General features: G+C 43.5%; 4 protein-coding genes and 1 long non-coding RNA gene across 7 annotated transcripts in view; 4 read left to right on the top strand and 1 right to left on the bottom strand.

Moving 5' to 3' along the window:
- Window positions 1-10,935: 10,935 nt before the first annotated feature.
- On the top strand, window positions 10,936-19,799 carry LOC128501902 (motor neuron and pancreas homeobox 1-like). The gene is made up of 3 exons (XM_053471544.1): window positions 10,936-11,679; window positions 17,566-17,726; window positions 19,041-19,799. The coding sequence occupies exons 1-3, from the start codon at window positions 11,346-11,348 to the stop codon at window positions 19,311-19,313; spliced, it is 768 nt and encodes a 255-aa protein (XP_053327519.1). The 5' UTR covers window positions 10,936-11,345; the 3' UTR covers window positions 19,314-19,799.
- A 3,034-nt stretch (window positions 19,800-22,833) lies between these two features.
- On the top strand, window positions 22,834-40,273 carry CFAP65 (cilia and flagella associated protein 65). The gene is made up of 33 exons (XM_053471837.1): window positions 22,834-22,987; window positions 23,593-23,690; window positions 23,950-24,134; window positions 24,441-24,543; window positions 24,994-25,160; window positions 25,830-26,029; window positions 26,160-26,290; window positions 26,430-26,652; window positions 26,751-27,016; window positions 27,204-27,404; window positions 27,817-28,179; window positions 28,491-28,628; window positions 28,995-29,240; window positions 29,483-29,707; window positions 30,006-30,158; window positions 30,681-30,846; window positions 31,001-31,129; window positions 31,474-31,699; window positions 32,314-32,442; window positions 32,766-32,942; window positions 33,132-33,198; window positions 33,720-33,830; window positions 34,139-34,330; window positions 34,472-34,621; window positions 35,013-35,156; window positions 35,788-35,904; window positions 36,026-36,154; window positions 36,273-36,344; window positions 36,656-36,870; window positions 36,965-37,099; window positions 37,510-38,010; window positions 39,356-39,490; window positions 39,972-40,273. Exons 2-33 carry the CDS (start codon window positions 23,613-23,615, stop codon window positions 40,144-40,146), a joined length of 5,649 nt encoding a protein of 1,882 aa, XP_053327812.1. The 5' UTR covers window positions 22,834-22,987; window positions 23,593-23,612; the 3' UTR covers window positions 40,147-40,273.
- Window positions 40,274-57,881: 17,608 nt separating this feature from the next.
- On the bottom strand, window positions 57,882-60,749 carry CRYBA2 (crystallin beta A2). 2 transcript variants are annotated; one of them, XM_053471326.1, is made up of 5 exons: window positions 60,723-60,749; window positions 60,086-60,250; window positions 59,350-59,491; window positions 58,652-58,794; window positions 57,882-58,141 (listed from the first exon to the last, which is right to left on the bottom strand). In XM_053471326.1, the coding sequence occupies exons 2-5, from the start codon at window positions 60,241-60,243 to the stop codon at window positions 57,994-57,996; spliced, it is 591 nt and encodes a 196-aa protein (XP_053327301.1). In that variant the 5' UTR covers window positions 60,244-60,250; window positions 60,723-60,749; the 3' UTR covers window positions 57,882-57,993. The 2 variants fall into 2 exon arrangements, with proteins under 2 accessions (XP_053327301.1, XP_053327302.1); XM_053471327.1 differs by having other exon boundaries at window positions 60,086-60,247; window positions 60,723-60,740.
- A 2,671-nt stretch (window positions 60,750-63,420) lies between these two features.
- Window positions 63,421-66,194, top strand: LOC128501727 (uncharacterized). Of its 2 annotated transcripts, none has more exons than XR_008355055.1 (3): window positions 63,421-63,519; window positions 65,403-65,522; window positions 66,023-66,194. It is a non-coding gene; the product is annotated as an uncharacterized LOC128501727 (long non-coding RNA). The 2 variants fall into 2 exon arrangements; XR_008355056.1 differs by having other exon boundaries at window positions 63,422-63,492.
- Window positions 66,195-70,638: 4,444 nt separating this feature from the next.
- The window catches only part of FEV (FEV transcription factor, ETS family member), a 5,901-nt gene continuing 5,377 nt past the window's right edge, over window positions 70,639-71,162 (top strand). The window contains exon 1 of the mRNA XM_053471325.1: window positions 70,639-70,725. Within this exon, the coding sequence (XP_053327300.1) occupies window positions 70,677-70,725 (49 nt within the window). The 5' untranslated portion in view covers window positions 70,639-70,676. The remainder of the gene's footprint in view (window positions 70,726-71,162) is intronic.

Here is a 71,162-nt window from a genome sequence, read left to right as displayed (position 1 = left end):
TTTTCAGACTGAAATTAATTAAAACTAAATGGATCAACAACAATCAGCAATTTAACAATAGAGGAGATACAACTTCATTGTGAGGTATAACCACTCAGGTCCAGGGGATATAATAATAATAATAATAATGATAATAATAATAATAATAAATATATAATATGTTTTATTCAGGTACTACTCATTATAAAAATAATGATAAAAATAATAATAATAATAAATATATAATATGTTTTATTCAGGTACTACTCATTATAAAAATAATGATAAAAATAATAATTATATAAATATTATTTTTTTTATTCAGGTCCTTATTACTCTTGTTCTTCGCTAAATGAACGACCTAGTTGGATAAATAATTCCTATTTAACTACTCGCTGTGACGTTCTACCTGGCAGCGCTCGGACTGACTCCCTATAATGAATGATCCGTTATATATATCAGCGCCGTTACTGATAAACCAATCAGGGTAATGGTCGCAGGGAGGCTGTGAGTAATTGCCTCTTTATATTTATGAATATTTTTTATATATGGAGAGGCGGTGGTGGCTACTACCAGAAAAACATTGTATCATAATGGGGATGGGGTTAACCCCTTAGCTGCTGAGATTGCACCATTCCTGCTGTGCTCTGTAAGATGCAAGTGGGGAGAATTAACGAAACGAAGCATTAAACCAATGAGAAACGTGTTAACCCTTTCTTGGTCAGGGTGATTGCATCATGGATACGCATAGCCCATCACTCTGGAAATGATAGGGTTAACATTTCCCTCCCCCCATAACTATGTTATTAAAAACAACGTGAACCCCGTTGATCTCTATCAAAACCCTTATTATAATAGATATGGCTGAAGGATCCGCAGAGTCGGGGGACCGGCAGTGAACGGGTTCAATTTAGAATTTAATTTCATTAATTGGAGGTCCAGTGGTCCGGCGGGGACAATAACGATCAATAAAGGAGGAATGAAAATGTACTTTGGGTGATTAGTTTCATTTACACACCAGATATTTAATTAAGGACTGAAAGGGGAAAATATACGGGCAGGATAAATATTTACAGGACTTAAAAAGCGACATAAAAATTGAATGTGCTTCCTAAGTAAAGTGGAACTTTCACCGCCTAATCTTATCAAGTTCCTTGTGTTTTACTCTGTTTTACGGATCGAAAAGTACATTTTTTAGTAATTTTTTATAAAACCCATTTTACAGCACTATGGAATATGACGCCGCTATATAAATTAATAAATAGTAATCAAAGAACGGCTAATTTCGATTGTTACAATGCGTTACATAAATTTGATGACATCACATGAAATGCAAAAAGGGGAGCCATATTTATATTTTCATTGAATTTTTATTTTCAAGTCAATCCAGATTTAGTAAGAATAAGATACATGATAAGTGCATAGTGCGCTCATTGTATAAACCCATTGTACAGCGCCGTGGAATATGATGGAGCTATATAGATCAATAAATAATAATAAACATATAAACTCTGACCTTCAGCAAACAGCAAGGTGAGCAGATGCTGTCATCTCCCCCACTTAAATAAATCAGCCAGTCCAGACCCCCCCCCCCGCACCACGGACCCAGCAACTAATGGCTGCTATTTGCAGGATGGGGGTAGGATGTTCACTAATTAGAGAATGAACTGCATTGTATTAATTTATGAGGGTAAAGGTGGAGGGCATCTCTCCATAAAACCTTCTTTGCTACTAAATCATGGTAAGAACCTAGACTGACCCTCTGGGCAGGTGAAGAACACGGAGTGCGGATCTTAATGGGCATGTCCAGTTGACTTGTGGTGTGTACTTATACCCAGCAATGGTATATATATATATATATCAGTAGGAGTCCCCACACCCCTCATAATATTACAAGGTGCTGCCCCACGTCTGGCCAGTCCCACCAATCCCACCCTTTCATCTACTTTGTGTAAGGGGGCTCCTCGTGGGTGGTGCTGTGGTCCAGGATTGGTAAAGATCTCTATTACTGGCTCCTTCTAGTGGCTGCGACTTGAATAGTCCTGGACCCATCTCCAATAATTATTTTTTCCCCTTTTATTTCCACCGTCTACATTCCGACCTGTATGTGGGGTGACCATCTGAAAAGATGCAAATCTACCAACCACCAAGAGAAAATGGCTTGGAGGAAACTTCCAGGTTCCCGAGATTCCAGAGAGGAGCTTTTCTTCAACACAGTTGAATTCTATTGATGCTTGTGTAACACAGTATAACATGGTTATACTTATATAATATGTAAGGCCCCTGGTGGCCCTCTCTGCATCAACTCCTTTAGATCTGCTGCCAATGCATGACCCAACTTAATAATATTTTACCTAATCATTAACCCTTCATCGATATTTCTATTGTCAAAGGCTTTTTAGCTAATAAATAGAGACTCCTTTAACCCAAAAGGTTAAAGTTCAATATATTAACCCCTGAAATGGCATAAATCTGAATCGATTGTTAGAGGACAGCCTTATTTTGATCTACAGCACATAGATGTAAAAGTTTATAGAGTTTCTTATTTATGTACGTGACCCCATTGATTGCCCTTATATTAGAAATCTGAGCCAAACCATGTGAAATTTGGGAACCCAAAGCAATGCACGGATCACGTCGCCCCTGACAATGAGGAGCAAATTGGCCTTTACTGAGATGGTGGTGGATAAGCGGGACAGCCTCCCAGCAGAAGTGGGCGCTTAACACAGTGAGTGAATTTAAACATGCATGGGATAGACATACGGCTCCTGAATCTAAGACGACTGATTAAGGTTTGAGTCTTTACAGCAGGAGAAACGGCGCAGATTACATGGGGCCAACGGGGGCCAATCTGCCGGCAGGTTCTACGTTTCTATGACCTTGCAATGAGTTTAAAAACATGTCATCCATGGATTAGAAATATCTTCTAAATAAACATGAGGCTTAACCAGTTCATCACTTTAATGTGGCGCTGGACGCCTCCTCCTCCCACCAGACCAATCTGCTGATTAACCTGCCACTCACCGCTCTTAACCATTTAATTGCCAGGGGAGGGTTATTTTACCATCGCCTTCTAAAGAATTCTACTCATATCTTTTATACAAGCGTAACAGTTAATCAAAGCAATATTTCTGTTTTTTACCTTTATTAACTGTTTAAGTTCATGGCTGCGCACAGAAGATCCGAAAGACAAGAATTGCAGTCTTCTGAAAAAACAAAACGAAAAAAAAGATGATTTCTGCCTAAACATTTTTTTTTCTGGATGATTTTACCAAAAAATAAAATAATAATAATAATAGCATTAAAAAGACATTTATATTAAAAAGGAGATATAAAGGTAACTTTTATCGTAACATCTGTTTTATGCTCTGATCCTCGTGATTTCTGGGTCTGGTCCAGGATATTTGGGGAAAATTCTTTGGAACTTGGAATTTTGTTTTTGTGTCCAATATTGATTAAATTTTATTTTGCCCCCAATTTTTTTTTGTTTTAAGAGTTTTAGGGAACTGGAAAATTTGCAGGGTTTAAGAAATAATTAGCCAACTTTATAAGTAAATTAAAAATTGGATATTACTGAATATAATAGATAATTTTAAATAAATGTTGATTTAGATAGAAACACCAATTAAAAACAATACGTGGCGTAGTTGCTAAAATGGAAGTGAAGATTATTATTAAAAAATAACACAAAACGTTCTATTCTACCACCAAGATTGTTGCTATTTTTCTCTGCCCCAAAACCCCAGGATGTGTGAAAAAAATTGTTATAAAATATACAGTGTACATAAAATGTATATAAAGTATAAATCTAATTGTATATTATCCCATTGGATAGGTTTATAGTGTAAGTCACTGGCCGACGTTCACATAAAAGAAGATAAATGTAACTGGACGGGGTTTATCTGCCTTTCGTATGAACCAGACGTGAAGTTCTTTGTGTTACGCTGATCATGGACACAGGTTAATAATTATCCTGTAATAAATGGGCATTATCTTGTTAATGAGAGACATTAATTAAAAGCCAAGGTCTGCGCTCCCCGTTAATGATAGATTACAATCAATGTTGCAGTTTCTGTAAAATGAGGCCAAATATTCACAACTTTACTAATGGTGAAGGAGAGATGCTCTTGTTTTAGGGGGTTGTGGTTAGGGGGGCTTTACTGAAACGTTGTATGCGGCTTTGTGACCCCATGAAAAAGATTTTTGTTACTGGGTAAGACATTCAGGAGAAGAATAATGAATAGTGAAGAATAGTAATGATGCAAATTTAGTTCAGGAATACATTCCCTGCTGTTTCTATACACATTATCGGGGCTTTTAGGGCTGTAGAACCCTGTGATACCCTCATCCCCAGCAAACATTCTGACCTCCTAGAAAAGAGGGGCATCAGGGGAGGAAAGAGGGGCATCAGGGGAAGAAAGAAAGGCAGAGGGATTTGGGAGCGAAAGAAGGACTAGCTAAACTAAACAGGGACCCATGAGTTCTTCTCTTAAGTTAAGGTTCTTTTCCTCCTTTACATCATCATGTAGAATTCTAAGAGTTGTTGTTGATATCATCATACAATCAAAGACTAACGGCCAAAAGTTCTGTTTCCTCTGTTTGGCCTAAATGTATCCAGAACCAGAGGTTCTTCTAGATATTTTGTATCAGGACCTCCATGTGTGAACTGGCACATCATGGAAGAATCATGGTTACCGATGCAAACTTGGGAGACCAAGAGAGGCAAGAAATCTGCATATTTTTTTTAATAAATGCAGCAACAGGGATGCACTGAAAAAAAAAAAACATTTTTTTTTTTCGGGAAGATTTTCCCCCAAAAAAATAAATACCGGTAATAATAATTGAGTATTAAAAAGACATATATATTAAAACGGAGCTTATAAAGGTAACTTTTATTGTAACGTCTGTTTTATGCTCTGATCCTCGTGATTTCTGGGTCTGGCCCAGGGTGTTTGAGGGAAAATTCTTTGGAACTTGGAATTTTGTTTTTGTTTCCAATATTAATTTGTGGCCTGAACCATTATAATTTATTATAACCATTTAAAGGTGGGCTCGGGGCAGTTAGTATTATAAAGAAAAGCCCTTGTAGGCAATGGTTTTTTTTCTGTGACCTAATACTTTTTGCATGTCACTGGAGGGACTGATACGGGCTTTTCTGGCGCGATCTGTAAATTGGTTAATCTGTAGGTTAATGCCCTGCAGGGGGTAGGATGTTTCTCACACATCACAAACTGCCCTTATCAGCCCCGGCCTGGGAACTCACAGACGGACCGGTCATTTGTAGCTCCGAGTGCCAGGGATCAGGGTGAGAGGTGGGGAATCAGCAGGTGACAAATTGCTCTGTAATGTGTACCCAGGAGCTCATTAACCGGCGATAATGACCCGTGATGGAAACCGCAGGGCACAGCGGGCGACAGGTTAACGCCGCAAGCCTTCACATATATTTTCACCGGAACGAGTTGCAATACATCTCCCTCCGATGTATCTCAGGTCACGATGAAAAGACCTTTAACACACTGAAGTATGAGGCAATTAAACTCGCTCTTGGAATGCCATCTGAAGAAGAGACCGCTGAGGTCCCGAAGGTTATGTAGCTTTAAATCTTTGTTGACCCAAATAAAATATCAACTTTGACTAAAGAATCAATTTTTTTCCCTTTGCATGATGTTTCTGGACATAGAGACAAACCTGAATCAGTCGTTGGTCTCGTCTTAGATTCAGGAGCCGTATGTCTATCCCATGCATGTTTAAATTCCCTCACTGTACTAACCTCCACCTCTTCTGCTGGGAGGCTGTTCCACTTATCTACCACCTGCTCAGTAAAGTAAAACTTCCTTATATAACATCTTAAAGTTGACACTAATGACATCTTCTTTAATTATCATTCCAAAAGCTTGTTTTAGTGCCTTCTGTTTTGTTCCCCCCCCCCATGTTATAGCCGTGCAAGAACAGACTATACATGTGCCTGGTGCCATGTCCCATGACACATACATGAGATGTGGGTCATGATTTTGCATTGTAACACAGACTCCTATTCCATACGCAAATACGGAGGCGTGCAACTAGAAACCACAGGGCCCGGCCCACAAATTGCCACCTTTGGCCCCAAACAGTTTATCTGTGCCATTTTAGCCCCAAACAGCTTGATTGAGCCATCTTTGGCAGCGTACAGGGGGAGAGAGCGTGAGAGATCACGTGATCAGGCAATCTCTGCGCTCTCGGTGCCGCTGACTTCAGGTGTTACCCGCAGCTGGCGGCTTTTAAAGGAGCGGCCCTAGGAGTCGCCCCAGGCCCCCTGAGAGTGGAGGGCCCGGTCCCAGATGCAACCATGATTGTTCCGCCCCTGTTAACGTGTAGATGGAGCTCCTGATGAAGGCTGTGAACCGATCGCCCTGTTCGCTGGAGTTCATATAATTTGAAAATAATGCACAAGTTTATCAAGTTTATCAAACTGATTCTGAGCATTAGGTGAACCCGCTGAACTCGCGCTCTTAGTAACGGAATCTACGATTAACCTTTCGGTCTGCGAGGAAGGAGCTTCTAAAGCAATCGAGACTGAAGTCCAAGTTACATCTAACATAAGATTTGCAATTCCCGTTATAAAATAATAATTATCGTTTAATAATGTCCTGGGCAGGGACAACCCCACCGTCCTGAGGCACCGAGGAGCAAATGCTATATTATAAAACCATGGACACGGAGGACCGGATGATCATTCTTACATAACAAAAATGTCTTTATAAACAACATTTGGGGTATAAACTGGTTTACAGTGTTACTCAGTTACCCAAGTCTATCTTATTATAGAGATGATCTTGGATTCTGTTGGTGACCTTGCTGAGAGCTTCAGGGAGTCTAGAAATCACGTTAAACCCTGAATCTCTCCACAATAAAAGGCTTTTTCTTATTTCATCGTCTACTCCAGAACCCATGTTCTAGATCTACACCCCAGAACTCCTTTTTTCACATAAATGCACGGTCCCAATATGATTTTTTTTTTAAATTCACATGCAAAAGCATTCTATTTCATGATATATCCATTTACCAAAACTCTAGCCTGATCCTCATTAAAACTGATCCTCAATATCTAACCCTTCACTTCTTTACTGCAGAAGGTAAGACTCCCGAGCAATTTATCAACAAACAAAATAATTTACATCAGCATTCTGTCTCCCTGTCATCCTGATCCCTGTCATCAAATAATTAACTGTCTCATAGAATTAACTCATAAGTAATCCTGACAGTTTGTGGTTTAGTAATTGCCCCTTTTTGGGGCATAATGCAAAGTATTATTTAAAAGTGACTGCATACCAATAAAAAAAACAGAATTTCACAATATAGCATTTGTAGCATTTTTGTGATAGGTTACCCATACCCACCTGTCTTTGGGAGCCAAAGGGTTAACAATTTCTGGTACAGTTATAGGGATACAAATATGTTACAGTGACAAGGAGACAGCACAGTGATTTAAACACTCTCAGCCATATATAAACGGGTTTTAAATCATACAGATTCTGGGCGCAGGGGGACGTGACTCCTACTTGGCCTTGTCTGATTCCCCTGAGTATATCTGAACACAGTTCTTATTAAAGAAATGGAAGGGGATGGGTTGAGGGGTGAATATACAATGTAATCACTGGAAGAAAGGGGTATTTAGGCAAGTGGTAATAAGCAGCTTATTGGAATGGAAGGGAGGAGGGAAGGTCTAGAACTGCTATGGCTGACAAGTAGGAGAGATTATTTATTTAGCGCCCGCAGATTCCGTAGCGCTGTTACAATAGGGGAGAGTGCAAATATTTAAGAAAGACACTTACAAATTGACAATAACATTGACACATGTTAAGACAAACCGGGGCAAAAGGAGTAGAGGCGCCTGCTCTCAGGAGCTTACAATCTAATAAATTGCAGTTTAACAAAAGCCGTCAGAGGTTTACGGGAAAGAAGGAAATATAAAATGATTTGATCCAAAAAAAAAATGAAATAAAGAGATTTGGTTGACATGAAGAAGTTTAGAGGTGGTCAGGCAATCATTGTCCCTGGGGAAGATATAGATATATATATATATATATATATATATATATATATATATATATATACACATAATTTGAGGCTTAAACCACAGTCTCAGAAGTCCCTTCTTTGGATATAATTTATTTAAGGCAAGGGCTGAAGACACACATGGATGCCATTATAACATTTGAGTTTAAAGGGACTTTGTCACCTAAACAATGTTCAGACTGTACAAAGTAAAGCAAATAAAACATCAAACACTGTTTAGGCAACAGAGCCCCTAAAACACCCAGAATGTTTGTATTTCTTACATTACAAACACTACAATTCTAACTAGATTATTTGTCAAGTATATAATCATTTTCTTTTATTTACAATATTAGAATTATATTATAATTATATATATGCCTTTTTATAATTTCACTTTAAATATATTTCCCCTCCTATGACCTATACTGATTTTCTCCACCTTTCTCTCATACAGTAGTTCTAATTTCTGGGGCAATCAATAATTAATAACCAGCATATCAACAAAAACAACCGATTTTTATTAATTTCTGCTTGCTTTATTGGCATGTTTGGTTTTTAATATGCGATAGGAAAATTGCAACCTTTAGTAAATTGCATTTTAACTGTTTTATGGTTTACAGTAAAAAATCTCCCAGCTGCTTAACCCAAGGAAATTGTGTCAGTTAAACAGGTGATAAGAGAATAGATAAGGGTAAAGGTTTATAATATTACCAATATTTCCAGTTAAAAAACAAAAGAGACATTGTTATTATCTAAACAACTGTTAGGGACCTTGGTCATAAACTGATAAAGGGTTTATACAACCTGTCTCTTTATAATTAAGTTTCTTATCTGCCCTGGGTCATTAAAGCAGTTTCTTTATGACCCTTTAAAAGAAAACAGCTCATCCAATCCCAGATTAAACACCTCTTTAAACCGAATCAACACAGCATCCTACAGTAATTAGCTCTAATTATACTATAAGAAAGATTATAGGATCAATTTCTGTTTACAACAAATTAGCCTTGAAGAATACCTCTTCTTCTCTCCAAGATCAAGGAAACAGGTATGAGAGGGGGAGATTGATTCAGGATAAAAGAAACTGCCCGACATAAAGAACAAGCAAACAGATTATTATATCAGATGCCGTGGAATAAACATGGAAAGAAGAATATTTAACTAAAAACAATGTATCAGGAATAATAATAATAATAATAAATAACTACATATGGATAAGGGAACAAGCATTTAATAATTTTATTATATTAAATATCATGGAAGAACCATGTAAACAGAAAATGTATATATAAATAATATATCAAGTATTTTAGGAATAATTATATATATATATATATATATATATATATATATAAATTATCTAGCAATAAAATAACCAGCATATGGATAAGGGTAACAAGCAAACAGATTATTGTACTAAACCATGAAAGAACGTGATTAAAGAATATTTTCATTGAGAAAATGTATATAATACATTTTTGATTAGACATTTGTAGAATTTTTTGCGGGGGATAACAACTGGGACATTGTGATATTTTGTGTTTAATAAATCAAACATTGCAACTGAGTCCTTGTTATGGGAACATTTGACTATAAATCGTTTTGTTGGAAATTCATTTTTTAAATTAAAATTCAAATGATAACAAAATTTAATCCATGGGTTGCCAATAAACAAAAGCGAAATAAGATTTTTTAGGAAACATATTTCAAACTTGTGGACCAGTACTGGCTCCTAAACCCAGCAATGGGCATCCCCTGCACAGAACACAGCCAAGAACATAACATCCCCAAACCCAGCACTGGGCATTCTGTACCCCGAACATAACCCAGTAAAAGACACCCTAAACCCAGCAGTGAGCAGTCTGTACCGTGAACACTACCATGTATTCCCTAAAGAAAACACTGTGTGCCCCAAACCTACTCCAAACCAATACCATATATCCTAAAACCTTGGGTGTCCTTTATCCCCAGCACAGTCCTACTTACCCTGAACCCAGGACTGAGCCCCCTGATCTGCACCCAGAAGCCAGTGAGAAATCTGCATTAAAAACTGTATTCACAGGAGTGTATGGTCCAAATGTTTGCTCTATACATACAGATCGATTCATTAATACCAGCAAATAGCCCTTATATATATATATAACCCCTTCATAGTCTGCAGAAGGGGTAACAGGTGGATTTACCAATATTAGACTCAATATGCGTGGGGCTAAGAAAAACATTATTTTTATTGATTAGGGGTATTTTTATTGTATATATATATATATATATATATATATATATATATATAAATAAAAAAAATCATTTTGCAGATATGTATACTTTAAAAATTATTATATGCAGCTATAGAGATAATATATATAAATCTACAATTATTATTGTTAGTGGTATTAGTATTATTATTATTCACATTATGTTAAAATCTATACACAATACATAGGTCGATAAAAACTGGAAAGGGTTTGGGGGTCTGTAGGTCCCAGATGATTTAGCTTTCCTCCCCCAGTGACCTGTTACTCTCTGGGGGTCCATTAATTAGCTAATTGGAGCTCTTTATTCCCCTGACAGTGTTTTCAGAGTCACATAGAGGTACAGGAGTCAGGACAGGGGGGGCATGGATATTCAAATACCCCTTCCAGACAGAATGACCTGGTGGAGTTTGAAATGGGAGGCTAATTACTTAATTAGTGAATGGCGTTTTGCCACTTACCAGGGGCAGAAGGAGTTCAGGGTGAGGTAAGTATTTGGGAACCAATCAGGAGCAGGCAGCTGGATTCAGGAGGAGATCACATAAGGAAATAGAGGATAGGAGTGAGTGAGAAGTGATCAGATACATCAGGAGGAGGGCAACCAAGCAGAGGCACAGGAGGCTGGAGAGTTACTGCCCCAAGGGAGTGGGAGAGGATAGGTAGGAGGTTTGGATGATGAAGAAGGAGGACTGCTAAGTTACCCACTCTGCCAAAACTATCAAGAAGGGGCATTTGGCTACCTAAAAGATCCCGAGAGTCACAGATGTTATAAATTTCAAGGATTTTTGTCCCATACGGATGAAAGAGGTAACTCTCCTCCACAGGTGTCAGGGGACCAACACGAAGAGCTGGCAGTCCAGCGTTAAGGGACTTTCTGAACCAAGAGGGGCTTAGTATGGAAAACTTATGAACTCTTCCTTAAGGTGACTACATTTTTAAACAAATAGGTACTTCCCAAAATTAGCCACCCCGCACTCCTGCAGTACTTACCCCAGACAGTCTACAGTGGGGCAGAAGAAACAGCAGCTACTCCTGGACAGTTCATCCCTGCAAGCAGGAGATACCCCACTGGCGGAGCAAATGCAGAAAGCAATGGAGAAGTCCCAGAGGTTCCGGATTGATGCCCTCCTGGCTGAGGAGCGCCCCCACCTGCTGCCACAGCAGGACAGAGAACACCCAGGGTCTCAATCAGCTTCAATAACTCACATCTTTCCCAAAACTGCTTTCCTGCCCCTACCCAGCCTATACCCCACACCTCTCTATCACTTACCCCCACTGGGGACTCCACACCCAGCCTTCCCCTACAGCAGCTTCTCTGGGGTCTCGGGGTCTCACCACCACAAGACTTCTTCACTGCCCCTGGAGCACTGGCTGAGAGCTGGACTCCTCCTGCACAGAGGACCAGACCTTCATGGTGAGTACTGGGGGGCACGGGGGGTTACTGGGGCTGCTGGAGAAGGGCTACCAATGACTCTATCAGGCAGGTGCCCATTAAGCCACTGTGAGTCAGTAATAGTACCTTCATTCCTCTTGATACATTGTGGCACTTACATGTCTTTGGCTCCTATATAAGAACCATTTCTGAAGCCCTGATGTCCTCGTATAACCATACGCACATCTTATTTCTACCTCTGCATATCATCTTCATAGATAACCCTGTTTGCTCCATATGGCAGATTTATTTTTGGTAGCCATTTAATGTTCTACTAGAACCTGTCTGAAGGCATCGTTTTAGGTGGCCCTCCATGTGATGGGATGTAGGTGGCTCTGATGCCCCTTTGATGGGCGCAGTGACCCTGCTGACCTCCCAGACTTTATGTTTTCTGCACTTGGCTTTAATCACACACTTGGGACTCACACAATGAGAAGACCCTTGTTCCAAGAATGATCCATTCAAACTAACGTCAAAGGGTTGATTTAATGTCCACGAGGGGGTCTTAGGGGGAATCAGACAGGGTCTGGAGCTGTGTTAAGCATTCAGCTACATAAACAATGAGGAAATGACCAGCTAATAGTATACCCAGCACTGTGCACACACATCAACATCCTCTAAATGTTACCCACTGCACCTTAAATTTTATGTTATATTTATAATTGATAATATATTTTATCAGAATGGGCCAATAACAGTTAAAGTGAAGTAAACCTGTGTTACTTGCGAAATATTGTGGCACCTTTTTTATGTATTATTATTATTATTGATTTATATAGCACCATCATATTCTGCAGCGCTGTACAATAAGTAGCATTTTCCATTAGGCACGTATGATGTCATGGATGAGCAGTCCAGCCCTTGGAAGGTTGGTAGATGGCAAATAGTTCTGACATGGCACAGGAGCGAGGGGGCAAAACGCAAAACTTAATTTTAGGAGCAATTCATAGAAACATAGAATTTACCAGCAGATCGGCTCCATTCGGCCCCATAGTCGGCCGTTTTTCCTGCTGTAAAGACTCAAACCTTAGTCAGTCGTTGGTCTCGTCTTGGATTCAGAAGCCATATGCCTACCCCATACGTGTTTAAATCCCCTCACTGTATTTGCGTCTGCCACTTCTGCTGAGAGGCTGTTCCTCTTACCCACCACCGTTTCTATAGCTTCTTCCTACACGTATGTCATCCTGTCACAAACATATGATTACACAGACATTTACATGGGTAAAGTAATCAAATATAATATCCCTGTGTTTGTTGGCGAAGAGGGTTTGGTGTTTGCAGGAATTACTTTTGTTCCAAAGAACTTTGAGTGAAACAATAAAGAGAAAGAGAGACTGATATAGAGACAAAAAGACAGAAAGAGAAAGGGGGAGAAAGAGAAAATAATAAAGAGAGCTCCATGGGATGAAGACTTGGCTTTTGATTGGATACGATTAAAAATCAAATGCATTCTTTCACTGTATTAACCTCTACCACTTCTGCTGGGAGGCTGTTCCACATTACACTTTTATATTTAAATGTAGCCCTAGAAGCAATCATTCTTGGTGCTGTCGAATACCCAAACCCATCCTGGAAATAAGTCAAGTTTAATTTTGGTTAACTTATATTTTTTTGCCGGGAACAATTAATTGTCATGTGACACATAGGCAAGCACTGATTGGTTGTTGCCAGACAAACTAAAAAAAAAATATGGTTTTGTATTTTTTTTCTCTATTACTGAAAATAATTGAAACAGATCTGCTAAGGTTCACTTGTTAAATATAATAGAGGATAGCGCCTTATAAACTCTCTGCAGCATTAACATGAAATCCCAGCCTACCGGGAGATGATGGGAACGGGCGGGATGACGTTAAGTGGTGTTTTTCAGTCTGAAGAGCTGACATTTAGTGCCGTTGTCTTTCATTTATTTTTTCTCACAAGGACATTTCAATAAATTAACAGGGAATGGTTTCCGCAGCCATAAATCAAGCAGTAAGTGCCTTCTTTGTGCTGCGCATGACAAGCTGTAAACCCCTTCCTCCTTTGTCTTATTGCATTGCTTGGGCACTAAATAATTGAGGTGCCTTTCAGAGCCTTGCCCTTTAACCTTTCCAGTGCTGGATGAAATCTGATCAATGGGGGGGTCAATTCCAGCCCCAGCGGATGCCTCCACGTACCTCGGTAACTTTTGCAGCACAGATCTCAATCATAGCTCCCACGCGGCTGCCTTGTAATGTTTTACAATAGGGCACCGCGATATGACATCATATCATATCCCGGCTTTGTAAATCATTATTTCACAATAATAGTGTTAGAACAAGAGGGCGTGATCTAAAACTAGAGGATCAGAGGCTTAGATGTAATATAAGGATGTTTTACTGTATTGAGAGGGTAGTGGATAAGTGGAACAGCATCCCAGCAGATGTGGTAGAGGTTAATACAGCGAGGGGATTTAAACATGCATGGGATAGGCACACGGCTCCTGAATCTAAGACGAGACCGACGACTGATTAAGGTTTGAGTCTTTACAGCAGGAGAAACGGGCGACTAGACGGGGGGCCGAATGGGGCCGATCTGCCAGCAGGTTCTATGTACTAAGCAGGTTTATGTACTCATCCCTGCCCCTTAACACACCCCTGACGCTTCTAACCACCCCTCCTTGCTTTAGGCACCTGTACTTTTAGGGGTATGTACCTGTTGATATCCAGCAATGGCTGCCTAATCCTGTATCAGCAGAAGTTATATCCACCGTAGAGACTGCCAACGTTTTGACCTTCTTAGGTCTTCCTCAAGCTTTGGGAAAGACCTTGCAAGGTGGAAATGCTGCTTATCTGTGGGGTGGAATAAAAAGTGTCTGAGCACTTGTTTATCTTGGCGGTGTTATAAGTGGCACGGTGTTCTATCACGGCCCAGTAGTCCTGGTGTAGATTTCCCAGTTACCCAAAGCCCCGTTACCCCAACCCATATACTGCCCAGATTAGAGGTTTGGGGTGTGTGTGAGATGTGTGTTGGCACTGGGATTATTTCATGGGTGTGCAGTGTGTGCCGCTTTGTTCTGCATCTGTTATCTGATAGCAGCGTGAGATTTATTTAATGTGTGTCATTAAAATATAAAACAATTGTAAAAAAAAAAACAAAAAAAAAAAAACTGGAACGTTCTCTCCATGCGGCTAAAACAGATGTCGCCCTTTACTCGTATCGATAGATAATTCCGCTGTAAATCATACCTAAAGTTTGGGTCTAATTGGTTCTATAGCGTTTAGAGATTAAGTTAAGCAACAGATAGAACCCCAATATATACACTACGCGGCCCAATTGAAAGTGCTAACTACACAAACACACATTTTTTCCTCTTTCTTTCTTTTTGTTTCTTTCTTCCTTCCTTCCTCTCTGCTTCCCTTTCCCCTTCTCCTTTTTATCTGTCTCCTCCCTTTCTTTTTTCTCTCTTTCTCCCTTTCTCTTTTTTTTCTCTCCCTCTCTGTACCCCCCTGTATATTTAGTTTTTAACCAAAAGAAAAACTTCACTTAAATTATTTCTGAAACAAACTCTCTATCTTTCCCTCTCTTTCTCCTTTCATTCTTTCTTACTCTCCTTCCCTTTCTCCTTTTTATCTTTCTCCCTTTCTCTTTTTTTCGCTCCCTCTCTATACCCTCCTGTATATATAGTTTTTAGCCAAAAGTTAAACTTCACTATGTCTGAAACAAACTATCTCTCTCTCTCTCCCCTTCTCTCTCTCTCTCTCTCTCTCTCTCTCTCTCCCCCTCTCTCTCTCAACATTATTTCAGTTATTTGTAGCTGTGTTAATTGGCCAGTGTTTAATTTTTAATAAAAGCCTCTTTTATTACATAGGTATATACAGCTCTAATGTTAGCTGAGTTAATGATTAAATCATCCCCTGAACAAAGGCCCACAGTCCGCGTTCTGCTCATTGGTTTTCTGAGCTGTCCGTTTAAACAGAGGACTCCTCAGTATTACAGCCATTATTAATATGCTTATTAATTCTGTGCATTTTGTTGACTTAAGATAAGAAATGTTTATTTTTCCAGTTTGCAAAAACAGTCTGCCGGGGCATGCAGCGCTCTGTTATTAATGGTCGTAAAAGTGTTTGGAGTCTTTTTTTGTTTCTTTAAGTTTTGTTAGCTGTTACGTTTTACAATGAAGCATTATATAGCTCAGAATTCTGGCTGACAGCTGGTGATTTCTGACAGCCGGTGATATATACATTTCTCTAGATAAAAGGCCATATTTATAGGTAATTTTAAGATATTTTATGAGGCTATAAATAATTAAAAAAAATTCTATTTATAGATGCATTTAGGGATTTTATATATCTTTAGTTCATATATTTTTACTACAAATTATTTAATTTACTATTAATACATTTACTATAGGTCAATATTGTTCCCCAAAATTTCAAATGGCCAAATTGGGACACTTGTGGTGGGTGGTGTGGCTGGGGGGGGGGCAAGGAGGTTACATAGAAAGCTTCCATCTTTCTTAAGGCAGATCTCGGTGTCTTGTGAACCGGAGACCAAAACGCCTGTAGATAGCGGAATCCATATCTTTAATGCTCTTAATGTCACAAACCTTTTCCAGCTGGTAAATCTCTTTTTCTTCTTCGTGGGGTGATCACAAATACACTGCGCATGCTCAGTAGATACAATAATTATAAAATGAAATATCTAGTATTGCATCCTTTATTCATAGATACAACATTTCTCAATGTAGCACATGGTAAGGTCATCTCTAATCATGAAGAAGACAAATGGATACACAAGTGGTAACATTAAGAGATTGGAACGCTAGTAGTCTATAAAGGGACTGCCCTTCCTGAACAGGGACACTTGGGAGGTGTGCTGAAATAAATTATAATGTATAGATATAGGGGAGGCTGCAAAACCTATACTGGGACCCTCATCAATAGTTTCTTTAAATAAGAACTTTGGGGTATTTGAGAGTAATTCAGCTCTTGGTCTATACAACATTTGGAAGGTTAAAAAGAACTATGAATTTCCAATGAATTTTAGTTTTTCTTGTTAAATTTGGGGGTACGCGGTGTAGACCCTCATCTCGTGAATCCTATACTGCACTTAACCTCTTCCAGATATCATGTCCCAGTAGCCAAAGCCAGCAGAAAGTGAATGGCGGCGAGCTGTATTAATAATAGGTTAGCACGCTGGCGATCGCCTTATCAGCTGCCTAATAACTAATGATGGGTCTCCAAACAGCTCGACACCCAGTATATAGAGAACTGTTTACCCAGCGTTATCCGGATCACAGAGGATCGGGTCAGAGTGCAGAGGTTCATGAGAAGGGGAAATTTGCCTGATCCGGTAAATATTATCATTAGGCGTGAATCATTTGCTCACAATAGATACCAGAGCAGGTTTTAAGTACCCGGCCTTTGTGCGAGAATTAGCGGTGGGGCAATGAAGGATCTGTATGTGTATATTGCTCTATTTGAGGTTTTGGGGATTAATTTCTCCTTTTTTGCGTACTTTTCCTTTGTCCCGTGTGACGTTTCCACAAAATCCTTTGCCTTTGATGAAAACACGTCAGGCTCACACGAGAAGTTATAATGAATCGGTCTGTATTCATTGTACACGTAGAGCATCAATTCAAGGGCCAGGAAAAAGTGCTTAAAAACCCTCTGTTTTGGGGGCGGTCTTTGCAGAATATTTTTGAAAGTGTATTTTTAGCCGATATTAGCAATAATAATTACTAATATCTATTGAAGAGTAAATTGAGCCTTTAGTAGGATTTGATACCTTTTATTAGGCTAACACTGAAAAAGACAGTAGTCGCTGTAGTCACAAAAACTTTGGGACCTCAGAGGTCTCTGCTTTAGATGGCTGCTTCTATTGAGTAATCCTTGTCTTTGTTTTCAGCCGCCGCGCAGTCAGGACTGATCGGGAAATGCAGACGGCCGCGCACAGCCTTCACCAGCCAACAGCTCTTGGAGCTTGAGAATCAGTTTAAACTTAATAAGTATTTATCTCGACCCAAGCGCTTCGAGGTGGCAACTTCTCTGATGCTGACCGAGACACAGGTGGGTACAGAATGAATAAGTCACAGGTCCTTAAGTGGAGTAAGTCGCTGGTTCTCACCATGCAGACAAAATGTTTGCATGGGGCAAAAGGGCAAAATGGTATCTTCCTTGGGGCAAAGGGGGCAACTGGCAACAGCCTAATAACGCAAAAGGGTAAGTTATAGGCATAAGAAATGTCTAAATATAAATTCAGGTTAAATTGGTCGGTGGGAGAAGAAAGACGTCGTGGTGTCTGGGTGTACCGCTAGGTTTAATAGTAAGCTCTTCTGGACAGGTTAACGTAAGTAAACCTCCGCATGCAATTGCACGTCTACTCTAAAGAATACGCCTTTTATCCGATTTCCATTGACCAAATTAATATACCCTAATTCATATAGTAGAAGCCCATAAACATTGAAGCAAATACATTAAAATAAGCAATAAATGTTTATAACAAACCCATTTCACAGAGCAGGCATCTTAACTTCCTGTTTTGGGGATCTGCATGATTATTCCTCCCCATCATCTACCTCCCTTTTAAACTTCAACTTGGATCAGCGAACACAACGTGCCATTGGAACACAGGAGTGATGGGAGTAATAAAGGGCCATTGGCACACAGGAGTGATGGGAGTGATAAAGGGCCATTGGAACACAGGAGTGATGGGAGTGATAAAGGGCCATTGGAACAATAGCTACAATAGTCATTTACAACATTAACCCTGTCTGCGCTGCATTTCTGATCCATTTCATGTTATTTTAATGGACAAAATGTGCTTTTCTTTCAAAAGCAATGTTTAATCGGTAGGATATCCACTGCTGAAAATGAGTACAAGCTGTAAGAGGCTGTAATCTCCTTGTGAAGCATTACGTTAACGCAGCAAACGCTTCCAAACCTATTGCGCTAAGACGGGAGGCCGCTGGCGACAGGTTAATTCCTGAAGCAGGCCTGCCCCCTAGTGGCCGTGTTTGCACATTGCTGGCTAAGACACTTTTACTAAGTTACATGATAACTAACTCAGTTGATGACTCCGCAGTGTTACACACATAGCTGCCAACGGCCTCAATAGTCCCAACAACATGTCCCGGCAGAATGTCTAGGTTATTGGGAACCAGTCACTGTACCTCCAAACAATAAGAAGGTTTTATGACTCTACGTCTTCTTCTATGTTGACCCAATAATAGGTATCACCTTTGACAAAGACGTTGCGGGAAGCATTTAGAGTCTAGGTTGGCGCTGAAGTCCAAATCGTGATAACTGCATTTTTTTTTAAAGTTTGTTTAGAATGAAATCTTCGCTTTTATTGTTTCTCAAAAGTTCTCCATCTCTTCGCAGGTAAAGATTTGGTTTCAGAACCGTAGGATGAAATGGAAAAGAAGCCGCAAGGCTAAAGAGCAGGGCCCGCTGTGCCAGGGCCACAAACAGAGAGCGGACGGGAAGACACCGGTAAAAGACGCTCATGATGAAGACGATGAGGAAGCCGAGGAGGACGGTGGATATCATAGGCCTGACACGAGCGCAGACATCTTAAGACATACCACCCAGATGAGCTACAGCCCAGAGTCCTTGTGTTCGGAAGAAGACACCGCCACGGTTCCTTCGCCGTGAGATAAAGGACTAATGGACTATAGGTGATCCGGAACGCTAAACCACATTTTATTTATTTATCAAAGACTATAATATTCCCCCAAATAGGAGGGGAGCAAGTCATATTTAATTTATATGTATTTAACTCTAAATTGTCTTCAGAGGGTGTTGTGGATCAGGGTGGGGAGAGGAAAATGAAGATTGAAAGAAAACTAGGAACGTTCCTTCAACAGAGACTGTCAAAAAAAAGACCCACTGAGAGATTTTACTGCCGCTATGGAGCTTTGTTTAAGGAGAACAGTTTGGGGGGAAAAGCTCTGAATTTGGAACTATTATCATGGAAATCATTATCAATGGATTGTCGCTCGTTGTCCCCCATTTACACCAGAACTGCATCTTATCGTTAAGGCTCAACGTGGACAATATGTCACTCAAACGTCTTACCACATATAGTAGTAGTGAGTCTCCTTGTGTATCCTTCCCTTTCCTAAACTTTCCTTCAAAAAAGCAATAAGGGTCTTGGTGCTTACTTCTCCCATGCGTAGATGTGTGTAAATAGCATACCTGCCAACAGTCCTGAATTTCCCAGGACAGTCCTGGGTCCTGTCTGGTCAAATTCGAGTCTGTTGCGGCATAAAAATACCGCCCATGAACAGTGCATTACAGAATCCGTACTGGGGAGCCTAGAGCTCAATGCAGCAGGATCATAAAGAGTGTGTGGGCCCCTAGATCCCCGAAAGGGCCACATTTTTTGGCTATCCCAGCTTGAGCGATTAAATATTTGCGAATCTACTCGTTTCCTGGCAAGGGTATACATGTAATTCCTGGCCCGTTTTGCGGCCCTCAAGGACTGGCGTCTTGCAGCACATGTCATCCGCAGAGCCCTTCCATCAAACCCACTGCATGGGTGGTAAAACCTCCGAGAATGAAGTTGACGGAAGGAGGAGAGGAAGAATGGAAGGACGTGAAAGGATTAAATCGTGCCCCTCATTGTGCGGTGACAGCTTTAATTTGCAAAGTACATGCATTAAAGTGATGTATAGCCGGGGTAATTCCAGCAGTCGGTGCTGCCGGCCGTCCCGGAGCCCATACACTAACTGCGTTAATTTATAGGACCGCTGGAAGATGTGGGCGCCGGGCCCAGATCTGCTGCTCATTCCCCGTCCGCTGATTTACGTTCCCCCTGGTGAATGACTCATAGTTTATACACAGTCTGATCCCATTAGATCTTCATTAATCCCAGTTATCCCAGTAACTCCTGTCCCAACCCCCCCGCCCCGCTATGAAATGCACCTGTGCTTTACACTGCACTTATTTCAGCTGCTGTGTGTGGGGTAAAAGGCAAAAGGCTTTAATTTAAGTAACAATCAGCTAATAGATGGCTGTTGTCAAAGGAGGGGGGGTAACCAAATAACCCAACTAACCTTTAAAGGCAACTTCCAACGATTTTAATAAGCAACAGATTAAAGATACATTTTCAAAAATATTCCTCTGGTTTGTTCCCCCCCCCCCAGTTGTAGTTGTTGCCCCATAATATAATGTTTTCAGGCAGCTGCATATTAACCATGTATGAGTTCTCGCTCTGTTATCTGAGCCCCGATCTACTAAGGAACCCCCCCCACCTTGTCATACTGCCCGTGGGGAGAAATAGAATGACTCAGTCTTAATCACCCAGTCGGACTCTCTGACTAATGGAAGTCTATAGGGAACAGACTTCATTAGCATTGCCATAAAGCATCAGCTCAGTGCGGTGTTTGAGCCGGGAAAGTCACCCAAAATATCACATGACTGACAGCAACGGCGGCTCCAGGTCTGCAGATAAAGGGAGTTTACTAGGAAAAAAAATGGGATAAAACCAGGTTTTTGTCACCGACCAGCATTACTGTATACAGCGCTGGGGGGTATATTACTGTATACAGCGCTGGGGGGTTATTACTGTATACAGCGCTGGGGGGTTATATTACTGTATACAGCGCTGGGGTTATATTACTGTATACAGCGCTGGGGGGTATATTACTGTATACAGCGCTGGGGGGTTATTACTGTATACAGCGCTGGGGGGTATATTACTGTATACAGCGCTGGGGGGTTATTACTGTATACAGCGCTGGGGGGTTATATTACTGTATACAGCGCTGGGGGTTATATTACTGTATACAGTGCTGGGGGTTATATTACTGTATACAGCGCTGGGGGGTTATTACTGTATCAGTCTTTAGGTTCCAGAATACAGTCCAGGATCTATTTGTCAATCTGATTTTATGGCTTTTTCTTAGTATTTAGTAGGAATTTCTGGTGCTGGACCTTGTGCTACATTACTCCTGATTAGATTGAAAGCTCTACGGGTCAAAGGCTATAGCGTTTCTGAACTGTGTATAAACAATACATGGAAAAGTCCCTGTGCCTACCTTACAATCATATTATTTTTTTATTTTGGGCCAGTTTTTATTTTTTGCCTGTATCATATTCATGTGCAGGGGTGCTGGGGCATGTGACTAGCACTCTATAAAACATCCTCCATGTAAATAAATCCCAGTTTAATACAATAAATCTCTTAAAAACTGAAATCCGCTTCTGTGATTGATATTGAATTTTTACACGTATTACACATTATGTGCAACACTTTGTCTTCATTATTTTAAGGTGCTGTCCCACTTGGTTTTTTGGTTTCTATGGCAACATCCTATCACCACTTGCTTTGTGTCATGTGACAAGCGTTCCCAGACAAAAACAGTGAATAAGCCAGTTTTACATGATTACCGAATTATTTGGGATGTTCGGTAGTTTTAGGAATGATATTTCTAATAATTTAGGTATAAACTTGTTTAATTCAGCAGATTTGTACAATGATTTTGTCTACATTATATACATTTTACAGCATTTAAAGCAACAGACCAATTAACATTTATATTTTATATTTTACCTTCAGACCTAAGACATGTTTAGGGGTCACTTTAAGGGCCAGATAATCTCCAGGGCAAAAAAAGGGGTGTCTGTGGCGCTACATAAAACAATAACTAATAATAATAATAATGGCTAAAATCCCTTGGGGTTGATTGCCATAAATTGCAGTCATTTCAATAGTGCCCCAACAGCCAGGCCTCGAGTGGAGGAGTGAGGGGGTAATGTAAATATATTTGCCCCTCCAACCTCTGACAAAGTCATAAGGGTAACTTTAATTGAATATGTAGGGTTATTTAACCCCCAAATGCTCTTCATATTTGAAATGAAGTGGAACTGAATGCAATTGGTATTTATTTTACGACAAATGCACTTACCTGAGTGAGGGCCACAGGTTAAAATGCTCAGAGTCCGCGGGAATCATTTCCACACATCGCTGGCTGTTGCACGTTTGCTTTGCAGCCAGAGACAGCCGTCACGGCGATACCAGCTTCGCCTTTTCAAGAGTTTGGGACACCGCGGCCGCCGTGGTTGCTAATAAACACACAGGGTGGTTGCCGCGTCGCGTTGCCGGGGAAACGGGAGCATGGCTGCCGTGGTGCTGAAGAACAGTGAAGCCTGAAATATCGCTGGGCGAGCTCGGTACCCGGGCCGGACTGTCACACCCGAGCCCAGGGCCCCTCGCCAAATGGTCATTTATTTTCAACTCGCATTCGTCGCAGTATAAATAATTTGGGGGGCCCATCCAAACCCGCGGGGGCCTTTCCGCCCTGGGAGCTCCGATTACGTGGAAGGTGAGTTTAAATGTCATGGATGTTGTTGTTCCAGTGTCTATATGATCTATTTTTTATGATAATTATTATTTCATTTATTTATAAAGTTAATATATATATATATATATATATATATATAATATATTATATATATTATATATTATTATATAGATAGGCCAATTCATATCTATCTTATTACATCTTGCACTAGTAAATCTTTCTTTCTTTCTTTCTTTCTTTCTTTCTTTCTTTCTTTCTTTCTTTCTTTCTTTCTTTCTTTCTTTCTTTCTTTCTTTCTTTCTTTCTTTCTTTCTTTCTTCTCCTCTATATTTATAATTATACAAATGCTAACATTACCCAAAACAAAAACTTTTTCTTAAACTTTTTTGTATTTGTTTAGCTTAAGTCTGTTTATGTTCAGCTTTCACATTGTGCCGGAAGCTGGAAGACATATTACATATATTTCACGCATATATATATATATATATATATATAAAGCCGGGGATATCCCAAAAGTTAAAAATCCAGAAAAAATATTCTCTGTAATAAGATATCATAGGATATGTTTTTAATATGATGATGTTGCTCTGTTAACCATTTACTCACTTGTTCCTGTTTGTGTCTAGTTTTACAATACAGGAGTAACATGCTCGCACAACTCCAAACGCGGGCCCTGGAATCCAATTCCTTTTTGGGGCAGAGCGATAAAGTTTCAGATAAATTGGTAAGTAGAAAATCGCAACTGGGACTAAGAAAAGTGGCCTGTTGTATAGTAAAGTTGTCGAGTGCTTCATCCGAGTGCAGACTACGTGGGCCAAAAGGTTCTGCCGTGTTTCTATCAAAGTCTCACCTGTATAGAGAACTCCGATATTTATCCCAAGAGACAGTGTCAGGCCATCGATCATCCCGTCGTACAGACCAGTACATTGTTAATGTTTTATGTATCCAAAGACCTTTAAACATTTCCCATTTTTCATGCTTAGAGAAAGGATCGTCACCAAATACGTACAAGTCTCCAATCAGTCAAGAAAGCCAAAAAGAGGGATGTCGTCATGGGGTTCGAGGTGCGCACGTTTCTGCACTGGCAGCACTGGGAACCGGGGAAGGAGATCACCAAACATCTCGCCCTGAAAAACGTCAAACTGAAAACTCAGAAGGTGCAATTCAGGTGAGCAGGAGAATCGTAGCCTAGAGTTCGCCTCCTTCCTCCATAATACCGTCTTTGTATTTTGAAGCAGAGATTCTCAAGCATTTCTCGATAGGTGCAAAGAGCTGCATGCATTTCAACGTTTTCTAATGCTGCATTTCGTTAGAAAAGGGTTAATTTAATTAACTGGAACTGCATCTTTAAAATGTGCTATTCAAGCAGCATTAATATCTCCAGTGGTTCGCCCCTCATTCACGTTCTAAAGCAGGGATTTGTTAGCGACGTGTTCACTGCTACTTTTAACCCATGTTTATTTTTTCCAAGCAGACCCCCCAGCACCCCTTTTTTCAGAACTCTGTTTCCTCAGAGTGTCACCTTAATGTCGGGCACTTCCTTCTCTCTCCCGATCACCTTCCGGCCGCTGGAAAAGGTTGGTAGCGGAACTTGCAACACTTGCTGTAGAACCCTGTATGGTTTCTTGTTTCTTGTATTACGCTGCCATCTCGTGGGGATTTTGGGACAAGACATACATTACAAAAGTTTCACGTCTCATAAAAATTCTAGAACTCCCTGCCTCCCAACTGTCCCAGTTTGCGCGGGACAGTCCTGATTTTGCCACTCTGTCCCACCAAGCTCTACCTCTGTCCTGCTTTTTGGGAATGAGAGAGAGCTCGGTGGGACAGCGGGATTTGGACCACAATCCTCTGATGCCAATTTCATTCTCTAGTGTCTAGGACACCCAAGAGCACATACTGCGCATGCTCTGTGCCCCCCGGCATCCCCTGGGGGTAGAAGTTGGGAGATATAGAATTCAGTATTATGAAGCCATCAACTAGTCTTTGCTTTCATTCTGTAAACCGTACGTGTAACATATTTATAGCGTGACTATGAGGACTTCATCACGTTCGAGGCAGAGGAAGGAAGCTTCTCAGTGGTATTACGAGCTACACTGCCTCGCCACGAGCTTCTGTTCCAGGAGGAGCTTACCATCCCTACCTGTGCAGTCCATCACTCCTCCGAGGCTTCATTCGTCCTGCACAACGCATGGTAAGTGCTTTCCTTATTGCAAACCATTGGGGCTGATGAGTGGAAAATCTTTTACGATTAGTACCAAGTCAATAAAAAAAATTGCATTGTAGTCCTATTTGCTGCAATAAAATAGAAACTGTATTTAAAGATGTACTTTATTACCTTAAAAAGCAACTCATAATCCTCTCCTGCCACTTTGATAAATAACTGGAATACACAGCTATCTTCCTTGTTAGACTGTAAATTTTGTCATAAAACAGATGTTTCTGATGATTTGCACGCACATAATTATCTTGTAGGCTTAAACTGTCACTGTAAGAAAAATAAATTATCACATCAAAAAATGATCAATGCACATTAAAAACATATTTTCTATTTTGTGTTCTTGAAAAATACTTTTAAAACCTCTGCTGAGATCATTATAAAGAGTCGCAAGGAAGCCCCAATCCTTTCTTGTGATTGCTGTACAAGTTAAGAATTCCAAATGTGTGTAAAACGTTCAAACTAATAAGCTTAATAAGTTAAGTACAAAATGAGAAAAATTGTGTTTGAAGTAGAAGGGACAGAGAGTTTTTTTTTCATGTTTTTAGTCTCTTATCGTTTAAAATTCTTGTAGACAGTAGCTTGAATTTATGTGTAAATGTGGACTCATATACCCTGACGCCGTATCATGATGTTTTCCATCAGTGACCTGCAGACATCGTTTCGATGGGAAGTGTCGGACCCTTTCACGATGACCCCGGCTAGTGGAACACTGCATCCTCGATGTGAGACTCCAATCAAGGTCCTGTTCCAGCCACAGATGGCTCTTGTGCACAGCGTGGTGGCAGTTTGCCGATTCGGGGTTAACGAGGAATATAACAAAAGCATCCAACTGACTTCCATTGGTGAGCAGACCTCGTTCGTGTAATCGCCAGTCAGACAGACAGCTTCTCTTCTGCTGAGCTGTTGGATCAAATTAGATTGTAAGCTTGCGAGTGTTCTCTATTCCTTTGCTCTTTGTTTTGTTTCACGCAGCAAAGTACCCCCACCTGGTGCTGAGAGTTGCTGGGGCTGCAAGTGAAGAAGATGAACCTTTACTGGATTTCGGCTCAGCCGGAGTGGGCGCCGTGGTGGAGAAGCACATAGAAATACACAACGTCTCAGCGGTAAGAGCTTCATAGCGCTACCGGGAGCAATTTTATAATTAGAATGTACATCCAAAAGTGACACAAAGGGCATCCGTTCGTAGCTCCTCCTGCACACAGACAAGAAGACCTAACCTAGTTGATTTCTAACAATTTACAGGTAGATTCACCGTTCCGAATTGAACGCGCCACCCATTCATCCCAAATGGACTGTCATTTTTTCTGTGATATCGAACGTTCGGTGGTTCCAGCCCAAGGGAAGCTGAAGATTCCAGTGCAATTTCGCCCGCATATTCCTGGGATGGAGACGGTGGATTATTTTCATGTGATCCCAGCTGGTAACCTCACGAAATCTGTGTTAAAGGTTGCCGGAACATGTCAAGGTACATCCTGTATAGAGCTCACAGTCAATTTGCATAACCACGCTCCATCCATCAAATATATACAGTAGGCTGACCAAGCGCATCCGTTTCTACTAAAGGTCCTCGTGTGTCTATCCTAAAGTCTTTGATGGACTTCGGTCTGGTGAATCTGGGGGAGCAGATGCTACGCACCCTGGAAATCACCAATTCTTCGGATGTACCGGCTCACTACCAGTTCGACATTGACAGCAGTGAAAGCGTCTTCTCATTTGATCATCCTTATGGGATTATTGGTCCCCGTGAAACTCGAACTCTGCAGGTCACCTTCGCCCCTCGTCATCCTATTCCCCACTATCGGAGAGTGGCATGCCTCCTCCACCATCAGGTGAGACCGCAGATTATAGAGAAAAGTCCTATTTTTTTGTATTTTGTTATTATGACTAGAAGCTTGAAGTATCTTGTGCTTCCCTCTGTCTTGCAAAGGTTAGGACTTTCTAAACGCTGTTACCGCTCACGCTTTGGTCGTATAACTCATCGACTCTAAAAGTATTTTTTTGTTTTTGTTTTCATAGGATCCTCTCTTTCTAGATTTGATTGGCACGTGTCATTCGGATACAGAGAAACCCGCCATTGTTCTCCCGAAGCATCTGCCCCTATACAGGAAGAATGCGATTCGCGGGCTGACAGCGTACCCTCCAGACGTCCTGAATGCCATGTTACAGGAGGGGAGGCTGGGGAAGGACGCCGACGGAGCGCTGGTGCTGCTGACACAGGTCGCGTGATCTCCGTCACTCAGTCACAGTGAATCTGGAATCGTCCTCAGCTGCTAAGGAGGGGGAGATTAACACTTCTGGTTATAGTTTAATTCCTGGGTTTTTTAACTGGTTTTTAAACCATTCATATGCTGTTTCACTGCCTATGTTATCTTAAATACATATCCATTTAAAGTTACATGCAGAACCATTTGTAAAATCCATTGTCCGACTCGAAATGCCACACACTGCCTGATTTTTACTGTTATGCATACATGATAGATATTAACCTCTTACAACCAAGCTGTTATACATACAGATATTCATTCATTCAGTGAAGAATTGTATTAATACATTTTATATCTTATGTTGCCAAATACAAAATCACATATATTTGGATGATTTGTAATATTATTTTTTCTTTTTTTCTCAGGAATCTGATGGCGAGTATCCTGAGGAACATGGTAGCATGAACTCGGTATCTGAATTCTTTAATGATGAGTTTAGCTCTGACAATACCGTGCTTCCACCCCATGTCACGGCCACAAAAAGAGACTTTGACTTTGGCTGCAGTGTTGGAAATGGCCAGAAAAGGTCTCTCCCGTTATCGCTGACCAATCACACAAAGGGAAAAGTGTCAGTGATATGGACATCAAACCCTGACTGCCCGTTTCAGGTTACCCCACAATCCACGGAGATTCCACCTCTGAAATCGACGGCTTTCACAGTGGTCTTCGGTCCGTCGCAGCCAAACACTCTGTATGCTGGGGAGCTGGAAGGTTTTATCTTCTACAAGGTGAGCAGATGATACCAGGCCGGGAAAGAAGGTCTTCAGGACCTTCCATGTATCAAATATTCCTGGGCATAGTAACTGATTATTCATGGACGTTATTTGAATCATTTGTTTGTGTTCAGTTATTTTCTCTTTTATCTGAGGTCTATAATTTGCACCAGGAATGGAACATAGATGTTTGACTGTTTGTAGTGTCCACAGAGTCTTGTATTATAAAATTAGTATTTCAAACTGTCGTTTAGATCTTATCTGGTCATACTTCATGTCGCCATTGCTTTTTCTCCAGTGCTTTCCTCTTATTCCCTTTTTTACAGGTCCTTCGAGATTATCGGAACGTGGAAGATGCCACAATGTGCCTTCCGTGGTGCATTACGCTTCATGCGAGGGGACACACATTTGAGCGGGGACACCAGCATTTTGTTCCCAGTTGTACACTGGATTGCCCTCGAGCGGTAAGAACATTCTCTAAGTACTACTTAATAATTTCTGAGACAAAGAGGGGAATCAGGCTGAGTTGGAAAACAAGTTGAGATTAGGCTTGAGTATGCAGGTGGTTAAGACAGAAGAAAGCTAAGCAGGTAAGAGAAGGTTGTGGGTCCCTGTACTGGCTTTTAGGCCACACGTTGTGGGGTGAGACCATAGCTGGAAACTGTCTCAATTTAACAGCGGGTCTGTATGTAATGTCATAGGACCTAGGTGACAAACCAGATATGATGGGTTCAGTTGGGGCAGTCCCAGACTTTGATGAAGAGCCAGCCATTGGCAGACCTAGGCAAATGTTATGTATAGTTTAGTGACGTATTGCCCCTTTGCTCCAGGTTTTTCCTCCAGTAAAACAGAATGGTCAGGCTCAGCGTACGTTGCTGATCCAGAACACAGGGCCCTTACCACTGGCCTATGCAATAGACCAGACGAGCTGCCCCTCAGCCCAGGTGAAGCCGGCCTCGGGTCAAATCCCATCCGGATCTCATCAAATTCTGCTTCTAAGAACCAGCCCTACCCAAGCAGGACTGACAAGGCATCAACTGCCCCTGCAGCTGAACTTCAGTCCTGATTTTACCCAGGTAAGCTACAAAGTTTAGGACTCCTATAAGTAGAGCAGGGGACTATTGACATTTTGAATATCATTATATGACAAAAAAAATCCACAACCCTTTTATTTTAATTAACTCTAGTAGTGGCAACAAACTTGTGTTTAGTGTACAGAAATATGTAGCCTGCTCCCGTTTTTATCAGACCCTTTAAGATATAGATTGCTCTAGGAGCGCGAGTGTTTTTTATTAACATTCTTGCTTTTGTACCCAAGGAAATAGTGCTGTTCTCTCGTGCTGAAGCCCCGCAGCTCGTTCTAGAAGGGGACGGAAAGCTCTTTTTTAAGCCGACGTGTGTGGGGACGCAGTCTGAGCGCTCTTACTCTCTGAAGAATTGCTCCAGATTTCCACTGCGCTTCCAGTGGAAAATACAACAACCAGATGCATCATTCATTTCAGTAACTCCAAGCAGTGGAACTATCCGGCCCAACGAAAGCATGGTAAGGGACCCCCAAACGGTGCAAATGATGAGATGCCAAGAAATTATTTTCCTGGCCTGTTAGGGTTAATATGTGAGCCTGCCGTTAATAAATATGCATAAAATAGTCTCACTTATTCAGTTAATCTTCTAGATAAGAGTTCCTGCAATAAAATATTTTAGGGGGATGTTTTGGAAAAGTCACAAACAGTATCCTTCTTGTTTCTGTTTTAAGACCATAGGTATTGGGCTTCCCGAATTGTGTGATAAAAATGTTCACATAGAAAGTTCATCGTATTATTTGTTCTCCACGTTCGTAGGTCCAGACTTGGTCATTTGTGCCACAAGAGGAAAGGAAATACTTTGCTAAAGCCACGGCGCTAACTTGGGCAGCGGTGGAAGATCTTAAACCTGTCGAGAAAATGCGTTATATCCTCCGTATCACTGGAGAGGGCTGCAGGGGGACGCTGTCTGTAAGTGCATCTAATGTAGCCCAACTTGGGAGGCTCATTTAATGAATGCAAGTCATCAGTATGATGTATCCTCACCCTTGAATTAGGCTTTCGCAGTGGCCTGGGTCACTGGAAACTCAGTTTTTTTTTGGGGGGGAGTGAGTTAGCCTTTAGGTTTCCACATTCCCTTGATGGGGCACTGGAGCAAAATGCCTCCAACTTCATTGTTATTTTTACCAATTATGTGTGAACGGCTAGTTTCATATGTCTAGACAGTCTGTAATGTGTAATGTCCTTTCCTATAATTCACCTGTTAAGCCTGTACACTCGCAAAAGTTACAGATTTCTTTTTACAGTTACTATAATTAAGTATTGTATACAGTGCTATCCAAGCCATTCGAAACTCAGAATAAAAAATGTATACTTTATGGATAAGACACACACGGCATATGAACATTACTGGGAAAATCTGGTGCTATGTGCCAGGGAGAAGTTTGGGAAAGACAGAACAGATTGTGTTGATGTTTTTCCTTTTGTCTTCAGGCACTCCAGGAGCAGGTGGACCTGGGGGATATTTTGGTTGGCAGCTTTCAGTCGTGGGATTTGCCTCTGTCGAATGATGGAGACTGCACTCTTGAATACACACTGAGTGCTAAGCAGGAGATAAACGGTCCGTGTGACCAGGAAGAAGTCACCCATGATCCAGTTGGTAGGATGCTTTGTCGCTTTGCAAACAGATGGACCTTTTTTCTGTTCTGCTGTTTAAACATGCAAATTATCATTGACAATAAAGCTGTTAAAAGTACTTTTCACCCTTGAACCCTATCCTCACATTTGTCTGACATCCTTTCATTTCATAACAGCCTTGGAGTTTGAGAACAGTAGAGGCTGTCTCCCTGCGCGGACCAAGCTCAGCATTAGAGTGACAGCTCGTCCGGCACGCAGGCTCCAGTACATATGGAAAATATTCTATTCCATTTTGACCCCAAAAGGTGAGGTTAAAAACTCGACTGTAGTTGCGTACCCTTTCAACGCAACTCGAATGTTGCAAGAAGGCATGACTTTACACTTTGCGAGTCACAGGTGAGGTCATGCAAGTTGAGTGACACGCTCATTTGGGACCGTCGGCGGGAGCGGGGGGCTCTGTCCTTCAGAGTTTTCCTTACTTTTGACTTTGGGCACTTTACTCCGTTTGGCCTTTGATGATAATCCTTTTGCACCAGGATCGATGGGTAAAACACCCCACATTTGTTAACATAGTAATAATATTTAGTTATTTTACCCTAATAATCTATAGAGAAAACACCTCCACATTAATGCCTTTTTCCGTCCATAGCTCTGGATCCCAGTAACGCAGTCAGCAAGGAGCACTTTCTGTGCTGTGTGACGGCACAGGGTGTTTACCCCGTCTTGTCCATTGTGGATGTGTGCGCGGCTGGCAGTGCCACTTCACTCAACAAGACTCAACTGTGGAGACTGTTTTCATTAGAAAGGATAAACACGTACCTCAAAAGAGACCCCACTCCGGCAGAGCTCATATATCGGGTCCCTACTCGACACAGGTACGGTGCGCCATGGGTGCTTGGGTTTAAAAGATTCGGAAGGTGACTGTTAACAGCTGAAAACATGTAATATACTTGCATGTGCCAGACTCTAAGATCTTTTGCTAATGGCTTTGGCTGCGCTGTGTCACATTTGGTGGAAGAAATTACCACCTGGCTTATTGACTGAGCTGAAGTCCATTAACGGTTACTGTGAGCAGCTGAACTAGGTGGGGACTCCCCACAAACACAGAAGGAATTAGTTATCCCCAAATCCAGGTCAGGGCGAGCATCAGAACTTTTGGGACTTACAGAACAAATGGTCTGGTCCCTTCTCCCCAGGTTTTCCAGGATTTTCTCTTCTACTCATCTTTTTGTGTTGGCAAAGATGACATAGGCAGGCTGTTTGGGGGAACTGACAAGCTGTTTTGGGGCAAAAGATGGCACAAGCAAGCTGTTTGCTGGCACTGACAATCTGTTTGGGGACAAAGATGGCAGATGCCAAACTGTTTGAGGGAAAAGGTGATACAGGAAGCTGTTTGGGGCACAGAAGACACTTACTTAGGCTAGACCTGTTACTATATGATTGATCATTTCATGTAAGTCTTGATTATCTTTTTTTCATTCATGCACAGCGTCCGAAGATGCCCCCCTATAAACACCCCAGTGCTCCTTGACTTCAACTTTGGAGCCGCCCCTGTGGGATCGGAACCTTTTGTGACATTTCTCTTGCTAGAGAACAGAGGGGTTGTGCCTGTGAACTGGTGAGTACGTGGGATACGGAGCTATGTCATTCAGCAGCGTTTGTGTATAGTAAGCAATGAAATGATCCTGCAGGTTGGGCCATTGCATTGATTGCTTCACAAACTTTTATTAGTCAGAGAGTCCGACTGGGTGATTAAGACTGAGCCGTTCTATTGTTTCCCTCAAGCAGTATGATAAGGACTCAGAATGTCTGTTGAGGAGACTGGGCTCAGAACTCATACAAATGGCTAATAAGCAACAAACATAGAATTTGATAGCAGATGCAGATTTAGTGAGGGTTCCGAGTTCATTGTTACCAGAATTTGGTTTTCTTCTCCCACAGGGAATTTCTATTTCCGGCAGATCAGCAGATCGAGCTCGAATTCTGGGCTGAAACCTTTGAGTTTGAGCAAAGCGAGATTCACCAGATGAGAATCCAAGACAACAAGCTGTTTGCAGCCAGCCCCAAATCAGGGACTGTGAATCCAGGCCAGCAGCACACGGTCCAGCTGTCATACAGGTGAGATATCTACACGGATGCACGCAATGGGCATGATCTGTGCGTCTGTTTACTATACAATAATACATATATATATATACTATTGTACTGTCTCAGAGGGGTTTCATGTTCTGTGCTACTATTTAACTGGGAATCTTCTATTGATATTTGGAAACCAATATCTTTTTTTATTTATGATCCAATGTACAGGCATGATTTTGTTGGAATCGATCGTCTGCCAGTCCTCCTGAAATTGTCACATGGCAGGGAGATATTGGTACGTTGGATGTAAATTCTTCTAACAAACACCCACCCTGTAAACACCCACCCTGAGGATATTACTAAATAGGGGTAACTCCAAAAAAGTTTTTTTCTCAAGAGCAGGGGTACACTAAGGTTGGTAACCATAATGCGCATTACGTGACCCAGCAGTAGTAAGGCTGCAGCAGTGCAGTAGCTCACACAGAGAGTGCAAGCTGCAGTAAAGTCTGGGCTTCGTGCAAGGGAATGAGAAGTGTGTGAGCGGCAAAGAGAAAAGGTGAGGGAGGGTGTGAGTGTGCATATGTATGGGTAAGTGTATGGTGTTGGTGTATATAAATATGTTATATAAAGTGTATGGTTAGAGTGAGTATGCTGCTTCCTTTATAATATATGAATGAATTGGCCACACCCCTTGTAGGACAGGCCACGCCCCTCACAGACTCTAGCCTCCACCGCCAGCGAACACCGCCAGGGGGCTAAGGGCACCTGAAATGTTGGTGGGTGCGACATAGTAATTTTTGTTGCGTCTTTCTGCAGCTAAACTTCATTGGAGTCACCGTTGAGAAGGATCAGCGCTACGTACATTTCACCTCCACGAAGCACCAGTTCACCCCGGTGGCCATCGGCAGCTCTGGGCCCCCCAAACAGGTGACTTTTGTTTCTTTTCATATTTCCAATTCTGTCTCGGGTTTCAATCGCTGCACTCCTTACACTGAGGTTCACGTGTCTCTCCGCGACGTGGTTCATTCCTGTTACTTTCCATCTATCGCATTACAGCCTGTAATCTGTACTTTATGGATTTGCTTTAGTATAACATCTTAGAGACGTAGACAGGCAGTGGGCGGAGCTTTGATACCCCCAGCTTGGGGCAAATAGGCCGTATTAGCGTCTGGGTTTGTAGCCCCTGATGTATATAACGTGTTTCCAGAGGTGAGCCACATCTTGTCATGTCACAGATCTATGAACTGTACAATGGAGGCGCCGTGGCCGTGATCTACGAAATTCAGCAGGAGCCGCTAAAGGCAATCCAGGAGGAGAATTATCACCACCCCGTGTTCCAGTGTCTAAACCCCAGGGGGGAGATATTACCCGGAGCAACCGCTTTCGTGGAGTGGATCTTCTCCCCACTGGAGGCTAAAACTTACTCAGTAAGAATGTTAACCCATTAAAAACAATGCATTGTGAGCCCGTACATGTACGGGCTTTGTCATGAAGAGGTTAAATGCTACAGTCATCTCTCCATCCGCTGCCGGTGACGTAACTTTGCTTGTCTGCGCCGTTACACTCAGGTTACCGTCCCTGTGCACATCCTCGGAGGCGACTCCGTCCTCGTCACGTTTGAAGGAATTGGTTATGATAGAGACGCGCTCGGGGACTCCGCAGTGTTTGAGAACTTTTCACCGTTACCAGCAACCCCAAGGCTCACGGCTCCGGGGCAGGTAAAGGGCCATTTAACAAACGAGTTTAACCCTTACATCCCAGAGGAGCGTTGACTAATATCGATATCAACACTAATATCTCTTACAAGAGACAGAAGCCAAAGTAGTTTTTCATGATGGGCTGCAGATGGGTACTGATGATGTCAACTTGCATTTCAGCCAATCAGAACAGGGGCTTCCTTCTCCTCCTGCTTGATGGGAAAATAGTTTAGAACTTCTAAAGTATAAGCTGCCTCATGAAAATTTTGTGAGCATTAAAAAAACATTGTTTTTGATGATTTAGTCAAATTTTAAGGCACGAGCCTCTCGGTGGTGAGCTCTCCGCTATGGGGAGCGTGTGATATCGTCTCCTCATCCATGACATTGTCCTGTTTCGCCGTGTCTTCTGCAGCAGGTTCTCCTGAGCCTGCAGAGCGTCACTTTTGGAGATATCCCAGTTTTCTCAAAATCCAGTCGCCTTCTGTTCCTCAACAACACGTCTCGGAGAGAAGCGGCTTTCTTCACCTGGTGTGCAGGGTCTCCCCATGTTAATGAGGTGAGTGCACTCCAAACCACAGACACCACAGATCTGTGCATTCTCTCAAAGAAAAAAAACTGCAAAAATTCTTTGCTGCCGTTGTCTCTTTAACCAAAATGTCGCTCAGACCTCTAAACAATAAAAAAAACAATGATTTCAACTTATGACTCAATGTTATGTCGCAGAGGAGCTGAGTTAATGAATGTAAGACTATTTTCTTTAGTGATCGATACCCACGCTTGGAATTCTTTGTAGCATTATGTCATTTTATCAGATATGTGTTTTAAAGTCCATTAACCTTCTCATACTGTTAGGGGACAGTATAGGCCAGGGCTAACTAGAGCCCAAATCCTGGCTTGGTCCAGCTCATCTGGAAAGGACTAGCAGTAGCCAGGGCCAAGCTGACTCTCCTCCTCTCTCCTGAGGGCCGTACCTATCCAGCTTGCCAAACTTCACCGGGCCCAGGGGTCTGCATGCCCAGCCCCCCCCCCCGCTTTAGCTCATGTTCTTCACATGATATTAGGGATATTGGGATATTAGTTTATACAATTAGTGGAAACTATTGCCATCACGTCATATGACAAGTACCTTGTAGGGTGAAGCCATGCTGGGTGAGTGTGTCTTACTGGAGTTTTGGATTTTGTTACAGGCCCTGCACGTCTCTCCTGCGTCAGGTGTTTTGCGGCCAGGTGAGAGTACAAACGTCATTGTCACACTTCATACGGGGGAGCAGGCTGCTTTCTACACGCTGGACCTTGTATGCGAGGCAAGTCAATCCCTGAAATGCATTTGTTCTATTAAATCGAGAGATCCATTACACGGCTGCAGGATCACATATCAGTCCTGTGACTCCCTGGGGACTAGCAGAGTCTCTCATCTTCTTCCAGATCTTTATGGAAAAGGCGCTTGCCAAATACCATCAGGAGCTTCTGGAGTGGGAGGAAGAACGAGAACGGCAGTCTTTGGAATTTACCATCACTGAACATGGCAGGGAGAAGAAGGAATCACCGGCTTGGGTAAATACCTGCCGGGGGTTATGTGCACAATTAACATCACACTATTTATCCGTGCACCTTGTAGCGACTTTCGTTTTCATCAACAAGGTCTTATTTCTTACTGGTATTTATTTTCCAGCATGGTTTGGCGTCCTCTGGATCCGGTGCATCCAAAGGGACCCAGGAATTAAAAGAAATCCGGAGATACAAGGTACGCCAGACTCCTCGACGCACCAACGTTTTCACCAATGATCAATTATAGCTCATTATAAATGAGCAACATTACAATATTTAGACGCAAGACAACATGGAGACATGAATATCTACTGATATAAATACAGTGGGAGTCTGTCCTCCACCCGCCAGATGCTTACTGACCATGCGCCATCATGCAGTAAATGCAGTAACTAAATTAGTAATAGGAAATATTATGCAATATCAAAATACATCAGAAAATGAAAAGTTAACCTTTTTTCCAATCTTTTGTAGAAGTTCTGAAAAGAATTCATGTTTTGTTTTCAGACCCTCCCACCCATCAAGAACGGAGAGGTTTCTCGGCCACCGGCGACCAGAGACAGAGGGAGTCGAAGGGCAGAAAAGGAGCGGCAGAGATTCTGGCCCCAACCTGAACATCCGGACCCTCTCCATCTGCACTTGTCGGTTACCGGACGATCCCACCACACTCAGGACTTCTTCAACCTTTTACAAAACGACTTCCATCGTCACTTCCATTACTGGTGAGAATCCCAGTAATCCCGGGGGAAATACCCTAAAATAAAATCAGAATTTCAGCCGGATCTACATGGTATTTTTTATTTATATACCCAATAGGCTGCCCAAGGACAGAGAGGAAAAACCGGCGCATGTGGATCTGCAACCAGAGACCGGAGAGTCGGACGCCAGCCAAAGGAAGCCCACCCTTCAACAGCAGGAATTGGCTGTGGACATCATGGCATCCGTTATCCAGTAAACATTTAACCATTTCAGTACTGCAAGATTACAAGATTTATTGCAATGACACAGATTAATGTTATTTGATGTCTGACATCAAGTTGCTCTAAAACAATACCCAGAGAGCTATTTGATGGAGACCCCCATATAGAAAGTATTTTTCTATATGAAAGATAATGGAGATCCTTAATGGCGCCAGGAGGAGTTAAGTTCAGAAAACATTCATTTCTTGTGTCAAATGAAGCCCTTGTGTTATATTTTGATACTAATGAATGGAACTTAAAATCAAATTTTATGTATATGGTTCTAGGTCAGCTTGAGACATATATAATACTGTATATATATATCTATATGTGTATCTTACGTTTTAAGGAGACGTGTAGAAAATCCACATAATCCACTGGTGCGGATTTCATTTTTCTCAGGAATCTTTTGGATGACCCACGCTTCCACGAAGCTATTGAGCAGATTGGGAACGATCCTCTCCCTTACTTCAGTCAGCTGGGAACCCGAGAGAAGCCTTCTAATAGAGGAGGCACGCCTGGGGCCAAGGACACGGGGTCTTCTGAAGCAAGGTCAGATGTGTTAGCCATAGAGGGAAAGAGAAACGAAAAGGGGGAAACAACAAGAGGTGAGAAGGAGCCAAGCAAAAGAGGGGAAGAGGGCAAGGAACGTCACACAGAAGAAGAGGGTGAGGAACATCACACAGAAGAAGAGGGCGAGGGATGTCACACAGAAGAAGAGGGCGAGGAACGTCAAACAGAAGAAGAGGGCGAGGAACGTCACACAGAAGAAGAGGGTGAGGAACGTCACACAGAAGAAGAGGGTGAGGAACACGTGACAGATGAGGAGCGCGGGTTGGCCTGTGCACAAACTGATGTTAAATCTCACACAGCGCAAGAGGAACTAAAAGAAAAAATCAAAAGGTAAGATGTGATCAGATTACTAAACAGAATATAGAAAATGGAGGAGTTTCATTTTAGGAAGGCAAGTGAATCAACAGCTTCGCCCTTTTGCGAAGTTGGTCAATAGTTCTACTAATGGTAGAATCAAGGTCCCAGCGTTAAGTGCACGTTTCAGCAAGCGGGCATGGAGAGTAAGCTATAAGAGATCTGGTTATGATCCTCCCTATCATTATAGATCAACAAGGGATCTACGAGCAAACAGTAGCCAGTTGTGCCTTAATTACTCAATGGGCCCATGTAGAGGATCTGATTCATCCTCGCTAACCAAGAAACTGGAAGTTACTTAGACCAATTGCTCTCAGGGAGAAAATGTATCAGCTACATGCGCTCTGGCCACCAGGTGGCGCTGTGTCACCACAGTGGTTACCTTTCGTACCATAAAGCGCTAATGATTTCAGTTGCCCCGTATTCTAGGCCTGGGTCTTTACACTCACTTCCTTAGCGCCGCTGTAAAGTGCTGAGTGTACCCACACAATTTCTGTTTTTCTTATCTCAATAGTTTAAACACATGACCTCATAGCCTAAGAAAGAACGAGGCGACGAGGGCTTTCCTGAACTCTCACATGACTAAGCAGAAGCAGGATGCAGGATGCATCGTATTTGCAATTTAAAGCAACGTCTGACTTAGCTGGCACAATAACTATTTATAGGGCGAAATCCTACCTCCTGCCCCGACCTGCTTAATAGAGCCGCCGTCTCGTATATCGTAGTATTTTAACACAGACGTCCAGTGGTTTTCCAGCTTCTGGGGGGATCTCACCCCGAATATCCCACCGGCGGCTTCGTGCCGAGTCTGACGACACTTCTCTGTTATATTTGCTTTTAGTTAATATTTTAATGGTTTTTCAAGAAAAAAAACAACACAGTAACGATTGTTTCAATTGCTTTAAGAGCTTTTACAGAAGTACAATTCCCACAAATGGGGGTAGGAAGAGGGACTTCATGTATGTATCTATATATGTATGTATGTATGTATGTATGTACAAACCAGATTACGGCCCTTTCTGCTGCCCCATTGGGGCATCAAGAGTTAATTGTTCTAGATGTATACCAGCGCCATGTCTGTACCACCTCTATTGAATCCTCCGCAGCGCCAACTAAGCATTTCCATCATAGTATAGAATAAGCTAGAACTGTTCCAGACCTAGCGCAGAGCGTGAGACGGGTTTGTGGAACGTTCCAAAGTCGTGAGAGATGGGGCCACGCGGTAGAGCGAGGGCTTTCACAAAATAAGTCTGTTTGTTCATGTTTTTTTAAACACACGCTGCTCCACGCCAGAGATTTCACCGTCCGCCTGTCTTCTCAGGTCGCCGGGGTTCGCTCACCTGGCAGAATCTGTGCTAGAGAACACTTTGCAGAATATCCTGATCGAAGCCAACCGAGGAGAAGTGGTGCTCACTGCGCGCCCTCGCGTCATCGCCCTGCCTCCCGTGACCCCCAGGTATTGTGTGTCTCTCGTGTGTATGCTTTAATTTTCCTTAATGGCTCTCACCGATCCTATATGACTTAGAGGACGGTATAAATAGGATTTCACATCTCTCTCGGTTTACTTCTCTATTAACTTTATTCTTGGACGTGAAAAACGAACCGAACCGGCCAACGCGCCAGCCTGACCGCTTCCAGGGGGCGGAAGGATTGAAGCGTCCGAATTAAGCGGTGTCACGCAGAATGATATTATCCAGATCAGCTGATTTCTCAGAAGGAATCGATCGAAGGAATTAACCGTCCAGCTTGTGTTAACTTGTAACCTAGAGATTCGCTCGAGCCCGGGGTATAAATCACATCATATTGCCCTCCAGGTGTGAGATATCCCACAGGTGCAGGAGATAGTAACGGATTACCAAAGTAAATACAAGCTGCACAGGAACCACGAGCGGGGAGTTTGTGGATAAATATTGTCGCTGCCTTTTTTTCTTTAATAGGGGGATCAGCCCTACCTCCACGGCACGGACCCTCTCCACCCCACAGAACGACCAGGCCACGGCAGATTGTCCCAAGCCAGACATCTCGGATAACGGGGCAAGAACCGTCACCCCCACACGAAGCCAACGGGCATCGTTCCGTTCGTCGCACCCGGCACCCCAAGCACCCGGCTGACGTGGAAGAAAAAACATGAGTTTCCAGAGGGGTTAATATTCATTAATGGGAAGTGGATATAATTAGGGGGTTTCTTTTTTTTCCCTGTAAACACATTAAAGCGTCTTTGTTTCCAGTTCAGTTTGTAGATGGAAGTTTCTGATATTCTTTACCGCCTGTCCGGGTCACAGAGAGTCGCCCTGACATTGTGTCAGATTTGTTTAAGGACAGACAATAAATTCTGGCGTGACCCACGCTGCGGACGTGGCTCCGGCAAACTGACCTCAAAGGGATCGGGTGATTTTACATCGGTAGGAAGGGGAACGGTGAAAGGTTCGGGCTCACAAGCATCGTGCATTACAGGGCCGTGCGTAGAGGTGATCGTCACGATAGGTCACATGATGGCTCGTGATGTCGATAGTCTTACTTTTTTTTGTACTAATCCAAGCTTTTGCGGGCGTTACAACAGAAACGGATGAAAACGTAAGGATTCTGCAGTAATTCCCAAGGAGCGTTTTTTGGCCTAGATGCGTATCTATAAAACTGATACAAATATTATTACACATAAATCCATCGACCTACTAAACTCGACAACTTTAGATATTTATAAACTACAGATTAAAAGTTTGGGGTCTCTCAGAAATGCAATTGTTTCTGAAATAAACCAAAACTGTGTCAATTTAAAACGATTTTGAATGGAATCTCTTCATAGGCGCACAGAGGCCCTTTATCACTCCCATCACTCCTGTGTTCCGATGGCCTTTTATCACTCCCATCACTCCTGTGTTCCGATGGCCTTTTATCACTCCCATCACTCCTGTGTTCCAATGGCCCTTTATCACTCCCATCACTCCTGTGTTCCAATGGCCCTTTATCACTCCCATCACTCCTGGGTTCCAATGGCCCTTTATCACTCCCATCACTCCTGGGTTCCAATGGCACGTTGTGTTCGCTGATCCAAGTTTAAAAGGCTGATTGATGGTAAGAAAACCCTTTTGCGATTATGTTACAGCCAGAAATGTCCTTGTTTTCCAGGAAAACAACTCAGTGACCCCAAACCTTTGAAACAGTAGTGTGTGTGTGTAAATTGGATGGAAGAGCAGCCCCATTCGCCCCCCCCGTCTCGTCTGTATTTCTTTTTCTTTAAAGACTCAAACCTTAATCAGTCGTTGGTCTCGTCTTAGATTCAGGAGCCGGATGTCTATCCCATGCATGTTTAATCCCCTCCCCTGCTGGGTGACTGCTTTACACATATATTTATATACCGTATATCTACAATGGTGTGATTGTATATATTTGGGGGCTTTTGCAACTTGCGTTGATACGTTACGTTTTAACATTTATATTTTACTAAAATTTCCACTTTTCTGCTTCATGTCAAGATTTTATACATCCTGGAAACGTCGGCTGATCTGTCCGCCCTACTTTATGCTGAAGCCACAGAAATGCCTTGTTTTAGTGTTTAAAAAAAAAATCGTAATCCAGAGGCGGACACGTCAGTCCAAGGCCCCGACCCAGGCTGCAGACGCATACAATGGAACCGTCCAACCATCTCTAGATTTGGAAAGCAGCCCAGTCATCTTTACAGCTTTCAGGGCATCCGAGCAGAGAAGCATTAAATGCAGAATAAAGCGATCCCTGCAACGCCTTATACACAAGAGACATATAGTTATATATATATATTATTATATATATATAGACAGCGAGAGACTCGCGGATCATGTGCAGCCAGCCCTGACCTTTAACTTTTCTCTCTTTGTAACGCGTCTCCTGGAATCAAATAAATTCCGGCTTTCATAGAATTATACGATTTCTCGGCGGATCAGCCCCGTTTGGCCCCATCTAGTCTCAAACGTTATCAGTCGTTGGTCTCGTCTTAGATTCAGGAGCCGTATGTCTATCCCATGCATGTTTAATACCCTCACTGTATTACCCTCTACCACTTCTGCTGGGAGGTTGTTCCACTTATCTACCACTCTTGCAGCACTATCCGTACGCGCGCTCAGCTTCGCCCTGCCTCTGAGAGTAGGTGACGCAGTTTCTGTCTTCTATTGCATTATTTTTGTAGGACATCAGCAGGCAATTACACCTTATTCTCTAAAACTGATGACGGGTAATCACAAGACTCAGGTGAAAAGAACAGGACCGGGTTTAGGGATAGTTTGACATAAGAACAGGTGTGGCTCGGTTGGTGGGATTATCCCACCTGCAATTAAGCAGGGATATCCTTAAACAGGCAGTGACAGTGTCTTTGTAGGGATCAGCAGGTCTGTGTATGGTCTCTGCGGGGGGGGGTATTTAGCAGGAACTGTAAAAATTTCGGCATTACTGTTTCACTAATAAAATAAATAAAATGCAGATATTTTGTTACATTTAGGGCCGGTGTGCCTTTTTGTTTATCCTTAAAGATGTGAACGAGACCGAGGGAACCCAAGGAATCGCACCCTACTTTTACGATGACCCTTCTGGGTGCTTTTTTCCCCCTTAATATTAATCTCTGGCCCAAGATCTTACATTCTGGCGGCGTCCAGAATATTAGCGACGGCGCTTGGCGCATCACCTTCTATAATCACCATTCCTTTTATTTAAACCCGGTCTGTAAGAGTTAATGTTCTTGTAATCAGCTGTCGCTGCCTAAGGCTTCGTTTAACCCCCGCACGCGCCGAGGGGGGGGGCGCGTTATCTCCAGCCCAAAACACAGGTTGGTTTTATTCTCTCCGCTTTCGCTCGATTACCTCTGACATTTTCTGCTGGAAATCCCGAAGAAATCAAATAGTGATTGTTTTAACGCGGAGATCCTAAATCCCCCCCCCCCCGGTGACAAAGCCCAGGTTGGGACTTAGTTAAGTGACACCTTCCCCTCCCCCAACCGCACTCATGCAAATCCCAGAAACCTTATTTTCATTAAACTCAAATGAATCATCCTAAACCCAAAAAGCGCAGGCAAACCGGACTGAAATGGGCAATTCCACGTTCTAGCGTAAGCCACGACTTAACAGATAATAAGGCACGAAGGGTTAAAATATATCCTCTAGGGCGACCCTGCGGCTCATTTAACCCGGGATGCTACGAGATAAGATATATATATATACTGCGGGGATGCGCTTCTACGAGTGTCTCGGAGCCATACGGGGGTCGCGCGTCGGATCTCTACCAGTTTAACCGGTTATTTATGGATTTATAAAGCGCCATCCTATTCCGTAGCGCAGTACAACCGGTAAACAGGTGCACTGAAAATAAGTACAAAATTACCGGAATAAAGCAAATTACTGTCCTAAATGTTTCCGGGGCCGGTGATCTCAATGGTTAGTTTAATACTAATGTTCTAAACTCAGTCCTGGATTTCATGGTGAGGCTCTAGCCGGTTCCCCGCTGTAATTACCGGCCCTGCCTTCATACACCTTTCCCTGATCCATTATTAACATTATTTAGTAATTAAAGCCCAAGAGCAAATTTGGTAAAGATGATTGGATAACTTAAGTACAATAGATTGTAGATGAATGGAGCAGACTCCCAGCAGAAGTGGTAGAGTCTACTGCCTTAACATGTGTTAATATTATCATCGGTTTTGTTTATTGTTATTTTTTTTATTATTATTTATTTTCTCTTCACTTTCGCTGTGAATCTCTAAAAAATGAAGTGTAATTATAATAATAATAATAAAAACAACAATAATATAACAATAATGTAATAACAATAATAATAATAATGTACCAATAATATAATAATATTAATAATAATGTAACAATAATGTAATAATAATAATAATGTATCAATAATATAATAATAATAATAATGTAACAATAATGTCAGGGAGCCTGAAAATTAACCCAAAAAAGAGAATTTTATTTCAATATAGTCCCAAAATGATGTTACTTTCACCATTATTGGGTCAATTTGGGGGGTTATATATACATTTTCAGTAGTAGGGGGCTGTTTAGAATTCCTCATCTCCTGTGAAATAGAAACCTCTCTGATTAAGGATTTTTGTTGCCCCCGGAATATTATGAGTTTTATCTGTCACAGGCGTTTAGATTTTATGCAAAACCCGTGTTTTTTCTCCGTCTTTCGCCAGCTGTTCTTCGCGGAGAGAATTTCCATATGGAGTCCGTAATCTAGAACTTTGTGATTTGAATGAACGCGGCCGGTTCCCTTTTTATTCAAAAACAACAAAAAGGAAACTGTTGGCTGGAAAGAGGAAGAAAAATCCCAAATTTGCAGAAGCCAAAGAGAAAAGAATAGCTAGAAACAACTAAATTGTGCTGCGCATATATATATATGTATATATATATATTGTATTAACCATTTCAGTCCCAAGGATGTGAGCGACTCATTGCAAAAGATCACTTTCGGCGTAAACTGGGACATAAATCCTGTTGGCAGGACTGTCTTGGCTAAGTCGAGTATGTTGGCAACTATGACAATAGTAAGAACTGCAGCCCATCAGCATTTGGGCGGTTTAGGGGCCCCTATTTTAGTGCCCAGGTTAGATCTCATAGGAATAAACCTTTAGTCAGACAGGAAATGTGTATTTCGCAGGGTTTTTATAAAATCGTCGGGCGCATGGAGCGCGTCAACTAAGTGGGATTCTGTCATTTTAAGCTAATCAAACAATTAACCTCGCCAAATTTAATAAATACCATCCAGATCCGAATTAAGAGCCAACCAGGCCACAGACGAAGCGCCAGATGAGCGAGCGGCGCGCGGTGCCCGTCACACTTCGCACACCGCATGGCGGCCGCAGGCAGCGTTTCTGTTTCTTCTAATTAAATAAACATAAAAGATCGAAATATAAAAAGGGGGGATCCTCATTCTATTTTAACTTCGAATCCCGTTGTACTGCGTTACAGAATATGCTGGCGCTATAATAATAATAATACATCAACCCAACAAATGGCCGCTCACCCGTGAGATACGCGATGGGTTAAATCACATCTGCCATTTAAATCATATTTAAAGCTCACGGTGAGAATAAGGAGAAGGCAGCCACGGGCGTCACATGACATCTGTTACGGTTATAAGTATTTGTTTCATTTTAAGTTAAAACAATAAACAGAATTTCGCAATTTTAGAAAAGTGATGGGGTGCAAAGGCCGGCTGGGCATCATGGGAGTTGTTGCAGGTAGTAGCTGCTATGCTGCTAACGCCTATATCCACGATGATACATTATAACGTTACACAGCGGTAGCAGCGTTACAGCATCTGCTGGCGCTATATATATATATATTATATAAATACATGGGGTATAGATAATAAAAACTACATTTTTGGGGAATTTTGGATTTTTTACTCATCATTCCATTCCAACCCCTCATCAACATTCTTTCTGGATAACGTATATATATATATATAGATAGTAAGCTCCTGTGCACAGGGCATCCCGCACCTGACGCTGTGTATTTGAAGGTCACAATTATCTTTAATCCCCCTTGAAACGCTCTGTTGAGTTTTTTTGGTGTTATTTAAAATTAATAAAAACAATTAATAAAAAAAATAATAAAACCAATAATATCGTCAGCTTGCTGAGCCGTGGGTCTGTCCCTTTGAACGTAGGGACTGTAAGAAACGCTGCGGACATTGTTGGCGCTATAATAAAAAAAATAAAAATAAAGAAAAAATAGCAAAAAAAACCCCAAAAAACTGTTTTTTCTAGCAATGATCGGCCGCTGCGTGTGTCGCGTGACCCCCTCCTGATACCGAACCGGTTAAGCCTTGTGATTCAGAGCCGGTACAGATGGCCGGAGGGGGCAATAAACTAAAAAAAACATACGGAGCCCTTTTAGGACTTCCACGGTGCCTGGCAGGGGGGGCAATTCCCTTTAAAATACCCCGTGTCCTGCCTTGTGCCTGGCAACCCTGATCCTCGCAATCTCCGCTGCCCCTCTTTCTGTGTGCGAATGAACAATTTCAGGTGGGTGGAAAACAGCAGCTGGTGTTGTTTTAATACAGGTTAATAAATCCATGCATCACCCCCTCCCCCACCACCCCCCCTCTACTGCCCCGACAGCATTTGCCCTATTTTTTTTTTCTTTATTTTTTTTAACAGCTTCCATTCCAACCCATCAGACTCGCATCAACAAAAGGACATGCGCTGCTTTGCATAAGGAGCAGGCGATGCTCAGATGTGACCAACTCCTCCCCCGCTGCCCCCCCCTCCTGCCCCCTGTGTCAATATTTGCCCTGAGCCAACGCACCTTAAGTGACAGGTGTGCTAAAGCCTCCTCTCCATTTATACCAAAAACCAATATCCTTTGTGAGGACATGCGCTGATGCATGTATGTATGCTCTATACCTGTGTATCTATATGGATGCTTCCCGTGCGCTGATAAATTAGAAAGCTTTGGCTAGTGGGGGGGTGGGGGAGGGCAGTATATAAAGCCCTGGGCTCTGGCTTCACTCCACATCTACCCAGGAACTAGGAGACAGCTGCTTCCACCTGGGAGACGGCTGCCGACGTGTCACTGCGGCCAAGCGGAACAGCTGACACGCTGCCGGGAAAGAGTCGCAGGTAACCTTCCTACCTGAGCCGACGCGGCAACGAAGAGGAGGACGTTCCCACCTGAGCACACGCGATGGAGACGGCAGAGCCAGAAGAGCTCAGGTGTGAGGCGAGAAGAAGAAGAAGAAGGTAGCCTCGTACCTGGGAGCTCAGGTGTGGAGCGGACGGCTACAGTCTGGGCACTGAGATACAGGGTTTGTACCCAACCTCCTACCTGCGCAGGATCCTCTCTTGTGCTTCATCCAGAAGATCAGCAAGTTCCCTACCTGGGAGATCAGCAGCCAGACATCCTACCTGGGCGCGCAGAGAGAGGAAAGCAGGTATCTTCATCTATGGGCACTTAGGGGGCAGAGGGGCTGGTGGCTCCTTACCTGGGCACTTAGGGGGCAGAGGGGCTGGTGGCTCCTTACCTGGGCACTTAGGGGCAGGACATCCAGTACCATCTTACCTGGTGCTGCAGGTAAGTCATATAATCCATCCCTAGAACATAGAGAGGGTGCAGCTGGCTAATACAGAGGTACCCTCAGTGTATGGAGATAAATCATTTTTGGGGCAAAATCATAGATATTTCCTGTGACTTTAAAGCCAATACTAGAAGATTAGAATTCTATGCTTTTCCACAATACATTTTTTATATATTTCTAGATTTTTCTGGATATTGAATCGTTTCTGGTTGCTTTTTCTTCCGGTTCCTGTGATTTATTAATCAGTTTCTGAATATCGCTTTATTCCGTGTTTCTTACATCCTTTTTTCAGTGGAAAATAAATCATTTCTATCCAGAATATTCTATTTCTACTATTTTTTTTGTTTCTGGGAACCCTCCAGCTTCCAGGCACCGCAACTCCCAGATTCTGGCTTTCTGGGTGTGATGGGAGTTGCAGTCCTCTGCATTTATGTCCCTTGTATCGTGTTATCACCTGTTAGCCCCCTGAGGGGGGGGTTTCATTGAAGCCGGCTCTCTTTCTTTTCCAGGTACCCGGACAGGCGGTGGAACTGGGGCAGAACTGACCCCCCCCCAGGTCTCTGGAGACCCCCAGCAGCCCCTGACCCTGCCTGACGCCGAGCCAGACGTGCAATGCCTGACGTCAAAGTTTTGTTCGTTCGGCTCGCGTTATGTAGGGTCAGACATTCTTCAGAGTGCCGGCTGCCACCCGACCGACGCGCTGCCACCCGACGCACTGCCAACCGACCCGCTGCCACCCGACCCGCTGCCAACCGACGCACTGCCAACCGACCCGCTGCCACCCGACCCGCTGCCACCCGACCCGCTGCCGCCCGACCTGCTGCCACCCGACCCGCTGCCACCCGACCCGCTGCTGCCTCCAGGCCAAGTCTCCTTACTCAGCCACAGATCACCCTCTACACTCCCTGCTCATCACTTAGACCTCTTTGATCATCGCCGGGCTTTCTCTGCTTATCACCCAGAACACCCTACCCAAGATTTAGCTCTCCCCGATAGTTTCCCCCTCACTCCCCTCCCTTCCACCTGCTGTCTTCCCTTTTGCGCTCCCTTCTCTTCCTCCAGCTCTTTCTCCTCTCCCTTCTCTTCCTCCAGCTCCCTCTCCTCTCCCTTCTCTTCCTCCAGCTCCCTCTTGTCTTCCTTCTCTTCTTCCTTCTTCTCTCCCTCCTTTTCATCCTTCTGCTCTCCCTTTTCCCCCTTTGCTCTCGTCCTCTCTCCTTGCGTCTTCCTCCCAGCAACCTCCCAGTCTGTAATAAACATCAACAATTATTTAATAACAATTCATATTTTCTTAACTTTTCTTTAGGTGACAGCCGTCGAGCCCCCCCCCATTATTAATTAATTAATAATAATAATAATAATAAAAAAGAATTAAAAATTACAGATAAATATTTTGAATATTTTTGGGAAACAGGTTTAACTACTTAAAAAAAAAACAAAAAAAAAAAAACTGAAGAAATATAACTTTGAGGCAGATTATCCATATTCTTCCAGAGTTTCCTTTCGTCTTAGAATAACAAAAATTCTCAACCCAAAATCGCAGCCTTTTCACTGATTTTATTTATTTATTTATTTTTTAAAAAATTCCCATTTGTTGATAAATAAATGCCTTTTTTTGCAAATAAATATAATTAGGGAAGCATTTTTTTTTTAAGTTGCTAAGTATTAATGTCATTTGAATGAAGATTTGCATCCCCAAGGCCGCCCCGCGTGGAATTTGCATCGGGGGCCGATACGGAAGAAATGACGCCGACGTTCAAAAAAAAAAAAAAAAATTATTGTCGGATGTCACAAAAACCGCTCCCCGTTCAGTAAAATTTGTCTTAAATATTTATATATTTATGAGAAAAAGGGCGGCTGAGCCCGGAAAAACCTCACAAATCCCTTTGGTATCAAAAATACCTGAAAATACACAATATGTGCCAAAACCTGCCAATTTTCAACTAAATCTAAATTTTTTTTGGTGCATTTTCTGAAAAAATGTTTCTTATTATTCATTATTATTATTATTATTATTATTAATAATTCCCTGGCCCGTAGCCCCCCTTCTCCCTATCACATTACTGGCCAAACGGATCTCAGAGAGGAAAAAAAACATTACAGACGAGGAGAAATAAGTTAATGGGGAGGAATAATCATGCAGCCTCTGAGAAGTTGAGATGACTGCTCCGGTGGTCCGCACATCAGGTGGGTTTCTGACTCATAAATGTCGATTATTTTAATCTGTAAATGGGATTCCCTGTAGTTTTTTTTTAATGTATAAAGCTGAGAAATTCGGGGCGGATTAACCTTAAAACTGAAATAAAAAGTGGATTTGAGCAAAAACTGTAATAAAATGTTTTTCGAATAAAACGTAAAACGATGAAATCGACTTTCTGCCTCCTTTCTTATGACGCGTTCCTCCGCCGGGTCTGATTCCCCGCGTCTCAGGCGTATAATAACCCGTTTATTACATCTGTGTCCGTTACGAGCATGCTATTCTGCTTCGATGTCTGAGGCACCACCAGTGCTGGTGAGCGGATCCAGCATAGACTCCAAACACGGCTATATCCTATACCAATTTCAATACTATGAGTGATTGTCGCTCTAACGAGTAGAAGGCGCTGCGTATAAAAAACTACCCTTTACTGCCTGGTCGGCTGCGTTTGGGTTTCCTAAACAAAGAAGTATGAAGTCATCAAGAGCTGACAGTCCTGTGATGTCATGAACAGCCCTGGCCGTGTTATATGATCGGACTCATGACATCAGACGTTGCAGACATGCATATTTCTGGAATGTCAGTCCTGATGAATGGTTTCGTTTGCCGGGATGGCAGGATATAAGTCCGTTGTCAGGAATGTCCGGGTGCTCTCGGGGCAGTTGGCACAGGGCGGCGAGGTCACAGGGCCGGCACGACCCCGAATTTATTCATATGGGCCGGATCCGCCTGTTCTCTCCGGCTCTTTTAGCTTCTCTGCCGCCGTCCGTGACGATTGTTATTTTTATATCATTTTAGGACGATTCCAAAAATAACAGAAAAACCTAAAAATCTCTAATTTTCTTTTATAACAAATAATTTCACAGCAAAGACCCATTCAGCCCCGCATCGGCCGCTGGTCTCGTCTTCAGGAGCTGTATGTCTACCCCATGCATGTCTAATCCCCTCACTGTATTACCCTCTACCACCTCTGCTGGGAGGCTGTTCCACTTATCTACCACCTTCTCAGTAAAGTAAAACGTCCTTCCATTCCATCTCAGCCTCTGACCCTCTAATAACAGACTGAGATTTGACAAGCAAACAAAATACTATATTTCTGTTTTGTCATATTTTTTACATTCAAATAAATGATACTAATTAATTAAAATAATAATCTGCGGAAATAATCATTATTGATAGATAGAAAGTTCTGCCACCCTGATCATGGAATGGACCCGCCCCCCGCCATTCACGCCTCGTTAATCCCTTTCCCATTGGCTAGTGTGGAAAGATCCAGGATATGACATCATACCCCATTATATGACATCTTAATTTAAGTGTTGCGCGGGACAGTCCTGGTTTTGCCACTCTGTGCCGCGGTAGAGCTCGGCGGAGCAGCGGGATCGCGCCTCCCAAATCTGCCTGGCTGAGGTTGATGGGAGCTCGGGTCCAAATAAGGGTGGCTGGGGCCAATTTTGAGTGAACTATAAAGGAAAAAAAAGTGTCACTTTACCAAAATCCTGTTTTTTTCACTGTAACTAAACCTGTGTAATAACCTTTATACATTAAAATATATAATAAACTCACTTCTTAACTTCCTGCTCTCTGGAGCTAAATGATTATTCCTCCCCATTAAGTTATCTCTCCCCCATTGTTAATCTGCTGATTGCTCCTGATTGGTTCAGGCAGCCTTTAAAAGGGGCGGAAATAAAGGGGGGAACCTCAGGACAGGAATCTAATTAAATGAAATTTTATATGACGCCATCATATTCCTCAGCGCAGTACAATCCTCGTGACGACTCTGACGCGGTTTTAATAAATTCACTTCGTTCGGCTGAAAGCTTTAATACCATCTCCTCTGGGCGGCCAGCCGACGGGATGTTCGGAGCACTGCGGCCAACCCGTCGGCAGATAACTCCTTAGTGAATAGGCGCTTTATTTCCTTCTTTAACAAAAAGCAATTAGCGGGGTTAACCGTTTATCCGCCAGGCAGGTGGCGGCGGATCGGTTTCCTAATCAGCGCTCTCTCCGCGCCGCCCTCTCGCCGGTGAGATCTCTTTTCTCCGGTTACAGCCGAAGCCGCGTTCTCGGAAAATGTAAATGTCATTTGGCGCCCGGCGATGGAATCACCGCGGCCGCCGGGCCGCCAGCTGCCGCCTCATCTTTATTCAGGATTACGGAGGCGAGCGGCCAGTGTCGGGTATCCCGCGTTTAACCCCGAGGATTAGCCAGTTTAACACCCCGCGGGACTCATCGCGCAGGGACTGTCACACCGAGACGCCAAAGTGACCGCCCTTGGAGCGGGGAAGTTACCACGAATAATTTGGGGAACCTCGTCATGCCTCCCAACTGTCCAGGTTTAGCTTGGCCAGTCCCTCCGTCAGACTCTGCACAACAACCCCAGCCGTGCGTTACGCTATAATTATTATGATGATGATGATGAAAGCCTGTGATGTAATGCTTCAGGAACAAGCCGAGATAAAAAGGGAATGGAGGCAGAGCTTGTCGGGATAGAGCGGCAAAATTGTAACTGTCCCGCGTGAATCGAGACAGTTGGGAGGGATGCCTCAGACATGCACTGCAGGTCCAGGGAGGTAGAACTACGTCATACAGTAAGAGACAGCTAACGGTCCCAGGGGGTGCGGGCACGGCGCGTGGAATACGTGGAATGTGGATCTCTGCCCCGATCCCTGCGCTCGGGGGCCCCAGAGGATCCGGATCCGGCACTGAGATCCGGTCGGAGTGACCGGCAGCCCCAACGGGCAAAGAAGGGCGGACTTTCGGATATTCGGATCGGCGTCTGTTTGTTTCATAAATGAATAAAAATGATTTAAAGGGACAGTTACGCCTATTAACCCCCTCCTACCCTTCTCCCAGCAGATGCCAGTCCGGCACATTAGCTGGGGATCTAAGGACGCCATCCCAATGCTTCTTCCTCCATCGGGTTCCCCGTTCATCACTTTCTAACGGGAACCTCCGCGGCCACCGAGCGGGTATCTGGTGCCAGCCAATCACATCGCACCGCGGTACCCAATTCATCGAACGTTCCACTGGGCATTAAGCTGGGCTTTAAACCATCTGCGGTTGAGGCCGATTCCCATTTCTTCCTGGCGGATACGGAGTTAATTATTGATCCGGACGCCGGAATCTGTTGGCGCTTAATAAATCAAAGATACTAATAATAATAGTAAAAAAAAATAATATAAATAAATAATAATAAAAACAAATTAAGAAATATAAATAAAATAAATAATAATAATATAAATAAATTAATAATAATATTAATAAATAAAATAAATAAGAATAATATAAATAATAAATTGATATCTGGGATCCACCGCTTTAATTGGCTTTTTTGGCTCTTCCTCCTGCACCCGCGGCCCCCCACGCCCCCGGAGTCCTGGGCGGGCTGTTCATTAGTCGTTCATAGCTGCCAACTGTCCCGATGATAGAGATACAGCATGGATCAGTTATGATTAATCGGGTTGTTGGGACAGTCCTGGTAAGCTCAGGATGGTTCGCATGTATGCTAATGATGTGGAGGCTGAGACCTCCCTGGCAGAACACCAGCGATAGCCCCCCCTGGACGTCTCCACCTGGGGCAGGAGATTCCCAACTCATCATGAGCCTGCTAGCCCCGTAGTAGCCAAAGCTGCCCCGTGGCTGAGAGCATTCACTATCTATGTATATATTATATATAACGTATATCACACACATATACTGTTCTGCGAAGGGTTATAAGTTGCCCTACCCCCACCTCTCCCGGCCCTCCCCGGCCCTGCACCTGCTTCTGTTTATCTGAACTTCAGCAGCTGTTTGTTCAGGATAATAATGAGAAAAAAAACCCTCCCCGCATCCTGGTAACCGGCCCCCGAAAAGAGGATCTACGTGTCGCTTCCGTCTGTCATCACCTTTACCTGGTGGGGGGATGGGAGGAGGGGGTAATAAGAACACCCTGAGGTGGCGAGATCTGTTTTCCTGCCCCACGCATTTTACTTATTACCCCGTTAGCCCTGTCTCTGCAAAAATATCCTTAATAAGTCATGGAAAACATAGTGTTTGTAGTGTGTACCCGACGAATGTCTATCCCATGCATGTTTAATCCCCTCGCTGTATTACCCTCTACCACCTCTGCTGGGACGCTGTTCCACTTATCCACCACTCTCTCAGTAAAGTTAAAAAAAACAGCCTTAGTGCCCTGCCAGGGTTAGGGTTACCAAAAGGGCCAGCTGAGCCTATTGGGAGTTGCAGTTCCCCGACGGCTCCTCGGCTGTATAAAAGAATAACGTTTATCCGGCATTTTCTGATACTGAGAAGAAGGTTCCGGTCTCTTAAATATTTAGAGGGACAGTAAAACCCTTAATTGTATAAATCTATAGATGTTTGAATCGTTCTCTCGTCTCCCGGGCCGTTTCATGATGAATCCTCGTTGTCTTTTTGTTCCTCCGGCTCCTGCCCCCCCCCCCGTCTTGTACCTGCGCGTCAGGTGGCTTCCTCGGGAGCGCCACGTCGGTTTCACCTAAAGCCAGAACTGTCCCTGTAAATAATTAATTGAGGAACAAAGGAAACAACTGTCACTTTCTGGCACCGGGGGGGGGGGCGAGTCGCTTCCGGCGGGTGACAGACGCTGACGGGGCGACGACTCCATCAACCTCCAGCCCGGGGCCCGGCGGATCAAACCGATTGCCAGACGCCCCTCGCAGCCGCAGCGCTGTACATTCTGACAGCAGAAAAGAACCAGCCTGCCCCTAAACACCAGACCCCCACGGGGGCCACGTAAGGGCCGGCCCCGCAGACACCAAGTCTTGAAATCATCATTGGCAAGTTTGGGATAAAATTCCCCTTTCCCGTATATTTGGAGTAAAGAGAGAGCGCGGGGCGGGCGATGTCTGCCCACACGGGCCAGAACGTTAACAACGTATATATCTTTTAATACCTTGATTTTTAGAACTGGTGCAGGACTCAGCAGCTCTCCAAAGTCCCATCCCGGACAGCTGAGCTCACATGACATCATAACACATCATAACACATCATAACACTTAGGAGGAGGTCACGATCCGCCCTGGTTCGGACGGGGCTGATCCTTAACCAGTTAGCCCCCACGTAAGAAGCCCCTTTGTTGCCCCCAATAGACCATGTGGACATCCTGCTGAGTGAGTGACCGGAAACCGGCATCAGATTTTCCGTGGATGCGCCCAGCACGCTGTATAGATCAAACCCATGGCTGCTCCACGTCTTTCCTGCTGATGGAGACGCTAGCGGACGTTTAATGGGCTCGTGGCCGGCCTGGGGGCCGAGCGGTTAAACGGCTCGTTATCTGCACACTCGGAGCCGCGGCGGCGTCCGGCTCGTCTGGTTCGGCGTCTCTGTGCGATCCCAATTTAACGAGAATTACCTCTGACACCACAGCAGATCCACGTGCGAGATTAACCCCGCGCACTCACTATTAAATTAGCCACTTGTATCATGTCACGGCTCTATCTGTATACCGGGGGCCGAGCTGTCCCAATGCCCCTCTTTCCTCCCCTGATCCCCCTCTTTCCTGCCCTGATCCCCCTCTTTCCTCCCCTGATGCCCCTCTATCGCAGGGTACTACAGCCCTGTAAATCACAATGATGGGAATAAAAACGGCATAAATGTATGTAAATTATCATCATTCACCCCAACGTCTCGATTATATAAATAACTTTAGGTCACAAAGTCACATAAATCGTCTTGTTAAAGCCACGCCCCCAGTCTGCCTCTAACCACACCCCCTAAACAAAAAATCTCCATATTTCATCACAAAGTCGTATCAATTAAATGTATCCCGTCCCACAAGTATTATATCCCTTTACACGAGGCTTCTTCACCTCTGGCGACGGGGGGGCCCATTGAGATCTGATGGGCCCCCCAGTTAAAGGGCTCACCGGGTAACCCTACGAATTCCACTAAAATACAGTTTTTATCAAGAGTTCAAGAGGCCATAATCTAAACCGGGATTATCTAATGTAAGAAAGCTTTACTCTACTGAGTGGGTGATAGGTAAATGGAACAGCCTCCCAGTAGAAGTGGTAGAGGGTAATACAGTGAGGGTATTAAACAGGCATGGGATAGGCATACGGCTCCTGAATCTAAGACGAGACCAACGACTGATTAAGGTTTGAGTCTTTACAGCAGGGGAGACTGGACGGGGGCCGAATGGGGCCGATCTGCCGGCAGAAGGGTATTCAGTGATAAAAAGCTTCTCTATCATGAAAATAAATGATTTCTGTGTCGCCGATGAGCGCGGCGGGGGGGGGGTGAGCGGGGGGGTGATGAGCGGGGCGGGGGGTGATGAGCGGGGGGGGCGCTTTCGCCGAACGCACCCTGGATTAGTGGAAATATCACACGGAGTTATTTAATAAACGCGTTAGAAATTAGAGCGCGGCCTCGTTCTCCAATCTGTTCGGAAATGAATCCGTTGGCCTTTTTTTTACCTCCCCGTCCGGCTCACAAGGTTACCCTAGAAACTAATCTTGCGTAGGTTTCGGCGCCTTGTCACCGAACATCTGCCGCGGGGCCGCTGCGATCGGGTTCCAGGAGGATGAACGCGTTCCGGGCGCCGCGTGTTATCGGCCTGCGAAGCGACACGCGTGTTTAACACCCTGGGTGCCAGAGGGGAGGGGGGACCGAATAAATCAAACTGTTAACGTGTCAGGCTGGGGGACCGAATTTAATTTAGACTCAGTAAACTCAGACCCTGGACCCCCGCCTTACCTCCCCCCCACTTTGCCCCCCACATTAATGTCCATCCTTTTTTTTTTTTTAGAACTCTCAGGGTTTGACCCGGAGTCTCGGGGTGTTCGCCCCATTCCCAGGGTCTCAGGGTGGACCGGACTCTTTCCTATTCTACGCTGCTGTACCTTTCATCCCTGTATGTTTATGGCTGATATCCCTGCTTGAATGCAGGTGACTCGATAAAGCGTTTCTTTAAGTAATGACGAGTCAAGGCTTTGGGTCAATTGGGTAAAAAGTCGCTACATGGAGTCACAATGGCCTTGTAAAGGGTTAATGCTTCTCAGGGTCCCCCCAGGTATTGAGCCGGTAGTGGGTGCTCCCGCTATTTACTATTTAAGCAAATAGGTGCTTATAGAGGGGGGCGCTGCAACCAACCCCAGAACCCCCAAATAAATAACATTACAGGAAGTTTTACTAATCCAGGTAATGATGATCATAGAATCGTGCAGCGCATGCTTTATATTTTCAGAAACCGCGTTACCCATTTCAGGGCAATTTCATTATTTTGGAAAGGGCAAATATATATATTTTTTTTAGTTTGAATACATTTTCCGCCGGTATCTTACTCGCTCCTTTGGCTCCTAAATGGTTAATGACCTGCCCTATCAAATCCACTCTGACCTTTCCGGGTTTTATTTACTGCAAATAAATGCGGCGGCTCCTTCCATCCTTACCTCCGCTTTCCATAACCGCCAGCGCCTCCTAGTGGTCACTGAGTGAAGTGCACGCTAAGTGCTAAACTCTCAATGCTGAACAGAATAGAAACCGCACTGGGAGTCTTCTAGTTGTGAACCACAACTCTATACCCCCCAAACAGCCCTTTCCTTTTAAGGCCCCGAATCCCCCATGCCCCTCTCTCCTCCCCTGATGCCCCTCTTTTCTAGGAGGTCAGAATGTTTGCTGGGTATGAGGGGATCGCAGGGTTCTACAGCCCTAAAAGCCCCGATAATGTGTATAGAAACAGCAGGAAACGGCTTTATACATTAAACGGGGTTAATAAACCCAATTGTTCTTGTAACTTTCTTGCTCAGTTACTTAAATATCAATAGAACATTCAAAGCTATTGAAACGTTGGGACAACATGCGCAGCTAGTGCTGGCTTATAGACAACATTGTTGCAATTTCCGCAAGTTGCTTTTTATGGCTGCACACGGATTGATTGATTTATTTGTTTGTATATTAATACAAATAAGTGATGGGAGTGATAAAGGGCCATTGGAGCACAGGAGTGATGGGAGTTATTAAGGGCCACTGGAACACAGGAGTGATGGGAGTGATAAAGTGCCATTGGAACACAGGAGTGATGGGAGTGATAAAGGGCCATTGGAACACAGGAGTGATGGGAGTGATAAAGGGCCATTGGAACACAGGAGTGATGGGAGTGATAAAGGGCCATTGGAACACAGGAGTGATGGGAGTGATAAAGGGCCATTGCAACACAGGAGTGATGGGAGTGATAAAGGGCCATTGGAACACAGGAGTGATGGGAGTGATAAAGGGCCGTTGGAACACAGGAGTGATGGGAGTGATAAAGGGCCGTTGGAACACAGGAGTGATGGGAGTGATAAAGGGCCTCTGTACGCCTATGAAGAGATTCCATTAAAAATCTGCCGTTTCCAGCTACAATAGCCATTTACAGCATTAACCCCGTCTGCGCTGGATTTCTGATCCATTTCTTGTTATTTTAATGGAAAAAATTGGGTTTTCTTTAAAAAACAAGGACATTTCTAAGGGGCCCCCAAACTTCTGAAGAGTAGTGAATATAGTTTTATGTATATATATATATTCTGTAGTTTATAGTTTTATGTATATATATATATTCTGTATACGTTGCGTTGATGAGAAATAAACCCAGCAGTCATATCGTATGATTAAACAATCCTTTATTCTTGCTGTGAACCTGACTGGTTTCATGCGGCGTTCAGACTTCCACGCGTTGGAGATGGGAGATGGATGAAGGTCGCGCACGTTCCTTAGTGCTGGATCCTGCGGATGGACTGGATTTGGTTGGTGTGAGCCTGAGTGCTGTACTCGTTGTAGTTCCTGTATTCCCCGTTGTGTCTGTCTCTCTCCAGCACATACTGGTAACCCCTATATCCAGGATACTGGTACGCCACCCAACTGTGCGGAAAAGGGACAGAGGTGAGTGACCGAGGGGAGGTGGGAGAGATAGGAGGTCAAAACAAATTCTGGTTAAAGAGAGAAATAAACTAGCTAGTGAGGGCTTTCGTGGTAGATAAATGGAACAGCCTCCCAGCAGAAGTGGTAGAGTGTAATACAGTGAGGGGATTAAACATGCATGGGATAGACATACGGCTCCTGAATCTAAGACGAGACCAACGACTGATTAAGGTCTGAGTCTTTACAGCAGGAACCAAGAGTGGCTAGACGGGGGCCGAATGGGGCCGATCTGTTGGCAAATTCTATGTTTCGATTGTTATCTTAGAACATTTTCGTAGAGCAGGACTGCTAGGTACAAATTCCGGAGAGATCTGTCCTACCAGACGCCATCTGCTCACCCTTCACCAGACTGCATTCAGGTGACCCGTTTTATATCACAGCGATACAAAGTATCTCCTCCCGCGAGTCGCAGTGATAAAAAGGAAGAACGGAACCCAAGGTCCTACTCACGCTCCGGAGTTGACTTTGACCGAGGCCACCTCTTTGGAGCACCAGCCCATGGCCTGCAGAGAGGGGTAGTCATCGCAGAGCTCAAATTTGCGACCCTGGAAGTTGTCCCCTTCGTATAAAGTCACTTTACTGTCGCTGTGATTCTGCGGCATAAAAGAAGAAATAAAATCAACGCACTTTTGGGCGGCTTCAGTCCACCTAAAGCCAATCTGACTCATAGCCCATCCTGCAAAGGGTTCTAGAGTCACCCAGAACACAATGGAATATTAGAATATTATTAATGAAATGTCAGCTCAGCCCCCGACTGCTCCTCAATGAAGACTTAGAGGTCCTCATTGCGCATGCTTTTAGGATATCGTCCTCAGCTAAGAGGCAGCGGCCCACAAAAGTTCTAGAAGCTCCAAAAAAAGAAAAACCAAAAGGAGTAACAGAAATCGTGGCGGGGGAGGGGGAGCGATAATAACTATAAAAACAAAGACTAGCGGGGAGAGAGGGCCTGCGCCGCGCGTCACCTGGATCACCGCGTCTCCAGCCTCAAAGCCACCAAGAGATAAAAGGACAGCTGGACGGAGTGACGGACAAAGGACAAACATGACGGCCAGACGACAGATAATAAACCCAGCCGAGCGCGAGACCTGCGGAGGCAACGCGTCGGTAACGGGAACATTCTAGATACAGACAGAGCGTTCCCCTCTTACAGCGCATTTGACAGGTCGGAAGGACAGGAGGTGCTCCGTTCTGTACCCGCTGTTTCCGCTCCATGCCTCCCAGCGAGGGTAATCGCCTTTCTCCAGGATGAACTGCTGCCCCTGGAACTCAGGGTACTCGAAACCCACCCATCTGCGAAGCAAACGAGCAGAAAACGGGTCGGTGACATCGTTTCCGTGTCATACGGGATGAGAAAACGGAGCGCGTCCTAGATATCGCTTCGGTATATTATGTTCTAGAGCGTGTTCTAGATTTGATTAACGTCACAAGTTAGTTGGAGGAAGGAGGATTTTCCACGAATCCGTGAGGGAGACGCGATTTACTTTTCTAGTTGAAAGAAGCAGAATCTGGGGGTTTGAAGGGATTGTTCTTGAAATTACAACTATAGCCTAGAACCATGAGCATGCGCAACACATTTAACGATCCCCATTAAAACAATCGTTTGGCATAAAAGCACAAATATTTCCTCAATTCTGAGGAAGCAGCCCGGCTTTATTCATGGAGTAGGTGCCTCATTGTGGGGGCGCAAGAAGGGGCAATTGCCCCCTCTTCTAGGAAATTCCCTGGCAATGCCAACCTATGATGCCTCTGCACAATACCTTGATTTGGGCTAACATTTCGCCCCCCCCCATGGACGCCCATGGCGGGGGGTATCTGTATATGTTGTAGAGCGCTATACACAATAAAGCGGTTGATGCGCACGCCACGCGGTTACGTGACACTCACGGGCCGTTCTCCACCTTGATGGAGCGGATCTTACGGAATCCGCGCTCCATGATGTTAGAACACTCGATCAGGAATTCACATCGCTTTCCCTGGAAGTTCTCCTCCTCCCATACAGTTACTTTCCACTGGCCCAAAGTCTCCATTGGCTGGCTGGTCATTGTGCTTCTTCGGGGAGGAAAAAGAAGATACTTTGTTAAAGATTAAACTCTAGCCTAAAGTCTGGCCTCGAAAGTCTATCAACAAGTTTCTCGAAGTTCCGTGGATCTCAAGCTTACTTCACTTGACCAATTGCGTAGATTGACATTTATAAACGTAAAACTTTCACGAACGCTAAGAAAGAATAAATGCCGATTTTTAGTGCCGTGGTGATTATGGAAAAAATGTGTATTTTTAGTGGACATTTTTGGGTTTGCTTTCTATATTTTTAGGGATTTTGCCGTTACATTTCTTGCATCGTTTAACCCTCTGTAGTCATTCTAAGCCTCATTTCCTGTTAGGTAGCAGCAGGAATAAAGGGCAGAAAGCACTGGGAAGGCGGATGGACTAGAAGCAGCCTGGCACGAGCGCCACGGTGGTTGTTTAACCCTTCAGCTACTCATAACCTCTAGCGGGAGACGCGGAAAGCCACAAACCTTACCTGAGTACGCAGGGGACCAGTTGCAGTGGGGCTGATGTCCCGGGTACCCCAGCGCCTTTATATATTCCAGTTTACATTCTGGAATTGCAGAATCCGCAGATTGTACGTGCACACTCAGCATGGCTAATCGGGGGGGGGCGGGGTAAAAGGGGGCTGACGCGGGGCAGGCTATGGCTGTGTGTTCCAGCGGGGCTTTTATCATAGAGGATCAGGGAAGACAATGAGAAATGCTGGCGCGTGTTTGTCCGGGATCAGACACAATGGAGAGAGGGAGTTTTGCAATCAGAGGCTATTTTATCTGCTTGATCCCTAGCTGTGCGGAACCGGCCCGGCCACATGTACAGGGCAACATGGTACGGGCAACAGGGGCATGTGGGGGGCAACTTAGATTGTAAGCTCCCAAGAGCAGCTCCCTCTTCTCTTTCCCAACCAGTCTGCCTGAACCGTTGTTAATGTTATCATTCGTTTCAATTGTCTTTGTTAAATATATAGCAGGGCTATGGTATCTGCCGGCGCTACACAAATACATTTAATGTGATGTCATTTGGATGGTTTTTTAAGTAAAAATAAATACTTTTTAGGGAAAAAAAGATTTTACTTGTGCCAAAAATACATAGTGTTGTCAGTTTTAAATATATAGTACTTTTGCTGCAAAGACTCCAAGGATAGAGAGTTACACACTCCCACCCTAACAGGGCAACAATTACGTTATATTTATCCATATAGCGCCAGCAGACGCCGTAGCGTTGCTACAATAGGAGACAGTGAAGATATTTAACAAAGAGCATTTAAAATGACGTATGTTAGGACACAGACTGGCTCCCCTCACGGCTGCCCAAAGTGATCTCCTCTAGCTCCGTGAACTAAACATGTTCCTAGATCCGCATAGCTCCTAACAGTCCAGATTTTGCTCGGACAGTCCTGGCAACACACTTATTTTCCAGCTGTCGGCTGCCCCTCCGCACATTCACACTGCGGTCTGGGGACCTAACGCTCATTAGGAAAGGGGAATGCAAATGCTGCAAAAAGATGGATCTGCGGATATTCTTAGAGCGCCGAGTGCTCTCTTCTCTTCTGTTTTACTTGCATTTCAGCCACTAGGGGGTGACAAGGACATGATGATGATCAGAGGCTTTTCAGTCTTTGGGTTAATGTTGCCAGCCCTCCAAGGCTTTTCCCCAAGATCTAACACTGATCAGTTTGTTAACCTACAGTGCAGATAGGCTAAAGGTGCTGTTCCACCTACTCTGTGTGATTTAAAACCACATTCCCTATACTTTTACCCCACCCAGATATAATAATATTAATAATAATAATAATTATAATAATATTTTTAGAACACTTGTTATGCAGCACAGAGCTGGCACTGATACTTTGTTGCTATACAATCAGAAAAAGCTCAAAGCGTTGTTTTTATGTAATTAAACCTTCAGAGGAAAGAATAAAATGACAGATCTGCTAAGGTTTGTGTAGCAGGTGATTTAAATTCAGATTTTGTGTTTATTGCGCCCCCTGGTGACCAAAATAGGGAATCACAGCCACAGCTACTGATGTTTGTCATTTCAAAAGAATTGCTGTCGTTTAGAGATTTATGTTTTTTTCATCCAATTAATGTCCGTGCATTTGCATAAAATTAAGTTCAGAGGGACTCCACCAAAATAATATTATCATGGTCCCTCTCGTGTAGATATCTCAGAGGAAATCTCCACTCCGTTATCTCACTCCATTGTCTTGATGTGCCGAGAAATCAGAGAGAGTTCTGTTGGTAGAGATCTTGCCCTCCTTTCCCGCTTTGAGAGAGATTAACCTGAGGAAATGTACTCTCTACCACCAGCTTGAAACAACCTTCACCAGCCAGTGACAGGATTTTAGTTTTCTCCCCTGTTTCTTTCGGCCCCTTTTATTTCTAACACGCCTAGACTGGCCATCTGGCAAATGCCCGGTGGGCAGCCGGCTGTCAGCGCCCCATACTCACCCGATCTGCCACTTTACTTATGTGGAACTTGCACTTGCGGCATCAGTGCCAGGACTGCCTTGTCATCCCCAGTCCACTTTGCTGCCTTCTATAATCTGAGTTCCCTACACTTCCTAACCAATTTAGCCCATGGCCTGATGAGGCCTGCTCGGCTGGATGATCGGGATTATCTGGACCATTAGGAGTTGCCCCCCCCCCCCCGAGAGCTCATTGCTCAGTGGGCCTAATTTCTTCAGCTCAGGTCAAGGAGAACCAAACTTATTGAGTGCCTCTGATGCCCGATTTAGTGTCATGAAGACCGGGTCCTGAACCCAGCGGGCGTTACGGAGTCTCCTGCGTGAGAATAATCACCCGGGTGTGCATTCAGCGTGTAGTTATTGTGCTGATGTGTAACGACCCAGTGGCACGGCGTTCCCGGACGTCTCTATTCAGCGTTGGCAAACATGATATAGGTGGAGTCAGTATATAAAAAAGCAATGCGCCGAAAACTCTGGCAGCGACTTGTAACACGTGGCATTTGCTTTTCGCAGGTGCAAACACAAGACGGAACAATAAATGCAAAACACACAATAGCCCTGTTATGCACAAGCCTTGGCTAAGACGTAATCGACCCCGCAGGCAAATAAATGGTTAATATTTTGTGCCTGGGCCATTCAGGCTGCCTCTCCCCTTATGCAAACACGTTCCAATACACGCTGCATCCCGGATCTGCCATTAAGAGCTTTTCCACCTGTGCCCAAGGCTTTCTGTGGTTGCAGTCCTGCACAGACTACTCTCTCCGTACCGGACCCCCAGGTAAGAAGGACTCCTGAGACGCGCATGGTGAGTGTCCCCAAATTCAATCTGCCTGGGTGCCTGTCTTTTACTCTTTCAGTACGGGCCACCGCTCAGCCGTTATCTCTTCCTTGGAATTTCAAGGGTTACACAGGGCATCGATTCTGAATTTGGTAACATTGTATAAATATGTAACAACATTTGTTGTGCGCCTGTGTGTGATAATTGTGAAACCCTGAGTGGCAGCTGTGTCAAAATAAAGAAATAGAAGGGGCGGGACGGGTAAGAATTCTGTCACAGATGATGCGTTACATTACATTTATATACATTGCGCCAGCAGATGCAGTAGCGCTGTTACTATAGGGGACACTGGAAATATTTAACAAAAAACTATTTAAAACGACAATAACAATAACATTTACACACCTACTGGGACAGAAGGAGAAGAGGGACCTGCTCTGGAGAGCTTACAATCTATTGATGATGTAACGAGAAAAAAAAAAGTTTACAAATAGTTATTAAATAATTATGCGTATATTATATTTATTTATATTAGATTTATGTATCTATTTTACAAACATCTTTAATAGCAATGCAAGAGCAGAAAAAAATAAGACTAAAAGGCTTATCTGCAACACAGTAACAAAAATATGAGAACTCTCTTTTGCATTCAAGACTACAACTCCCATGATGCACAGCCAGCTTTACACTAAATATAGTCATGAGCTGAATGACTGTAACGTCCATCATTGGAGGTATTTATCCATATTTCATTACTAAAGTGAAATGCCAACAAGCAGAAAGAGAGCTGTTTTTACTTTACTTAGAGGGTGGTAGATAAGTGGAACAGACCCCCAGCAGAAGTGGTAGAGGCTAATACAGTGAGGGATTTAAACATACATGGGATAGACATACGGCTCCTGAATCTAAGACGAGACCAACGACTGATTAAGGTTTGAGCCTTTAAAGCAGGATAAACAGGCAGACTAGACAGGGGCCGATTGGGGCCGATCTGCCAGCATAATTTGGTTTCTATCCCTGAAATATATGTAAATGTAGGTTTTGGTTGCCGCCCGTAAGCTGTGGCACCCCTAGGAACTTGCCACATTCTAGTAGACCCCTGGAAGGCCAAAGCTTAAAGGACAGATATATATTTATTTTTGAACAATAAAAAGGTATTCTGATTCTTAAAATCTGACTTATCGCCATAGCAACCAATTGTCCAACCAGCAGAGCTATTCCATTGGTGATCAAATTTCATAATTTGCCGCAGAATCACTTTTAATGTTTTTGTGAGGCTTTACACAACAAACACAACTGGAACCCTTTAGCTGAGATGATGGATGGATGGATGGTTGGATGGATGGATGGTTGGTTGGTTGGATGGATGGTTGGTTGGTTGGTTGGTTGGTTGGTTGGTTGGATGGATGGATGGATGGTTGGATGGTTGGTTGGATGGTTGGTTGGTTGGATAGTTGGTTGGATGGATGGTTGGTTGGTTGGTTGGATGGATGGATGGTTGGTTGGATGGTTGGTTGGATGGTTGGTTGGATGGTTGGATGGTTGGTTGGATGGTTGGTTGGTTGGTTGGTTGGATGGATGGATGGATGGATGGTTGGTTGGATGGTTGGATGGTTGGATGGATGGATGGATAGATGGTTGGTTGGATGGTTGGATGGTTAGTTGGATGGATGGATGGATGGTTGGTTGGATGGTTGGATGGATGGTTGGATGGATGGTTGGTTGGTTAGTTGGATGGTTGCTGCAGATGGGCACTGTGAATGGTTGGATGTGTTAAGGACTGAGGAAGACTCAGATAGGTTGAAACGTTGCCTGTATTGGCTGGACGTTGCTCGCATGACATGTAGAATCTGCAGGATGCTTGTTTTACGTCCAGTATCTTGTTCTAATCATGGGCTTTGTGCCACCAGGTTGGCGCATACTGGCGCGGGGTGCGGTATCTGTCACAACACAGGGCACAATGCTTCTCATTTAGACGGCCGTTGGAACTGTTGTGTTTGAGGAAGGTTCGTACGCCACACCCTGACCAGGTGAGTAACACAGAAGGAGGAAGAGAGGGTCAGGCGGAGGGCGTGGGAAGAGATTAGGAGGAACTACATCCTGCTCTTTCCAGGATACTGAAAAAACATTACTTAGTCATATGTTTAACCCAAACAGCGGGTAACGGGGTCACTCCCAAAACCACAAAGATTTAAACCAAAGGTACAACTCCTGCCATCATATGCAATTTAACACTAAAGCTGTGTGGTTGCTTTAAATCTTCATGGTGCCCCCTTGTAAATGCATGGGGGGGATTCTGTAGAAGGCTAAATACTGTATACTTCTCCTGCCGCGTTATATACTTACCTCCAGTGCTGGCCCAATGAACTCATTGGGAGTGCTTTCCTGTCACTGATTGGCTACTTGAAGGAAGAGGACAGCCGCAGGGCTGCAGCTTCCACCTCAGGCAGATGGGATGTCGGGGACGCCAAATGATCCCTTTAAGGGGTCTGTTAACTATCCTGCAACTTAACTGTTTTGCTCTCCGCAGGGTGCATCCGATCTGGAGCCTAACGAGGCTACTCTCTCTGTTAATGTATGAAATGGAGCACCGATGAGATGCTTGCCAGTCCGTAATCAGACCCACAAATGATGATTCCCTCACTTTCTGCCATGTTATATGACATCATGTTCTATGACATCATCATAATAAAAAAAGAGAAAAGAAATGGGCTGATTTGGGGGCATTCGGCGGATGGTTGACAAGCAGTGAATCGGTACACGATGGGCTGAGCGCTCGAAGCGGAGACCTAATGCTCGTTTCCTGAGTTTGTGGCTTGTTTTAAGTTGCCTGTGGTTGTTGAACGTGGCACAGGCAGCTAAAGCAAGTCTGAAAAGCAGGATCCAGTCCCAACTTACAGCGGATGCCAACCAATGACTGCCGATCTGCGCCAAGACGTCCAAGTATTCTGCGTAGAATAGAAGCTTTGTGCTGTTATGTGATGCATTCTGACACAAAGACAAATAGAACTCTAATAAACGAGACATCACTTATCTCATCTACCCAGACCCCGCATGTTTTCTGTCTGCCGCCTACCAGACAATTCTCTTTTCTCCTACAGAAGCAGAGAAACATTTGATGGAAGAACAGAGCCGGTTGGTCCATCTAGTCTGCCCAATACAGAAAGCAGCCTGCAGCCGTTCAGTAACAGACTGCTTTCTCAGCCGGGCAAGCAGGGAGCGGCTCAGATAGAAAACATATGGAAAGTTTGTTTATTGTCATCTCTCTCTCCATAATATGAAAGTTTATGTAAAATCAATGTGAAGAAACTATTTCATTCTTTGTTACATTTCACACAATAGCCTAGAGGTATTAATTACTGCAGCTGCCAATTTAGAGAATAAATCCCACTGTATTGCACAAAAAATAGTTTCAAATCTTCTTAGACTGTGCTGCCCCCTGGTGGCAGGAAAGTGAATGACTCAGCGCTGCGCTGATCTGCAGCATTGAATAATGTCAGAACCAATATCTTTATAATTGTGTTTATTGACCCAAACTGCATTTGGCAGACCGTACACGCTGCTTGGTATCCAGGGACAACCGACGCGCATTCATGGAAGGAGCCGGCGCTGACAGCCGACAAAAGGAGCAGAGAAAGGATGCAGTCTGGGGATAATGGCTGCCTACATTTATATAAATCACCACGAGGCCTGTTTGAAATTGTAAAACTGTAAAAAAAATATAAAAAAGGTTTCTTGCCATGACTCAAAATTCCCCGCAGTCCTTTATTGCATTAACCCCCATCTAGTCTGCCCGTTTCCTAGCTTTGCTCTTGCCTCATGTTCAAGACTCTCTCCACACCTAGACCATGCAACCTTGTGTTGGCTTGCTGAATTAATCTCTACCACTTGTGCTGGAAGGCTGTTCTATATCTCCACCTCACCTCTTACACGTTCTTTCTTACATTACATCAAGGTATATTTAACAGGATATTTACCCAAATTCAACAAAGAACATAATACTCTCTCTTTCTTTATTTTTCTATTTTCACTCTTTTTGTTGCTTTCTTTCACCTTTTTCACTCTTCCCTCCACTTTTTTCTTTCTATCTTTCTTTCTTTATTTCTTTCTCTCTCTTTCCTCCCTATCTTTCTTTTTCTGTTTCTTTCTTTCTTTCTTTCTTTCTTTCTTTCTTTCTTTCTTTCTTTCTTTTCTTTCTTTCTTTCTTGCGCTATCTCTTTCATTCTTCCTCTCTTTTTCTTTTTTCTTTTCTCTTTCTCTCTCTTTTGTCTTTTTCTTTCTCACTATCTCATAATTTCTCTTTTTTCTTTCTTTTCTCTTTTTTTCTCTCTCTTTCTTTTTCTTTCTCACTGTCTCTCTCTCTCTTATGTCTCTTTTTTTCTTTCTTTTGCACTCCCTTTCTTCTTTCTCTCTCTTCCTTTTATTTGTACGACAGGTGTTACCGGTGACATTTATTTGACTTGATTCTTGCTCAGAGAGAGATTTGTGTTCTTGTTAAATGAAAGGATATTAATTATTATATTGGTGACGAGTTCTCTATAAGACTGGCCTTCTGAGACTCCCTGCCCCCGGCCTTTTTTTCCGGCTGATACATTGTTCTTTTCGCATTAGATAGATAAAGATCATCCCTCTCTATCCATATTCATGGACCCATAGAGCAAAGATGTAACTATTTGTGTCCCAAACTAAACAGATGTGCCTTAGACCCAACTGACAAAAAGAGAATACTCCTTAAATATTGACATTACTTAACCCTTTGTTTATCCAACTCCACTGGCAGCCAAATGACTACAGAACGGGGCTTAAAATCAAACTTTACATAAAAAAAATTATCAACAAATTAACTTAAATTATCTTAAATTATCTTCTGCAGAGCGGTACGTGATGGGTAAAGGCTGAAGTATTTTTTTTTTATTTTTTTTTTAGATATATTTCAATAATTTGGAGTATACAGGCGATATAAGGGTTAATTATGATGCCCATTGAAACAGATGTCAATCACACCAGAGCGTTATCAATGATCCAGCTATTGGCTCGCCTCGTATATGAAATGCATGTTCTGGCTTAATTGAGCTAAAATATTAGATTTAGAATGAGACACAAGACCATATTTAACCCCTTGAGTGCCAGAAGAAAATGCCCCGGTTACCACTCTGGCTTTCAAAGGTTTAGCTGTAAATTATTTCCCGAAATAAAAAGTTACTTATACCACCTTGTATCTTTTATGATAAAATTCTGTCTGTCTGTCTATCCATCTATCTATCTATCTATCTATCTATCTATCTATCTATCTATCTATACTTATGCTATAAAATAAAATAGAGAAATAAAATGAATTATATGTAAAACATTTTGTTGTATAATTAATTCCTTCTTTATTGGAACATAAACAGAGATAGAACACTTTGTAACATGTATTTTACTGAAAGCAGGATATGACATAATGACACACATATATGACATAATAGCACACAACTGCCAACTGTCCTGATTTTAACGGGACCGTTGAATCCAAGCTGATTTTCCAAAACAAAAAGGTACCAGATCACCCCATTTTGGATCATTATTCATTGTTATGTGGGATTAGCCTCCCTGCTTGGTCACTGATATCTCTTGGTGTTTGGTTGAAGTTGAAGCCAACATAGGAAAAGACGTAATGTTGCAGTTTTTAGGACCTCAGAGGTCTCTTCTTCAGATGGAAATAAATGCCAGTGTGTATAAAAGACACTGCGGTCTGAATGCTTAGGAGTACACATGAATTGGTATTACTGAATTTTAATGAGATTTAATGTAAAGAAGTGTTACTTTGCTGAGTGGGTAGTAGATGCATAGAACGGTTTCTCAGAGGAAGTGGTAGAGAGTAATATGGTTAGGGACGTTAAACATGCATAGGATCGGCATACGGCTCCTGAGTCTAAGACCAGACCAACGACTGATTAAAGTCTGAGTCTTTACAGCAGGAGAATGGGAGACGGGGGCCGAATGGGGCCGATCTGTTGGCAGATTCTGTTTCCAATCACAATCTCCCTTCGCACCCAAAACCGGTTTGGTTCCAAATAAAACCTCAGACCAGACGTGTTTTGGAAGCCTTTATGTGGTTTTTAGGACTCTGAGTCCCATCTTACTAAACCTTCTCTAGTAGAAGAAACTAATGGTGGGAATAGAAAGACGATAAAACGAGAGAGAGAGAGAGATAAAGAGAGAGTGAGAGAAAGAGAGAGAGAGAGAGGCGTCCGCTCAGACACTCGAGTGCGTCTCGATTCAAAGAGCGTCCGTTATGACGTCATCAGAGTGCTTTCGGACTTCAATCCCAATGGATCAGCTCGTTGGGAGTTGTAGTCCATAACCAATTGGGGGTTCATACTGGGAGTCGGTGATTCCACGGCCTGCGTTATACTTCATTGAACGGGTCCAACAGTCTTTGCGATGTCGTCATTTGACCCAATTACCAGAAAATATCCGTGGCGCCCATAGGGTTAAGCCCGAGATGTGGCGAGGAGGCAGGTTTGCCCGTAATGGGTGCTAATTGCAGTTTGGAGGCCTCCGCTCGGCCGGGCAAACTCTTAAACGACCGTTTTATGGCGCGTTCCCTGGAAACGCCGCTTTTCTAAGCGCTTTCTAATGTTGTTTTCTCAGGACCGATGAAGCAGACTGTCCTACCCAAAGATCAATATTGGACTCCTATCTCTGACGCCCGCCGCTGTTTGCAAAGAGTTAAAAAGGCGTAAAATGCGAGCAGCCGAGTGGCAGACACCGGGGAGGAGGGTTACCGTTCCCCATTTCCATAGTAACGGCGATCTTTAACAGAGAACTTTATTAAAAACTCCGATGTGTCTCTGATAAGGGAGATGGGAGGCTTCAGCGCCCCGAGAAGATGACAAAGTCAGATGGCTTCTTTAATTAAACAGAGTTTTACGGAGGAAATGGCCGGCGTTGGGAGGGAGGGGGTATCTATTTATTTTTTATTATTTTTGTGTGTGGGTAGGGGCATTCTACCCCAACCCTCCAGAGGTTGCTTGGATATTATCCTAGGGCTCCCATCTCCCTCCAATGTCTTTCATATTGACGTCCTACCCCCTCGGCTCACCTCTAGCGGGCAGATTGGTAGCGACGCTAATACTAATAGGGGACAGGACTCAGGAAACTGCCCCCCACCCTCCTCCGGGTGTCATTCCAAACCTCACATGGCTCAGAGCTCTGGATCACAGCTCCTACTCAACATGTACCTGGCAGGTAGAGGCACCCCGCTTGGGTTGGGGGGTATCACTGGGGTGGCAGGGTGGGGTACCCCAGAAGTCCTGGTGTCTGTCCATTGGGTGACCCCCAGTCCTGGTAATACTGGGTGGATCAGGTTAAAGTTTTCTGATCTGAAGGTTGATGTCCTTGGGGTTTAATGTATAGAAATCTGTGATAATCATTAGAATATTTTTTTTTCTGTATATATAAATAATTTTTTACCTTTTTTTTTTGTATTTTGGGGGTTTTGGGGTTTGTAGTCTCTTCACCCCTGCACCCAATTCCAGCTCCATTCCCCCTCTCCAGTTTTTATCCCGTTGACATTATGTTTCCAGTAAGTTGTGTCTCTTAATTTTACCCTCTTCTCCTCTTACCCCACTTGGTCTCTCCCCAATGTCTTCTCTGCCCCAGGCTATTTCCCTCTCACTGTATCT

This window comes from Spea bombifrons, chromosome 7 (genome assembly GCF_027358695.1).
Source record: "Spea bombifrons isolate aSpeBom1 chromosome 7, aSpeBom1.2.pri, whole genome shotgun sequence".
In the NCBI taxonomy this organism is placed as follows: domain Eukaryota; kingdom Metazoa; phylum Chordata; class Amphibia; order Anura; family Pelobatidae; genus Spea; species Spea bombifrons.
The sequence above is the reverse complement of the archived record's forward strand: the minus strand, read 5'-3'. Positions and strand labels throughout refer to the sequence as shown.

Bases quoted from the DNA above. Each gene is read 5' to 3' on its own strand.
- CRYBA2 (XM_053471326.1), bottom strand. From the start codon at position 60,243: ATGACCAGCCAGCCAATGGAGACTTTGGGCCAGTGGAAAGTAACTGTA. The intron at 59,492-60,085 runs GTGAGTGTCACG...TTTGCTTCGCAG, and splicing joins ATCAAGGTGGAGAACGGCCC to ATGGGTGGGTTTCGAGTACC. The intron at 58,142-58,651 runs GTGAGTAGGACC...TTTTCCGCACAG, and splicing joins GTCAAAGTCAACTCCGGAGC to TTGGGTGGCGTACCAGTATC.
- LOC128501902 (XM_053471544.1), top strand. From the start codon at position 11,346: ATGCAGAAAGCAATGGAGAAGTCCCAGAGGTTCCGGATTGATGCCCTC. The intron at 11,680-17,565 runs GTGAGTACTGGG...CTTTGTTTTCAG, and splicing joins CAGAGGACCAGACCTTCATG to CCGCCGCGCAGTCAGGACTG. The intron at 17,727-19,040 runs GTGGGTACAGAA...ATCTCTTCGCAG, and splicing joins TGATGCTGACCGAGACACAG to GTAAAGATTTGGTTTCAGAA.
- CFAP65 (XM_053471837.1), top strand. From the start codon at position 23,613: ATGCTCGCACAACTCCAAACGCGGGCCCTGGAATCCAATTCCTTTTTG. The intron at 27,405-27,816 runs GTCGCGTGATCT...TTTTTTTCTCAG, and splicing joins CGCTGGTGCTGCTGACACAG to GAATCTGATGGCGAGTATCC. The intron at 28,629-28,994 runs GTAAGAACATTC...CCTTTGCTCCAG, and splicing joins CACTGGATTGCCCTCGAGCG to GTTTTTCCTCCAGTAAAACA.